This window comes from Medicago sativa, chromosome 1 (assembly GCF_051527215.1).
Source record: "Medicago sativa cultivar Bolivia chromosome 1, Bolivia_mono, whole genome shotgun sequence".
Lineage (NCBI taxonomy): Eukaryota > Viridiplantae > Streptophyta > Magnoliopsida > Fabales > Fabaceae > Medicago > Medicago sativa.
The window spans coordinates 24,072,043-24,144,131 of NC_140749.1; the positions used below are offsets into that span (position 1 = coordinate 24,072,043).

Consider the following 72,089-nt stretch of genomic DNA (forward strand, 5'->3'; position numbering starts at 1 on the left):
AGATGTAAAGCAAGTCAAAGCTATCATAACAAAAGTAAGAAAATTAACATAAGAAAAATAAGCAAAAACAAATGTGAAATAGGCCTAAAAAATCATCACCAATGCAAGGCTTGAATATGACCTATAATCCTCATACTTCAAAGAGTCTCCAAAGAATTTCAATTCAATTTTCACAAAGAGGATTAAAGGAATATACACTACCAAGCATTTAAGACAAAGATTAGGCAAATTTTACATTATTTATTTACAAACAAAACTCGGAACACAAGGCATTAATGACATATTCACAAACAGCACCAATTTCATGGATTCACAATCACAATTTTCATAAAATTCATATAACAAGGTTCCATATCAAATGCTCAAGATTAAGGGCCAAGATCATGCAAAATTTTCACAAGAAATTATCAAAAAGTACCATAAAATCACAAGAAAACTCCGCATATATTTTTATCAATTTCAACATGCAACAATTATCACCAAAATACCACAAAACTATCAAGAAACATGCATGAAAATTTTTAGAATTTTTAGAGAATTTTTAAACACAAAAACACATAAAATTTCACAATTTTTTACAAAAAAATGGTAAACTTTTAACAAGAAAATACTACACATTTTTTAACCAAGATTCAACATATGACAATATCACAAAAATATCAAGAAAATGATTAAGAATGCATAGGAATTTTTTTAGGAATTTTTAAAGGTTTTTTGAAAGTTCAGGGGTGCAATTAGCAAAAAAAATAGTAAAACATGCAGGAAAGGGGGGGTGTACGTAGCATACTGGGAAAAAATAAGCAAAAGCGTTGGGCCTAAAGATCTGGAGCGGGTTAGGGCATGGGTTATGGACAGATCCATGGGCAAGGCATATAGGATCAAGAAAATGAATTAAAAGGAAACGTTTACACAGAGGCATGGGAACGCCTTCTCCTTCATTCTCTTGCTCTTATGCCATCGTATTCTTCTTCCAACCAAGTGCAGATTCTGTCTCCCCTATGAATACCGGTGTGGCGGTGGTCGGCCTAACAGGCGGCGCCACCGCACCGGAGAAATCAAGGTGTTTTCGGTTTCGAAAGAAAATCATGGATTTGAATATCTTTTTTGTTGTTGGAGATGAATCTGTGCTTGTTCTTTGAAGAAATTGCCTCAAGATTGCTGAATCAAAACTCAGGTTCGAAGAAGGAACAAAAGGTCGCGGGATAACGAAAGAAGGAAGAAAACGAGAATGGTTCGCAATTACCTCTGTTATGCAGTCCTCCGAATTCAATTGCGCCTCTCCTTCTTCATTCTTCTTGCTGCTGCAATCCTGATCCCATTCAATTCCTTTTCATCCTTCTTCTGTGATTCGGTCTGGACTTATCTTCTACCAGTAGCGTTTGCGATTTCGAGAATGCACCGTTCCTAATTTGCGATTCCAGCCATTCTTGATTTGCTACGTCTCAATTTGATAATGGCGATTTGAGTACGATTCTGTGATGATGAACAATTTCAGAAACGTGTTTGTGAGGATTTGTGAGTGGTTATTTGTGATTTGAGTTTGAGGCTTGGATCGGTGAACTTGTTGTTGAATTTGGTGGTGATGGAAGTTGTTTGTTGTGATTTTGTGGTGGATTGTGGTGGTTATGGAGGAGAGAGGTTGAAGATGGAGGTTGTTAGGGTAGTTAGGGAGGTTGAAGGGAGTTAGTTATGGTGGAGGAGTGGTGGAGGAAATGTTGGTTATGGTGGTGGAGTTAGTTAGAGGTGAGAAAAGTGGTGGTGGGAGGTTGGTTATGGTGGAGGAAGTTAGTTAGAGGTGAAGATGGAGGTTGTTGAAGATGAGAGAAAAATGGGAGAGAAAAAATAATTAACAAAATGATTTTTGGAATTTTTGGTGTAAAAAAATGATTAATTGTTGAACCTTGACCATGACTTTGACTTATTTATAGGTGATGTGGGAATGCTTGGACCATTGAAACAATGCCATGTGGCACTTGACTTGTAACAAACCTTGACTTTGACTCTAACAAACTTTTAAAAAAGGATTAAAATGCGAATAACAAAAGTACGAGGACCAAAATGAAAATTAAAACTAAAATTGAATTGAAAAAGTAAATTGAAAATTAACGTAAAGCGAGACGATTAAAAACAACGAAGCAGATAAGAGATTTTATGTGAAATGACCAAAATGCCCCTGGAGGCCTAAAACGACTAAAAATGACTCAGATGAAATTTTAAAATGGATTTTTAACAGGAAATTAAAGCAAGAACTTATACAAACAAAATTAAAAGACTCAGAGGCAATTTCAAGAATTTAAACAGGGTTTTAACACATGAAAAGACTAAAATGCCCCTAGGGGCAAAATTGACTCAAAATGACTTCGAATGTAATTTTTGAAATGGATTTTGACATAGAATTGAAATGAAGACTTATTCAAACTATTTGAAAGGACTCAAACAAACTTTTAAAGATTGAAAGAGATTTTATCATGGGAAATGACTAAAATGCCCCTAGGGGCTAAACTGACTAAAAATGACTCAACTGATATTTTTTTGAAATGAATTTTGACATGAGATTGAAACAAGGACTTATACAAACCAATTTAAAAGACTCAAACACTTTTCAAGGATTAAAACGAGTTGAATGCAGGAAATGACTAAAATACCCTTTCATGTGAATTTTGCAAGTAATATTGAAATAAAATGCAGAGAAAGGTGCAATTGATCAGAGACATATCAAATGACTTATAATGCAAGAAAAGAAGAATTGATTAGTATTTTTAGGTCCAAAATTAGGGTATAACACATCCTCCATTCGCTTACATCCTCCATTCGCTTTTAAGTGTCGCTCTTTTTTTTTGGTGGTGGTCGGGGTTTGAACCCCGAACCTTGCATATTTTATGCGTTGTACATACCAACTGAGCTATGCTCACGAGGACTTTTAAGTGTCGTTCTAGAATAGTAATACCAAATTAAGAAAGTGGATTTTTTGTGCTTTTTATTTTCCTGATATACTATGATTTTAATATACTAATAAATTCATATTTTCTCGCACACATTTTCTCTTTCCAATAAATTTAATTTGCTATCTTTCTCTCATAACAATTGTTTTTTACTTTTTATCTTGCGAATTTGGTTCTCCTTCTTGGTGATTTCCATAGCAAGAAAGTTTTCATTTTATCATCTCCCTTGGCTCTTTGTTGAATCTTTCGATGTAACTACGGAGTGATTCCACCTTCCCATGTCGAATAACTCTGAGGATGTCTACGGACTTGAGTTGCTTCCTGGAAGCAGTGAAATGAGCTGTGAACTTCCTACAAAGTTTGGTCCACAAGTCAATAGATCTAGGCCTCAAGATTTAGAACCAAGCCATGGCCTGTTTTTGAAGTGACAACACAAACATCTTACATTTCACCAAATGCGCAGACCTCTAAAAGATATAAAGGTGTCCATGTAACGCCCTCCTTTTTATTTAATTATTTTAATTAGTTTTAGAATATATTTATATATTTATATGATGTATATGAGGGATATATGATTTGTTGAGATTAGATGTCTTTTTATAATTTAGTTAATATATTTTGTTGAGTGATATTTTGTTATGTTATATGTTGGTATTTACTAGCATAATATATTTGTTAATTGTTATAGATATATATTTGTTATTTGGTGTAGAAATATATTTGTTATTTGTTATAGATATATTTGTTATTTGGTGTAGAAATATATTTGTTATTTGTTAGAGATATATTTGTTATTGGTGTATTATTATTATTAAGTGGGGGAGAGATATATTTAATTTAGAAATAAATAAGATTATGAGAAAAAGAGTAGTTTTGAGGTGTAAGAGAAATAAGGTGTTATAAATAGAGAAGTTAGGTTTTTGGAAAGAGTTTACCTTAAACCGCTTTTTGGAAAAGAGGAGAACAAGAAAGAAGAGAAGAGAAGAGAAAAGTCAAGAGAAGAGGAGAATACCTTAGGAAAGAAGAACGCTGCTGATGATTCAGGAATTAATCTAAGGTGAGGGTGAGACTATCTTGCATTAATATTAAGTTGTTAAATCATTAGATTGCATCTAACAAGTTGGGGAAAGTTTGTGAGAATTTGAAAATTAGGGTTTTGAGAGAGATTTGATGATTAGATGATGAAAACTTGTTGAATTGATGTAGAAATTGTATACAGTCCTTAGATAACCCATATGATGATTGTTGAATGTAGTTTTGAGGTTAGAACTATGGAATTGGATGAGATGTTGGTGAGTTTAAGAATTAGGGTTTAATAATTGTAATAGGTTGTTAATAGATTTGAGAACCCTTTGAATTTGCATACAGTAAGTTGATGAATAATTAGTGTTCTAATGATAGGGTAATCATAGGGTAATGATTAGGGTCAAGATTGGAGAGTATTGGATCGAATACGAAGTGGAAAAGATTTCCCCAAAGCGAAATCGCAACTGAACTACGATTTTGCTGTCAATGTGCAAAACGCGTTTTTATTGTCTCAGTTTGACAAGTTTAATTTCCGAACTGAGTTTAGGTGTAAACACGAAAGTTGTAGGTATGCATTTTAGCTTTCTAATGCCGTTGGTCTCACGTCAATAGGATTTATAGAACTTGAGTTATGGTCAAATTACTACACGTAGGTCACAGTGAATTTTTATGGACTTTCAGCACAACTTTTCCGAATTTAAAATAAAAACTGGTATTGATCGGTACAGAATTGGTCTTAGGAGTAAACATGAAAGTTTTAGATAATTTTGTTAGCTTTCTAGTGGCTTTGGTTTGACGTGAAAATGATGTTTGGTCTGTGAGTTATGATGAAAATACTACAGGGAGGTCTTAGCAAAATTGTACGGTGACAGCATTCTCTGTTTCATGTTTTTTTGCGTTTTGTTCATATGTTTCTGTTTTGAATTGATCTTTGTTGTAAACATGAAAGTTGTTGATATTTGTGATATCTTTCCAATAGTTTTGGTTTGACATGAAAATATGTTGTGGATAATTTATTATGTTTTTACAAAGATACATAGTGAATTATTGTTGATGTTTAAATACGATGTTATATGAAGTTGTTTATGATTGATGAATATGATGTTTTAAGATGTTGTTTATTATCATTTGATATTGTTATATTATGATATGACATGAATTATTTATGTGATCCATATGTTGTCAAGATGTTAAGATGTTAAGACGTTAAGATGATAAGAGTTGTTAAGTCGTCAAGTCGTTATGAAGTCATCAAATTATTAAGATGTTATGTTGTCAAGATATCAAGATGTTAGGATGTCATAGATGTTCATGAAGTTGTCTAAGTTGTAGGAAGTTGAGTCCATTGCATACTCATTAAAGTTGGGGGCTTTAGGCCCGGCAGCCTTGTGCTCATTAAAGTTGGGGGCTTTAGGCCCGGCAGCCTTGTGCTCATTAAAGTTGGGGGCTTTAGGCCCGGCAGCCTTGTGCTCATTAAAGTTGGGGGCTTTAGGCCCGGCAGCCTTTGTGCTCAAACTACGTTGGGGGCTTTAAGCCCGGAAGCTTTATGCTCACATGTTGAAGAGCCTAATTACGCTCATTTATGTTGTTGAATGGTACCACATGCATTTGCATATCAAGAAGTTTTAAGATGATTTAAGATGTGAAGTTGTCGAGTTGTCAAGTTGTTAAGTTGTCAAGATGCTAAGATGATTTGAGATGTTAAGAGTTACATAGTCGAGTTGAGTCGCATTGTCGAGTTAAGTGAGGTTTGATTATGAAGTTTGATTGTGATTTGATGATTATTATTTAATGATGATGTTTGTTTATGAAGTTGATTATGAACTTGATTATGAAGTTGCTTTCGATAAATGCTATGTTTTGATAATGATACTTATGTGAATTATATGATGATGCTTACGATTATATTTGGTGTTAGATATTGATGCTTATGATCATGATTTAAGATAAGATATTTTATGAATAATAATTGAGATTACTTGATGAAGTATATGACTAATGTAGGAAGGATAATGACACTAGTTGAGGAAGTTTAAGTTATTAGATATGATTAATGAATTATAAGATGTTTAAGTTGTTGAATGTACTTTATATGATTTATATGCTTAATATTATTGTTTGAGAAATCTCACCCCTCTGCTTGGAAATGTTGCTCTTCGTATGGGTAACTTGCAGGTAACCAGGATTAGTTGCGGTCGTGAGTGGACTCCTCACAAGTGTGTCTTAGGTGCTCTGATACGTAACGGGATGGGATTATGTCTTCTATTTCTATTCCTTACGTATTACTTATGGATTTTTATGAATAAATGTTGAACAAGACTTATGAGATTTTTATGTTGAGGCCTGCGTGCCAAAGATTATTTTTATTATTGAACTAATTTCCGCTGCGAAGTTTTGAATTACTTATGTTAAATGATTTTGAAGAATAAATTGTTATTTATTCAGTTTATGAATTTTTAAGAAGTGTAGCATTCCGTTTAAAGTTGAAAAACTCTGATTTATTTATGAAATTTTTACGTTGGGAAAACGGGGTGTTACAATTGGTATCAGAGCAGGTCAGTCCGTCCGGCCAAGTAGATGAGTCGTTGTGTCGTGTCGTCATGTTTTCTAGTTAGTAGTTGTGTTTTTTTTCTTCATGTGATCATGTTTAACTGACTAACTTGATGTGGTTTTTGTGTTTTGTTTGAAGAAATAATGACTAAATTTATTTTCTATTGTGCTTGAATTTCGAGGACGAAATTCTTTTAAGTTGGGGAGAGTTGTAACGCCCTCCTTTTTATTTAATTATTTTAATTAGTTTTAGAATATATTTATATATTTATATGATGTATATGAGGGATATATGATTTGTTGAGATTAGATGTCTTTTTATAATTTAGTTAATATATTTTGTTGAGTGATATTTTGTTATGTTATATGTTGGTATTTACTAGCATAATATATTTGTTAATTGTTATAGATATATATTTGTTATTTGGTGTAGAAATATATTTGTTATTTGTTATAGATATATTTGTTATTTGGTGTAGAAATATATTTGTTATTTGTTAGAGATATATTTGTTATTGGTGTATTATTATTATTAAGTGGGGGAGAGATATATTTAATTTAGAAATAAATAAGATTATGAGAAAAAGAGTAGTTTTGAGGTGTAAGAGAAATAAGGTGTTATAAATAGAGAAGTTAGGTTTTTGGAAAGAGTTTACCTTAAACCGCTTTTTGGAAAAGAGGAGAACAAGAAAGAAGAGAAGAGAAGAGAAAAGTCAAGAGAAGAGGAGAATACCTTAGGAAAGAAGAACGCTGCTGATGATTCAGGAATTAATCTAAGGTGAGGGTGAGACTATCTTGCATTAATATTAAGTTGTTAAATCATTAGATTGCATCTAACAAGTTGGGGAAAGTTTGTGAGAATTTGAAAATTAGGGTTTTGAGAGAGATTTGATGATTAGATGATGAAAACTTGTTGAATTGATGTAGAAATTGTATACAGTCCTTAGATAACCCATATGATGATTGTTGAATGTAGTTTTGAGGTTAGAACTATGGAATTGGATGAGATGTTGGTGAGTTTAAGAATTAGGGTTTAATAATTGTAATAGGTTGTTAATAGATTTGAGAACCCTTTGAATTTGCATACAGTAAGTTGATGAATAATTAGTGTTCTAATGATAGGGTAATCATAGGGTAATGATTAGGGTCAAGATTGGAGAGTATTGGATCGAATACGAAGTGGAAAAGATTTCCCCAAAGCGAAATCGCAACTGAACTGCGATTTTGCTGTCAATGTGCAAAACGCGTTTTTATTGTCTCAGTTTGACAAGTTTAATTTCCGAACTGAGTTTAGGTGTAAACACGAAAGTTGTAGGTATGCATTTTAGCTTTCTAATGCCGTTGGTCTCACGTCAATAGGATTTATAGAACTTGAGTTATGGTCAAATTACTACACGTAGGTCACAGTGAATTTTTATGGACTTTCAGCACAACTTTTCCGAATTTAAAATAAAAACTGGTATTGATCGGTACAGAATTGGTCTTAGGAGTAAACATGAAAGTTTTAGATAATTTTGTTAGCTTTCTAGTGGCTTTGGTTTGACGTGAAAATGATGTTTGGTCTGTGAGTTATGATGAAAATACTACAGGGAGGTCTTAGCAAAATTGTACGGTGACAGCATTCTCTGTTTCATGTTTTTTTGCGTTTTGTTCATATGTTTCTGTTTTGAATTGATCTTTGTTGTAAACATGAAAGTTGTTGATATTTGTGATATCTTTCCAATAGTTTTGGTTTGACATGAAAATATGTTGTGGATAATTTATTATGTTTTTACAAAGATACATAGTGAATTATTGTTGATGTTTAAATACGATGTTATATGAAGTTGTTTATGATTGATGAATATGATGTTTTAAGATGTTGTTTATTATCATTTGATATTGTTATATTATGATATGACATGAATTATTTATGTGATCCATATGTTGTCAAGATGTTAAGATGTTAAGACGTTAAGATGATAAGAGTTGTTAAGTCGTCAAGTCGTTATGAAGTCATCAAATTATTAAGATGTTATGTTGTCAAGATATCAAGATGTTAGGATGTCATAGATGTTCATGAAGTTGTCTAAGTTGTAGGAAGTTGAGTCCATTGCATACTCATTAAAGTTGGGGGCTTTAGGCCCGGCAGCCTTGTGCTCATTAAAGTTGGGGGCTTTAGGCCCGGCAGCCTTGTGCTCATTAAAGTTGGGGGCTTTAGGCCCGGCAGCCTTGTGCTCATTAAAGTTGGGGGCTTTAGGCCCGGCAGCCTTTGTGCTCAAACTACGTTGGGGGCTTTAAGCCCGGAAGCTTTATGCTCACATGTTGAAGAGCCTAATTACGCTCATTTATGTTGTTGAATGGTACCACATGCATTTGCATATCAAGAAGTTTTAAGATGATTTAAGATGTGAAGTTGTCGAGTTGTCAAGTTGTTAAGTTGTCAAGATGCTAAGATGATTTGAGATGTTAAGAGTTACATAGTCGAGTTGAGTCGCATTGTCGAGTTAAGTGAGGTTTGATTATGAAGTTTGATTGTGATTTGATGATTATTATTTAATGATGATGTTTGTTTATGAAGTTGATTATGAACTTGATTATGAAGTTGCTTTCGATAAATGCTATGTTTTGATAATGATACTTATGTGAATTATATGATGATGCTTACGATTATATTTGGTGTTAGATATTGATGCTTATGATCATGATTTAAGATAAGATATTTTATGAATAATAATTGAGATTACTTGATGAAGTATATGACTAATGTAGGAAGGATAATGACACTAGTTGAGGAAGTTTAAGTTATTAGATATGATTAATGAATTATAAGATGTTTAAGTTGTTGAATGTACTTTATATGATTTATATGCTTAATATTATTGTTTGAGAAATCTCACCCCTCTGCTTGGAAATGTTGCTCTTCGTATGGGTAACTTGCAGGTAACCAGGATTAGTTGCGGTCGTGAGTGGACTCCTCACAAGTGTGTCTTAGGTGCTCTGATACGTAACGGGATGGGATTATGTCTTCTATTTCTATTCCTTACGTATTACTTATGGATTTTTATGAATAAATGTTGAACAAGACTTATGAGATTTTTATGTTGAGGCCTGCGTGCCAAAGATTATTTTTATTATTGAACTAATTTCCGCTGCGAAGTTTTGAATTACTTATGTTAAATGATTTTGAAGAATAAATTGTTATTTATTCAGTTTATGAATTTTTAAGAAGTGTAGCATTCCGTTTAAAGTTGAAAAACTCTGATTTATTTATGAAATTTTTACGTTGGGAAAACGGGGTGTTACAGTCCACAATTTCTAGATAGTCGTCGGGGTCGAAAGTCCAGATGTAGGGTTATAAAGCCAACATTTTCTGAAGGTCCTTCGACGTGGGATAATCATTGATTCTTCTCATAAAAACATTCCTCGAGACGGGTTCTTCATCATAGTCACTTTGTCACATGGATGAGGAAAGATGTCGACGATGATGGGGGAGTCGCTCTTAATGTGTCTACCTAGACGTCACAAGGGTGATGTGCATCTGTGATCGTCTCCCGATCCGTGTTCCCCTCATCCTTCACTCCCATCGCATCTCTGTCGCCCGATTTCCTCTCATTCCGGTATATTTGGTTGGTGATCTCCTGAGTCGCCGATCTCCATCGTCCTGGTGAATCAAGACGTGGACCGTCGACCTAATTGGGGTGTAGATAGTTGAGCCACTCACCATAGGGGCGAGGTTAGGGATGATTCCACCGTCATTAAAGTTCCTCGTTAGATGGATCTAGACTTGGCATATTTCCACGCCAGCAAGGCGTTTGCCTTGGGACGCGACGAGTTCTAATTGAATTTGAATGTCGTGAACAAGTTGCGGAGGAGGTCGTTGGTAACACGTCCTCCATTCTAGACTGGAACGACGAGATTCGACTGAAGTAGCGGTGGGATGACATGATTCACTACAAGATTCGCCAAGTGCTTTGTTGTAGAAGCTGGATAGAGTGGTGGTAGAAGCGGGATCATCAGATAAATGTCTGGCAAAGGTATCAAGGGTGTTCTGGCTAGAGTCGAAAATGAGAGACGTGGTTGGAGTAATGTCATATTATCAGGGTTTTGTTGATTCGAGGGGAGAGGAAGAGGCGGTTGTTCCATCACTCAGATCGTTGTGTGGGAAAGGGTTGATGTGAACTAATGTTGAACGAAGACGTGTGTTAACCATGGGATCTCTTTTGGAAAAGGAACGAAGATGCTTGTTATGAGCAAAAGTCCCTAGTGAAGTCGACATTGATCCTATTGGACCTGAGATCCTTTATTGACTAGTTTAAATGGACTTTAAGTATGGTTCTTCCGCCAACAACCGCCTTATTCTTCAAGTGAATGAGGATAGTTTAGCTGCACGCATTTCGATGGTAAAATCAGTAAGCATCATGTAATAATAGGTATTTTAGGCTAAAGTGAGCATACATGACCTAATATTCATGAGTTATTACTTATTATGTAGATTTAGGGTTTGGACCTTAAACCTTTACCCAGACAACTGTCCACGAGGAACAACTATAGTCCTCAAGGGACAACTGCGAGTAGATTGGAGGAAGATGGTCTCGGATCTATACTAGAGAGTCGATATTGCTTCTAAGGATTATTATTCATATGCGGTCCATATTATTTTTTTTTTGAGGGAAAATAGCTTATAGTTTTTCATTATTAATCAAAGACAAAATACAAAGAGGTACATCATTAAAGACATGGGGACCAGCTAAGAACAAGGCCTCTCTAGCTAGAGTATGAACGACCTCATTCGCTTGTCTCCGACTAAACTTCACCTTAGAGTTTTCGAAATTATCATTACAACATCTCCTACATTCGTCGACTATAACTCCAAACTCGGAAACATCGTTGCTGCCCTTGTTAAAATAATCAACAACTTTCTATGAGTCATTTCAAAGCGCCGCTTGAAATATATATATTGGGTTGGACCTTGGCCGATTCGTCGACTATAACTCCAAACTCGGAAACATCGTTGCTGCCCTTGTTAAAATAATCAACAACTTTCTATGAGTCATTTCAAAGTGCCGCTTGAAATATATATATTGGGTTGGACCTTGGCCGAAATCGAAACAAATTTGTTAATTTCAAAAACACATTCACAATTAACCTATGTGATAAAATATGTTTAGATCTGCATTTCAATTTTTTGATATCGACAATACACAACAATTATATTCTAAAATTATTTATATATTTTTCACGAAATTACAAGTATTTAGATCAAAATAGGGTATTCTTTTTGACACAAAAGCAACATAGTAATTTTGATGGGAAGGAAGGAAGTCCTACCAAATTATGTAAGGAAATTGAGTCTAAACAACTAGTACTATATATAGTTGATATAGTCTAACTGTCTAAGCAACATAGTAGGTATAAAATTATTGATTAAAGTGGTATAATGATAGATTTCATGAACAATACTAATTTATTAGCCTGCTTGGCTTGCTTAATTTGTAATGTTTGTTGTCGTTTAATGTAGGACGGTGCTGGTGCATTAAGTTTTTAACTCCTAAAATCTAAATTATTTATTAGTTGAACGACACAACATCAAACTCGTATCTTTTGTCAAAGGAAAAACATCAAACTCGTATCTATAACGTATGTATGTCTCAACTGTAAAACGGTGCTACACTTTGATTTTTCATTTCAAAATTCAAAAATCAGTTGGTAAAAAATAGAAAGTTTTCCTTCAAAAAAAAAAAAAAATAGAAAGTTCCATACTTATTTTTTTTTTAATTTTCAATAATACAGTTTTATATTTAAAAAATTATATGAATAGTGAAATAATAAAATCTCCAATTGTTTGTAAACAATATTTTAAAAAATAGAATATAAAAGTAATATTGTGTAACGACTTCTTTTTTTTTTTGTTTAAAAAAATGAGTATATCAACATCATAATTTATTACTCCTATTATTTGTTTGAACATATCAACATCATAAGATACTTTATTTAAAGGACAACGACCAATGCATGATCCGATAAATCTTAAAATTTAAGCTACTAAAATTTTTACCTCTTAAATAAAAAAGTTAGTCAAATTTTTACCCACACATGCTTTATTAGTCCAAGGAAATTCTTTACTTTTAGCAAAACAAGTTTAAAGTTGTTGTTATTTTCAGGGGCGTCCCTGAGGGGGTGCAAACAGCTCAAACGAGCTGGGCCTCCCTCAAGGATGGGCCTCAATTTTTTTAATACCCAGTAGTAATAGTATCTCCAATAAAAAATAGTATTGCTTTTTAGGCCCCATTAATATCTCCATTCCAGCAACTTCCATTCCAATCATAGATGGCTGGAAAAGGACTTCTAGGCAACGGAACCTCTCAGCCCCAATTATGATAACTTGTCCATTAGGAAGTTCATAGTTTTTCTACTCTAGAAGCATTAGTTTTGCCACATTATCTACTCTAGATAATTATCACCAAATTGATCTCTTAATAATCTTACATGTCTAACCTCACCAAATATACAATACGAAGAGTTGATTGATGAATTTGCTTCAGTAAATACACGTAGGAAGTCTCGTTTTGGTGCGAATGAAGACTCTTTTTGAAGGTATTCGCCTAAACTCGTTTTATATTATCTATTGCTCTTTTAAAAAAATACGTTTTGATTTTATCACTGGCCTCTTTTCATTCCCTGAGCCGAGCCTCCGAATTCTCAGGGACGGCCCTGGTTATTTTCCCTATCTATTTTCAAATAGTATAATTTTTTTTCTTTATAAATATCTATCTTATTATCATTATTCCCTTAATAATGAAAAAAGTATGTATTTTATGATTATGAATTTATATGAATTGATGTATGTGTTAAATAGTAATTAATAATTAAATTAAAAAAGGAAAGAGAAGAGAAGAGAAGAAAAAGGTGGTTGTTCTTGTCTTGAAACAGAACATAGCAGGCGTGGATACTATACTAGTTGGCAAATATTTTTTCATATTTTTTCAACTTTCTCGGAAACCAAAAACCAAACATCTCTTTTGTGTTTGTCAGACACTTTTCTTTTTTTTCCCTTACCATTGTCTCTGTTTTTCATTCATTCTTCTGCTACATCACCATCATCATTTTCTTCTTTCTGCTTCATCACTGTTTCACCATCTGCACTCACCGATCATGTACTGGATTCACTAAACTTACTCATCCACTTCAACTTCTATCCGAGGAGAATCTAGCTAGGTGCTTTTTTTAACCTTCAGTTTCTTCCTTTTTGCTTTCTTTATTTTCTTGATCAGTTGAAAATTATATTAAATGAGAATTTTGATCATGTTTATAAGTGAACTGAACTTGATTTCATGTTTTTTTGTTTTGTTTTGTGGATGATTGAATTAAAGTAACACATTTTGAGTTTTTTTAATGTTTTTACTTTATTTTTTCAGTAATAGATGTTATTGGAAATTGGAGGATCTGTTTGTGGATTTTGGTTTGATGTGTTTTCATGATTTCAACTTTGATTCATGTTTATGTTTCATTTCATTTCATGTTAGATCTTAGGTTTGGCTAACTTGAAGAAATTATTCTTTTTGTTTGGTCTCTAAGATTATGCAAGATTCCGGGTTTGATCCCGGGTTTCCACACTTCCACCTCCCCATGTGTGCGTGTTTATTTGAGTATGTATTAGCCACTGGGTTGTTACAACAACGTCAACTAAACTTTATCACACTAAGTTGAGTCAGCTACATGGATCAAATTACGCCATAATGTTATATCATATTCCATACTAGGAATTACGATGGCTCAGTGGGAGTGGGCGAGGCTTTGTCTTATTGAGTTTTTACATGTTAGGAATAAAGATGAGGTTGGAGTTGCACTTGTCAATTTTTTAAGGAAGAAACCACACTACTAGATAGTAGAGTCTGTATCTTAGAGCTATGGTCCCCTCCATTATGTTTAACTGATTAAGTCATTCTATGGGACCTTGTTAAAAAGTTTGATAGGAACTTTTGGTTGAAAATGGATTCTCTTTGTTTTTTTTTAAATATCTATGTTTTGTTCGTAACCATTTTTGTTTCGTGTTGTTGTGGCAGAGTTATTTAAGGAAAAATGTCTATGGGATCAAAGATTCTTCCTTCTCTCCAGCCTATCAAATCGTTGCCTCCTGGTTTTAAGGTTAACGGTAATCTGACCCGTGATGTAATGGAAACCCATGGAGACGGTAAATTGAGAAGCAGTGGTTTGGCTGGATCAAGTAGTCCTGAAAATGATGATCTTTCTGAAGAAGCTCAAGATCGTGCCGGTGGCATGGGTCTTTTCAATGAGGACATAGCGTATAGTGGAAAATCTGTATTATTAGAAGACAGGGAATCTATTGTTGATGAAGGCTTGGAATCTGTTCCTCTCCCCTTCCAATCAGTTTCAGTGTCTTCTAGGGAATCTAGGTGGAGTGATACAACACCTTATGTTTCGAAGAAGGTACTTTTAGCTTCAGATTATAATTTAATCTTATTCTCGGTTTTGAAATTGTTTAATGCAGTTGGATAAATATGTTGATTTTCCTTGAAGTATGCTTTAGAATTGGATGCTTTTTTCCATTTTTTTTAATTGGAAGTTAAAAGCTCAAATTTTTAATTTTATGTGTTTATTGTAGCTTAATTATATTGGCATTAATTTTTATATGATCTCTCGCAAATAAATCCCCAGAGCTTTACAATCTCATGACATATCTGTCTTATAGTATAGATATACCATTACCGTTTCCAAAGTCATGAGTGTTGGCTAGCAGCAGCAGAGAAACTTTGTATCTTATTGAAATTGGATGTTAGTTTGTTTAATAGGAGATTGTTAATACAGAGTATAGACTGAAATACTTCATGTGTACAACTATATAAGATTAAGAAACAATTTTAGGATTATAACAAGGCATCAGAATCATATTGTTTGTAATGTGAAAGTTCATATTCTGTAGTTGTCAATTTTGGTTGAGTGTCAGGTTTGGAACATGTTAGGAGTCGGTTGAAAATTGAAACTACATCTTAGATAAAGGTAGGCTAAAAGAAATGAATGTTGGCGTGAGGTATTGATCTAGACTTCTATTAGACAACTTATAATCCAGTGGTAAACACTTCTGGAGTTTAATTCGAAACAAGGAAAATATCAGGGTTTTACTGCATAAAATTCCGCTTTTATGGAGAAGTAGTCTTGGCAGATTGTTTTTTTCTCTTCATGGTAACAAATTCATGTCATTTCATTAAAAACAAAGTGTGCAATACAAGATAGTAAAATATCATAGGAATGGTGACTAGATAAAGACGTGACACCCAAAAAGAGAGTGTGAGCAACCACATAACTTGTCGCTGTGTAAACTTAACCTTGAAGTTTGAACTAATACCAATGACGGATCTAAAATTGTCAATAGTTACCCCAATTCCGATATGTCATATTTGTTGTGATGAATAGCCTGGACTACCATTTGATAGTCCAGCCCAAAAATGACATTTGTGTTTCCCCTAAGTCACAGTCACACTGGATGTCTAGCCAACCCCCTGATGGTGTAGGCTTTGATAAAACCCCCTGATGCATCATGAAGATAGAAACCGATGCTTGTGACTCCCAAATTCTGATGGAAACATGTATCCAAGTTATATTTCAACTTCCATGGGAGAAGCTGTCCATGGAAATGAAACATTTATTTCCATTTCTTTGATATACATTAAGTTTGGAAGCGATTAAGATTGGGGCTGGCCATTGTCTTGCTTGTCTTCTGCTATCACTTCAATCCAGTACTGTTTTTGACTTATCCTTGTGTGGTGTTTTGAAAATTGAAGTTGACTGATTATTAATTTTCTTTGATATTTTTTATTTTTATCGACTCAGTTTCGTATATCCTTTCTACTGAGTGCTGAGAATGTATTGTCTTGATAAAGAGTAATTTATGTCAATTTAGAGGTTTGCTACCGTTTGTTGTCTGTCACTATTCTATTGCCAAACAAAAGCTTCTTTACCTTTGTTATTTCTATCATTTTAATTAATGATTTTGTCGTGTGTGTGAAATTGTTTTAGTGGGGAATGGCATGCAGTTGTAACTTGTAAGCAATTCTACCGTTATTTTGAATCAAATTTTGTAAAAGATTCAAAATGGGGAATACCATGTTAGCAATTCAAGAAAATAGTTTGATGAGCTTGTTTGAGTTATCAATCATTTGTGGATTGCCTTAAATTTGAAAATTGTTACGTTACGACTTTCCCTTACTTCTGATGTTAACTATTTCAGAAACTTCAGTCTTGGTTTCAACTTCCAAATGGGAATTGGGAGCTGGCAAATATAATAAAAACTTCTGGAACAGAATCTGTTATTTCATTGCCAGATGGGAAGGTAAGATAAATTCATATAATAATATGTCTCAAGAGTGGTGTTCTTCATTTTTAGCTTTATTAACTGCCCAGTTTCACCTTCTCTGGGACTTGTAGGTTTTAAAAGTGAAACAAGACTGTTTGGTATCGGCAAATCCTGATATTCTTGATGGAGTGGATGACCTCATGCAACTTAGTTATTTAAACGAACCGTCAGTTTTATACGATCTACAGTATAGATACAATCAAAATATGATTTATGTAAGCTTTTATGTCTCTTCAAATTTTTCACAACATTTTATCTGATCATAAATCTTAACGTTTTCCTTCAAAAAAAAAACTCTTAATGTTTATCTGTGTAACTATGTGCAATTTAGACAAAAGCGGGGCCTGTTTTGGTTGCTGTAAATCCTTTCAAGAAAGTTCCTTTGTATGGTAACAATTATATTGAAGCCTACAAACGTAAAGCAACTGAAAGCCCTCATGTATATGCAATTACAGACACAGCCATCCGAGAAATGATACGAGGTAACTTTTTATTTCCTCGTATGAACATATATGGATGGAGTTTTAGAAATAAGAGTTTAGATTTCTTCCATTGATTTTAAGCAAGAACTTACACTAACTCTTGTTTTGTTTTTCAGATGAAGTTAATCAGTCTATAATTATAAGGTCAGTTATTTTTGTTGAATTCTCCTTTAATGAGTAGCTAGTCATGAGAGATTGTACTAAATTGAATGTCTATAAGCTGCTCTCAAATTATTTGCTGTACTGTATGCAGATTTTGTCATTATTGTGAAACTTGTTCTTGGTTGTTCTTATCCTTATTTTCCCCTTAGATGTGTATTGTGTTTGAATTGAGGCATATAATAATAGTTATGATCTACATATTCAGTGGTGAGAGTGGAGCTGGAAAGACAGAGACAGCAAAGATAGCAATGCAGTACTTGGCTGCTCTTGGAGGTGGAAGTGGAATAGAGTATGAGATATTAAAGACTAATCCAATACTCGAAGCCTTTGGTAATGCAAAAACTTTGAGAAATGACAACTCAAGTCGTTTTGTAAGATTCCTGACTGATCGATCATATCATATTAATTATTGAAATGGCTATTATTATGCGTTTCATGCGAAACCTGTTATTGTATATTCTTCAATTCTGGAAGTTCTCATAATTTGGTTGAATGCGTGACAGGGAAAGCTCATTGAGATACACTTCAGTGAAACTGGAAAAATTTCTGGCGCTAATATTCAAACATGTAGGTTTTTTGCTATTTAGTGGTTGAAACATGAAACCAATGTGCCTTTGCTCCCTCTAAAAGTTTATAACTAATTATAATGTTACATGTTGTATCTATGTGCTGAATTCATGTGATGCTCCTTGCCTGCCATCAACAGTTTTGCTTGAAAAGGTAATTATTCATTCTTTTGAGCTAAATTTTCTAAGTTTTGCCCGCATTATATCAGTAGACATTAATGTTCTTTGGTATCTGGACAGTCTAGAGTAGTTCAATGCAATGAAGGGGAAAGGTCATATCATATATTTTATCAGCTATGTGCCGGTGCACCACCATCTCTTCGAGGTAATTACTGGCTTGTACCTGACTATCATTTCTGCAATACTTTGTTGCATATTTTGAAAGTCTTTATCTTGTCGATGGTTGTTGGAAACTATTTCCTACTCACAAAAAAATAATCTATTTAGTGTTATATATATTGTTTTTTTTTGTTTAGCTGTCATATAATTAGTTTGAGGGGTAAACTTAGCGCAACTGGTAGTTGTTGTCATGTGAATGGAAGGTCACGGGTTCAAGTCCTGGAAACAGCCTCTTGTGTAAAAAACAGGGTAAGGCTGCGTACAATACACCAAATGGTGGGACTCCTTCCCGGATCCTGCGTATGCGGGAGCTTTTAGTGCACCGGGTTGCCCTTTAGCTGTCATATAATTAGTTTCCTTAGTTGTATTGTTTCCAATAATACAAATTGTAAACCTTGTATATATAATGGATTGTTCTCAGACATTCCGGAAAACTTTGAAAATTATTTGTCCATCTCGAGATGGTACAGTAATTTTCTAGAAAAGGTTCTCTCTAAGGGAGTCTATCAACTGTAGTGACCAACTTGTAGATATTCTAATGAAGTCTCTTCGAGGTTCTCAAACCCGGTTCATTTATAACAAACAGGCTTGGTGTATATGATTTGTATGCCCTAGCTAGAGGGGGAGCGTTGAAACGTATCTCCAATTTAGGGAGAATATAATCTATTTATTGTTGTATATATTTTGTTTTTATTTGTATTGATAGAAGAAGGAGAAAAATAAGAAGAAATACAATTATGGTGAAATATGATTGTTAATAATTTGATAGTAACTTGATGCAATAGACTAAGCACCAACCTCTATTGATAGGGATATACAAGACTCCTAATCTTAAATAAATAAATAGATCTGGAATCAAATTTTGATAATAATTAGGTAATATGGACACTAACCCTACGAGATAATCTAAGATACTCTAAGATTAAAAACTGATTCTAGGAGATAAACTAAGATAATCCAACATAATATCAAAGATATTAGAGACATTTCATATATTCTTTTTTTGAATAAAAGAGACATTTCATATATTCTAGTATAACAGTTTACTGGATTTGTAAAACAATAATTCATTCATATATTGTGCACAAAGTGAAATAGTTGGATTGATTATGTTGCTGCAAACTTTATGAATAACAAAAATAAAAATGCTTGATTTTGATGATAGAACTTGGTAGCATACATTTAGTTAAAGGATTTAATTCATATACCTTTGACTTTAATCATAACTACTAAGTCGCACATATGGCTGGTTGTGATTGTGATGGTGTAAAACTTTTCAGACTGGCGATGTATATAAATTAAACTCTTAACGAGATAGAAAATCTAATAAGGCCTTATTTCCACTTGTGGCAGTGTGAGGATCTTCTCTGGGTGGTGATTCTGAGAGACATTTAATTGCGATGTTAACTTAAATGGAATAGTATGAGTGGCAGTGGCAGTGATTGCTAGTTTAGGGTCCCACTAATTCTGATTTAAACAATACGGTTGATTCTTGGTGAGATGCAGTGTGGTTTTCAGAGAAAGTTGCTACTATCAGCAACAAAAAAGAATCAATTTCAACTAGAAGCCAGTGTGTGTGTGCGTGTGTGTTTAATTAAAAAAATATCCATGCAGTTCACTTCAATAGTAATTTGCTTTGCAATACAGTTAATACCCAAACCCAAAATTTTGAATGTTTTTGCAATTATTCTGTTTAATGCAATTGTTTTGTAATGAATTCATTTACAATCTAACCTCACATAATATTCGAAGTTCTTATTATTTTCTCTCCTTTTATCTAATATCCCACAACTTCAACGTGAATATAACCTCACATAAGCTTTCTATATTTGTATCTGTCTTGTCTGTAACATTCAATGTTCTTTGCTCATGTTTGTTTTATTTACTGTTTCATTGAATGTTTGATTTCTTGTTTCAGAGAAGCTCAACCTACAAAATGCAGAAGATTATAAATATTTGAAGCAGAGCAATTGTTATTCAATTACTGGTGTTAATGATGCAGAAGAATTTCGCATAGTCATGGTACATTTTTTTATCATTTAAAGATGATTTGCCTCCATAGAGGCTTTAATCACCGTTCTTATCAAATGTTTGATTGATTGACTGTATTTGAAATGATAGTTTGACATAGATATGAACCTTATATTTCCAGGAAGCTCTTGATGTTGTCCACATCAGTAAAGAAGATCAAGAGACTGTATTTGCTATGCTTGCTGCAGTATTATGGTTCGGGAACATATCATTTACTGTTATTGATAATGAAAACCATGTTCAAGCTGTTGAAAATGAGGGTAAGAAATTTACAGAACCACTACTGAATGAATGCATGCTTCTTTTAAGTTTTCTTGAGCTTTCACCTAAGCCTTCAAAAAATTTGCTGTAACTGCGATTTGTTTTCACTTTCATGTGATAACCGTAATTTATATATTGCATTGGTACTTGGTAGTGGGAAAAAGGCTTTATGCTGGTGTTGAACTTTAAATTAGATATGGCTTATTAGATACCTAATACTTGGTATAAATGCTTTGAACATATAGTTGCCTTCAAACGTTTCAAGTTATTCAATACCTCCCTTACATTGAATCTTTTTCTTACTTCTAAAGGGTTGTTCCACGTTGCCGAATTGATTGGCTGTGACGTTGAAGATCTCAAGTTGACTCTATCAACTCGCAAAATGAAAGTTGGGAATGATAATATTGTCCAAAAGTTGACACTATCACAGGTAAAATGGCTATTGTGTTGAATACTGAATACTGGACTGCTTAGCATATTTTTATGGATTGGGGTTGTGGTGGTTTGTATATTCCATATTCCTAGTCAAAATATCATACAGGTCATTAGACCGGTCAATTTGTAAAATGCCAAATGTAATGAACGGATAATGATGGATATAATCTTTCTCAATATCTTACATATTATACTTTGTCTTGTAGGCAATTGATGCAAGAGATGCTTTGGCCAAGTCTATATATTCATGCCTGTTTGATTGGTTGGTTGAACAAATAAATAAATCACTTGCTGTTGGCAAAAGGCGTACCGGCAGATCAATCAGTATTCTAGATATATATGGCTTTGAATCATTCAATGTAAGTATATATTCTTTACATTTATCCGACTATCCTTTTCCTCTTTAAATTTTAAATTATTTTGGCTCTTTAATGCTACATATATTTGCAGAGGAACAGTTTTGAGCAGTTCTGCATAAATTATGCAAATGAAAGATTGCAGCAACACTTCAATCGTCATTTATTCAAGTTAGAGCAGGAGGTATGCACCCCACTGAAACTGAAGGCTCTAAACAAATATTTGATGCCTTCATATCTTGAAGGAATATAATAGATACCGACCTAGGAATAGCCAAACATTTACCTTATATCTGTTGATTGTTTTTAGGAATATATTCAAGATGGCATTGACTGGGCTAAGGTTGAATTTGAAGACAATCAAGACTGCCTTAATCTTTTTGAGAAGGTACAGAACTTTTGTTCCCTGACCCCTTTTCAGAACAATATCTAGGGGGCTTGTAATTGAATAGTTGCAATGGGAAAGTGGTAATATATTCATTTTGATTTTCATCACATTATATCTTGTATCTGCATGTGCATTTGAAAAAAAACACCTTTGAATTTTCGAAGGGTAAGCTTTGTTAATGCAATTTTTCCTGATTAAAATTCTTTAAACATTTCCCGTGTTTATTTGATTATGAATGTAAACTGTATTGGCGCTGGTTTAATTCGGGATGCATAAACAACAACGGTTTCTCTTGTTTCCCCGACATGAAGTACTGTGGTTGATTGGTGAACTATAAATGGAGGAGTTTGTTGTGGCAACCATACTTCCTTGATGTGAAAATTTTGATATAATGATTAGAAATTAGAAATCCTTGTGTGTTGACATTGACATCTGAATTATGATATATATATTTGCAGAGACCACTGGGATTGTTATCTCTGCTAGATGAAGAGTCCACTTTCCCAAATGGCACAGATTTGACATTTGCCAACAAGCTTAAACAGCATTTAAATTCCAAATCATGTTTCAAAGGAGAAAGAGACCAAGCCTTTACTGTGTGTCATTATGCTGGAGAGGTAATAATTTGATCATTTTAATTTTGATAAAAACGTAATGAACCAGAGTTTTAATTGGAATATCGTGTTGAATATTATTTTTTTAACTCCCAAACTCTATCATTATCCTTAAAGAAGAGGGTGACTAGTGGATTCAAATTTGCTCATCCTACCTGACTGTTGTTTGATAGTTCTTTTTGATCCTTTCCTTAGGTCACATATGATACAACTGGGTTTCTGGAGAAGAATAGGGACCTGTTGCACTTGGATTCCATACAACTTCTATCCTCGTGCACATGTCATCTTCCTCAAATATTTGCAGCTCATATGCTTACACAGTCTGAAAAGCCAGTAGTTGGTCCTTTACACAAGTCAGGTGGGGCAGATTCCCAAAAGCTAAGTGTTGCAACAAAATTCAAGGTATATCAGCTTTCATTATGAGGTGATCCAAAACATCAAGTATCATGTAATAGTCTAAAACTTTGGCATACTAAAATTATGATTCTTGCAGCTTATTATTCAGTATATATCCTAAATACCTTGACCAAACTATGCAAAAATATTTCGCTTACTGCCGGAAAATAGGCTGTCTCATCAAAATATTAATTGGAATACTGATAATATGGTATAAACCAAGATGTTTAAAATTAGTTAGTAGTAAAAAGTCACAGTTTAAACCAAATAAATGTTGTGCATAACTTGGTTTAGGTTATCATAAGTAGGAAAGGATACTGATGCAAAAAATTTAATTGTAGAGTATTGCATGATAGAGTATAGAGTAAAAATTCCTATGTATCAAACCATACATTATATGAAAGCTAGATAAGTTATCAAATTTTTCCTCCATTGGCATGCAGGGTCAGTTGTTCCAACTGATGCAACGCTTAGAGAGCACAACTCCACATTTTATTCGCTGCATTAAGCCCAATAATCTCCAATCGCCTGAAACATATGAACAAGGACTTGTACTACAACAGCTGAGGTGCTGTGGGGTGCTGGAAGTGGTTCGAATATCAAGATCCGGCTTTCCAACAAGAATGTCTCACCAAAAGTTCGCCAGAAGGTATATAACAGAAAGTAACTAATGATTCATATCCTTTCGATTACTTCCACCACCTACACCACATCCCCCTCTTCCACGGTGGTTTTCTTTTGTCTAACCTTTTTTTTATTGGCTTCGGTGTGCCAAATCAGATACGGCTTTCTCCTTGATAATGCTGCATCACAGGATCCACTTAGTGTTTCAGTTTCAATTCTTCATCAATTTAATATTTTGCCTGAGATGTTTCAAGTTGGCTACACAAAGTTATTTTTCCGAACAGGGCAGGTAATTTTGTATATTGTAAAAATAATGATATGAATTTTTTGTTAGGCGAACTTCATTTCAAAGTCATCTTACGTGTGCTTTGACTACATTTCAGATTGGTGTGCTTGAAGATACTAGAAATCGAACCCTTCATGGCATCTTACGTGTCCAAAGTTGCTTTAGGGGTTACCAAGCTCGTCGTTCCCTCAAGAAGCTTCGAGGAGGAATCTCTACTTTGCAGTCATGTATTTCGTTTTTCACTGCCTCTTTCTTTCAGCCTTAAATATCGTCTAAATTTAAGTATTATATAATGGAAACATATTATCTATTCATGCAGTTATTCGGGGACAGAAAACGAGAAAGGCATATGCTGCTTTACTTCAGAGACATAGAGCTGCTATTATTATACAGAAGCGGATAAAAGCAGTGCTCGTAAGAAACAGAACAGGGACTATTAGAGATGCTACAATTGTCATACAATCAGGTTAGAGTTTATATTTTTGTAGATGCCAAGATGCGTGCTATGCTACCATTTCTGCATTTCGGATGTTTTCAACTTTGATGCATAGACACAATATATCAATACGAGTGTCGGATACGATGTGTATCCGATACCACAATACCCCATTCCTTAAAAAATACAGGATGCAATACACTTATGATACTTATACAAGTAAATCTAATAATTTACAGAACTTAATGAATATTATTGCAGTTTAGTGATGATGACCGAAAATAGCGATGGAAATTGGAATATGGGTGAAGAAATCTGATATAAGTTGCATCTGTTGTAATAAACATATTACATATATAAATGGGAATATTGGGATTAATAGCTGAACGAGTGAAGAGGTGATATAGTTGCATTCGATACAATTAATGAGCGAGAGTTTCAAACATTCAACGTAAAGTATGTATGTGAGTTGTGTGAAGAGTAATTAAGAATGAGTCAGAAATGTCGATGGTGTGTCGACAGCATATCGAGAGTGTATTCAAACTTTATTTAAAAAGAAATTGGTCCCTGATATGACACATTTGACAGTGTATCAGAGTATATCAGAGAGTATTGATTACGATATGGGCGGAAAAATTAAGTATCAGTGCATGACAGGCTTAGAAAGAGTGGTCCCTTTTTTTTATCTTATTTATGACTTCTTTAAACTGAGAAAATTGAATTCCTACCTAAATGTGCAAATGATAGATGGATACAAGTTAACATTAGGTGTTTCACCAAGTGTTTTGCATCCCAAATTCCAATTTTTCTTGTTTGAATGCATTATGCAGTAAAAGAGAATGATACATAAAATTTATTTATTTTTGTTGTAATGTTGTGGACACCTGTCTTTCAACGATACTGTTGGTAAATTTTCATAACTTTATTTGAGCTATTCTTTGCAGTCATTCGGGGATGGTTGGTCAGAAGATGCTCAGGAGATATTGGATTTTTGAAACACGGGGACATGAAGGTATTCTTTTCCCCAAGTTCAGAAACTGTATATAATATCCCATCCTTCTTTTGTACAATATGAAATTTCTTATATTCTGCTTTTAGAAGCTTCATCTTTGTGATGCTAACAATCATGAACTCCGAAACAGACAACAGAGTCGGATGAGATTCTGGTCAAGGCATCTTTCCTGGCTGAATTGCAGCGCCGGGTACTTAAGGCCGAAGCTGCTCTGAGAGAGAAAGATGAGGAAAATGACATCCTTAACCAACGTATCCAACAATACGAGAACAGATGGTCTGAATACGAGTTGAAGATGAAATCCATGGAAGACGTGTGGCAGAAACAAATGAGATCACTTCAATCTAGCCTCTCCATTGCTAAGAAGAGCCTTGCTATTGACGACTCTGACAGAAATTCAGATGCGTCTGTTAATAATACAAGCGATGAGCGTGATTACAGCTGGGATGTGGGAAGTAATCACAGGCGCCAAGAAAGCAACGGAACAAGATCAACAAGTGCTAGTTTGAGCGTTATAAGTCGGCTTGCTGAAGAATTTGAGCAAAGGAGTCAAGTATTTGGTGATGATGCCAAGTTCTTAGTTGAGGTGAAATCTGGTCAAGCAGAAGCAAGTTTGAATCCAGATCAAGAACTTAGAAGGCTAAAACAGATGTTTGAAGCTTGGAAAAGGGATTACGGGGCAAGATTGCGTGAAACGAAGTTGATTATAAATAAACTTGGAACTGAAGACAGTGCACTTGAAAAAATGAAGAAAAAGTGGTGGGGAAGAAGGAATAGTACAAGGATAAATTGATTTCAACATTTTTCATTTTATTTTTATTTCGAGTTCGGCTTTGGTCTATGCACTGTTTCAAGTGCATTGCCAACAAAATATGGGAAAATGAGGAAAATTTAATAGGAAAGGTAAAAGAATACGACTTATAGGAAAAGTCCACGGACGGAGTTCTTCTACGACCGTTGTGTTAGTTATTGCTAGCCACTGCATAACTTATCAGCCTCTTTCAAATACTTGGTAAATGCAAGGTGTGACTATCTACAATAGATCTCTAATGAAAGAGAGAGCTTTGTAACACTATATTGTCTTATTCTTTATTTTATTTTGCTTGAGCTGTGAAGAGCTATTATGCAAAACTTTGTGATTCATGTATTCTTTTCTGGTATGTGAATTGTATATCAAATATGTTTTGGAGGCCTAAAAATGTAATCTAGTAAGAAACTTATTGGCCATGTAGAAGTTATTGTAAGATACTGATATTTATAGAAATTTAAAAATTTATATTCTTGTAAAATATTATGTGGATTGATTGTTAGCTGAATTGGTTGAATACTTATTTGCTTCAGCTTCAGCTTTGATGCATTGTAAAAGTAACTAAAGACTACAATTCTTAGGAAGACTGGATTAATATTCTTGTCCTATAGTCTTAAAAAAATAATATTCTTGTCCTATAATTAATGTGAGCTTCATTAGGGATTTGGTTGGATTGTTGTCCCAGCAAAGCAAATAAAATATCTAAATATCACTCATCAATTGAACAGTCATACTGAGGTGGGTGCTCTAAGATACTTTTTCATTTTTATGAAGCACTTGAGAAAAAACAATAAGTGTTAGTTATGACATCCTAAGTCTCAACTATGTTGGAAACCAAAACTGTCACCTATCAATTGTCACCACTCTAAAAATTTGTTGATTAAAAGAAGGGAAATGTTAACCAGTGCCCTCGGGCACTGTTAAGGACCTTAAATGAAAACTTTAACATTTTTAAAGAATAATTACTTAATTTAACATGCTTAAAAAGTGTCAGAGGGGCACTCGTTAACAAGACCCTAAAAAAAAAGATAAATACAAACTTGGGGGAGTAGACCAATACACGAGGCAACACACAAGGTGTATAACAACATATGCCTCATTAAAAACCTTATCAAGAAAAACCCATAGGTAAAAACCTTGTTGAAGAAAACAAGAGTGTTGAGTTAACAAAGATTTCAACATCAAATCAACAAAATCTATACATAGTTAATCCTAACCTATTTTTATGGAAATCCTGCCTAATATAATTTTAGAATGAGAAATGGTATTTGAACAACCATTTTATGATAACTTTTGTGACAACTTTCTATCTCATACTTATATTGTGTTTTTACTCTCTCTCTCTCTCTCTCTCTCTCTCTCTCTCTCTCTCTCTCTCTATTGTGTTTTTACTCTCTCTCTCTCTATTGTGTTTTTACTCTCTCTCTCTCTCTCTCTCTCTCTCTCTCTCTCTCTCGATTTGATTTTTGTGTTAATGCCTATATTTCTTTGTATATTTTGGTTGTCCCAAAAAAAAACTGTTCAAATAGCATTCCACTTTTAGAATATGGGTCATGCTAATTTGTACCCTTAGAGCACATGTTAAGCATTAATGTCATTCCATTAATGGTAAGAATTTATTGAAGAAGAATTAATATTAAACATTTTGAGCAATAAATTAACACAATTTTCAATACATAATTTCTATTAGTGGAATTCTTAACATGTGACCTAAGGGCAAGTTAGCATTTCCCATTAAATAGTACTAGCATTTTTGTAAATCAGTCATTAATGCATGTGAAAATTTGTAAAAGGTTTTTTATATTTAGGGACAAAAAGTCTTAATTATTACTATCTCTGTTCATTTTTAATTGTCACTTTTTATACAATAATCTATACTCTTACTATAATAGCCTTACCCATTGAATATCTTATTTCCTATATTTCTCTCTCCACAATAAATAACTAAATGTTATATTGGTAAAACAATATTTAATGCTGCATTGAACTTTAAAAGTGACGGTTAAATAGAAACAATTTTTTTTTAAAAAAGAGACACTTAAAAAAGAACGAAGGGACTTGTTTTAACTAATGTGTGTAATACAACCATCAAATGACTTCATAACAAAGCGATTAAGCGGTTCTAACTCATTTGACACGTATTTGATCCATATCAATATATTAGAGACTCAGTTAAGTGTTTTAGATAGTTCGTTACTTCTATAAGAATAATGGTTTAAAATTTGTCTTACTTTCTTTACTTTTAGATGAGGAACAATTCAGAAGGTGAATTGAATGGGTAAGTGTTGATAAAATTACCTCCTCTCTCGTTGCTTAATACATGAAACCAGGATAAAGAGTTCATCTGAGTAAGAACTTAGTCTCACTTGACTTGGATTTCTTGTTGGGCAAAAATGGGTTAAATTTATTCCAAAACAAATTTGAAAAAGTTATTTTTGTTTAAAACCTCATCCAATATAAATTAGTCAAAGGTGAATCAAATACTCCTGAAGAAAGACTTTGTACCCAAGGAGGAAATAGAAGTTGATTAGTTGAACATGATAGAGAAAATTAATATAATTTATATATGAAAATACAGATCTCAGCTATACATTTGATATTGAGAATCAATCTTGGTGAAAACAAACTCAACAGAGACGAAATCGATGTCAAAACCATAACTCTGTCCTCCATACTGCACATATAGATATTCTTTGGGAGATGAGGGAGGAGGAATGATTTTAGAGATCTCAGGTAAATCTGGTCTAGGCGGAGGAGGCAGAGCATCTTTCTTCTTTACAGAGTAGTAGATATCAGCTAAGAGAAGCCACACAAGATCTGGATCAATAGACGCAAGTCCGTTGAGGGCATTAAGAGAAGCTTCGCGAAGTCCACCAACATTGCTACAAGCTATCCCTACAACAAGGCCGCATAACTTTTTCAAAACAAGTTCTAATGCTGTGGAACTCTTCTTATTACTGCATAAATCTGCAACCATGTTAAGAACTGCAATCTGAACTTTCAGATAAGAAGTCTCGGCCAATGAATCTTCAGAATTTACAGAACTGCTTCTGTAAGGGAGTTGTAAAGGGGTCTTCTCATCTTTGAAATTGGACAGTTTCCGAAATGGGGATGTTGTCAGAAGTTTCCAGAAGTGTGTTCCATCAGTATGGAAGCGGCGTGTGAAGAAATCTCCACCGCATATTTGCACTACATTGCTGATCACATTCAAACATCTCCGAACAGCCTGTTAATTACATTCGATAAGCATTTTTTAAAGCAATGTTTTTTAATCTCCAGACAGATTTGAAAATTGGATCTTAAAAGCAAGAAATGAACATCAAAGAGGGATTGCTCACCACTGGGTTTCTGTTCTGAATACATGTAACCAGGAATGGCCATATTTTATTTGCTGCTGGAAGTAGTCTGTTTTCATCAGCCCCTTCTTCAGCAGCATCCAAAGTATCCTTCAGGTGATACAATGAAAGTGATTCTAGAGCTTCTTCTATGGCTTCTTTGATTTCTCTTTCACCTTTAAAAGCTGCTTCTACTTTTGATATTGCCAATACGCCACTCTAAACAAGGAATTATCCCAATAGCAATTAAGAAATAATAAAATAATTATTCAATTGAACTTAGATGAATAGTCAGACTTTTACAGAAAGTAAATATATTTCACATATTGGATATCAATTAATATTCATAAAAGAAAACAGTAATGACAAGCACTTTCCAAACACCAGTTGGAGGTGTAAAAACGGCACTTTCCAAATACCAGTTGGAGGTGTAAAAACGACATGCTCCAATGTTGGAAATGTAAAAAAGTTTTAACCAAAGTATACCTCAATTATATCCAGGGAAGCCAAGCATATCTCTTGCTTGGAGGATGCTAAAAGAGGGATTGCAGCAGTAATACATGAACCAGCAATAGAACCAACTGTTCGTCTATATCTTCTAGAATCATTTAACTTGAACAAAATGACCTCCCACTGATCTACAAGCAAAACAATTCATTCAGTGTGAATCAAGGAATCACCACAACTACAAGATATAAAGGATCACAAAATCTGGTAGGTTCATAAACGTCATGTAAGTCCTATTGTAGTGTTGTATGATAAGCATGGTCAAAAAGATAATATGCCACATAAATGAAGGGTAGTTGATTGTAAAGATCACTTAGTAAGCTTCCTCTATGTTAGGACTCTTATATTCTGTTACAAGTATAAAGCTTGCTTAGTAATCTTTGGTTTGTCTATAAATATGTCTATATTCATCTAAACTTTAGAATAGAATTTCAGATTCAGATGCAAATTATTCTCTCTCTCAAATCTAAATAAAACTATTATCAAACTTTTCAGTGACATTTTGAAATAGGAAGCATGGTGTTTTTGCATCAAGAGCTGCATGGTGTACCCATTCAAATGAAAGGCACCATTTGTTTAGCAAGCAACCATGAAGGAAGTAAGCTGATCATGTGTAATTGAAGGGTCACAAAGGTGAACTATGCTAGAGACTACTACAAATTGAAGGGGATGAATTTTGTATTCCACGGCAAACTTCATTATCAAATTTCTAATACAAATACAAAAATTAATGATATAAAAGACGGATATGATACTGAACCTTCTGTTGTTTCTTTTGCATTGGAGATTGTAGACCTGACATCTGTGGAAAATGACTCTGCCTGAGGAGGCAATAGACAAGCTTCACGTTTCGATGCCTTCACAATTTCTTCTACTGCCTAAAATCAACCAATTTACAGACAACTGACTGATTATGAATCGATATATTTTTCCAATATTAAAGTCATTCAAAGAAGCAATCTAAGAAAGGAAAAAATAGCAAAAACAATAACCACAGCTGTTTCTGAAGCAAGAAACTGGTAGATCAGTAAGTATTACAGCTGTGTTAAATTTGGGTTCAATGATAGTATTAGAGAATTTGCTAATTATGATATCACCAACAAGAATATAGAGAGACAGAGCAGGTTGTTGTGAGAATATTAGGGTTATTTATCATACTATAAGTGGGCTTGGCTAATTACATGCCTGGCTTAATGTTAGTGAAATACTAGTAAAATTCACTAAACAAGGAATTGAGAGCACATCTTTAGATGAAAATACATGCATAAACGTACAGAAAGAGAAGGAAGGGGAAAGAGGGTAGCTGGCAACAAACCTTTAAGAATGGTATAGTTAAATCAGGATGCTGATGTCTACCCAATATTTCGAGTTCAATTGACACACGGCGCATCTGTTCAATACCACATCATTAGATCACAATAAAGCTTAAACATGCTGGAAGGTAATTCTATTCATTGCATATATACACGGGACTTTTTAATTGAAGGTGATAGAGTTTAGCGAATGACCAAACAAATACAAAAGTAAATGCTAAATAGACAATTCCAAATAGCAATTGAGCATTATTAGAATCAACCTTTCTTTGGTATTCGAAAGAGAGAAATCGTCAGAAACTTGAGACATACATCACAAACTACTAAAAAGGTCATTAAAAGATCAGGATGCTATGCTATTTGCCTTAAAGCAGTGTAAAGTGTAAAAATTTAAAAAGACATGGTCATACCGGTTCCTCCAGCAGGGGCAATATCTTATGAGCCACTCCAATGTACGAAAGAGTAGATGCTAGCACATTTGGCACATGATAATTGACATCCAAATGGCGTAATTGTCGACATATTGAATCAACCACATAGTCTGCATTTTCCAAAACTAACTGTCCAACCTAGATAAATGCATACGCTGTATAAGTCAATAGTTGTGCAAGAAAAGTTAGGAAATGAATCATTATGACTAACAAACTAACCGTTTCATAGGCTGATGTGGTGGAAAGTATCTGCAAGACAGAATCTGCGGCATTTCTAACTTGGTAATTTGAAGAACTGAGATTCTCCAATAAAAAATAAAGAGAAGAATGAAGAAATCCACTTGAAATAAAATCTGTTCCAAGGCACAGATTAAAGATTCCTACTCCATCAATGATAACCTGTTTCATTAGAAAGAAGCCATTGTCAATGTTATATGAACTTGATTTAGAGATAAATATGAAAAGATCAAATTGTAGAAGAGAATAAACAGCAATGTCAGCTTATGCAAACAGTATCTTTCCTCATGTAGCATTGCAGCGTCTTGGAAAAAGTATAAACTAATATCTTCAACTGAAACATTAAGCTGCAAGTCAGCAACTTTGCGATCAACAGGAACACTCCACACCTCAGCAGATAAATACTCGTGTAAGATCCCACCGATGCAATCAACTAAATAACTCTTTACATCAGTATCCTTTGGAATCGTCCATAAAGATTCATGAACAGCACAATCAAGTTTGTTAGACTGAACCAGAACTCCTTTGCTTATAGAAGACCTATGAAATATTCTAGCAAAATCATTAATTGCTTGATCTGATAGACCAAATATTATCTCATTTATCATACATGCAGCTGTGCTTGCTTGCCGCAATAACTGTCCAGAACCAGTCCTGCTGTACCATGACTGCCAGCTTTCTTTGTTGTATTCTTTTAAACGGAGCTCAGTAATCAATTTGCGGAAGTAACCAAGAAGGGTCTCCGCCAAATGTGACAGAAGCCCTTCACCTCTTTGATCTAGCAACGACAAAGTTAACAAAAGTTATTTCAGGTTAAAGATAAACACTACGAGAACCATGAGCAGAATAACATTTAATTTGAAATCACCTGCCAATATACATAAACCAACAAGTCGGAGAATCCTCGCAAGAGGCTGGTATAACTTATGACTGCCAACATAACTGAACCAAGGGGGCATGCGAGGAAGCTCATATTTCTTTTGTGCAGCTTTGACAGGTTCTTGAACATATTTTTTGTCAATTAGGCCGCTCTTAGGGTTTTCACAGACACCGGAGTTTAAAAGAGGAAGGCCACGACTGAAGAAATTAGATCCAGATTTCAACTCAGCGATGGAGGGAAGGTATCCAACGGTTGATGATTGACTTGCCAAAGTGATTTTGCCAAGAGAACCAGAGAACACTGAATTGTGGCTTAGGCATGCGGCAAACACATCCAGGAACTTAGCCACTCCTAACTAGTTGTTTTCAAGCATAAGAATTGATGTCAATGAACAAAAAAATAGGACAAGGTTTCGCGAAAACATAAACATAGAGAGACATATTATATATACCCTCTGTTTAGAATGTGATGAGCAAGGTTCAGAAAAATGGACCAGTCGTTGAACTGATGAAAGTACCGGTTTAAGGCTTAATGGTTTAATGGTGGTCAAATTGTAGTTGAGGAGGGTATAGCTTAAATAATGATATTAATTAATATAAATTTAACCCACGTGGTTTGGCCTATGGTTGTAGACTTTGGACCTTGGAGCGTGCTCCTCTCAAGTTCGAATCCTCCCGATGCCAACTTTTGTGGGCTAATCCATACAGAGCTTTGCTCTGGCTTTGAATGGGCCCCACTAGTGGACAGTGGGATTGGTCCCCCGGAATAGTCGATCCTTGGGCCGGATACCAAGTTTTCAAAAAAACTATTAATATAAATTTTTCGGTAACAGATTTTTAATATAATATATTGATATTCAGCATGAAAATAATAAAATATTTATATTTTTACAATATTAAAATTAAATATTACTTTTGATTGTTACAAATCATGACAAATAAGATTCGAAGTCACACAAAAATCATATAGAATGTAAGCATTATAAGAGTCTGTTAGGACCAAACAATAGGACAGCATTTAGTTGAATTGTCCGGTTCGATTTTCAGAACCTTGGTGATGAGTATGAAGTATCTCATGCATGTACATTTAGATACTGTAGAAGCTTTACTGAATGAACACACACACACACACACACACACACACACACACACACAGAGAAGAGAAGAGTGGATTCAACCCCTCTTTATACCATGTGTCTAAACCATCTTTAATCCCTCTTTATACAAATATCAAAATTCTAACCCTAATCAAATAAGGGAACAAATCTTGAAATATAATGATATTAGGAAACCTCTCGTAAAAGTGATATATGAGACATTCTCTTGATATGTCAACAATAACATTATGTTTGTCCAATCTCCACATAATAAAGATGTGTTATCATTGACATGTATTGAATTCTAGAGTATTCTACTGAATCTTTGATTAATGCAAAGTTTGTTACAAGAGGTGATAACATGCAATTACGCATAATAACCTCTTTCAATTTCAACTTACTATATATACCAATTTGCACCACATAATCCGTAGAAAGATATACATATTTAAGGATACACACACACACACACACACACACTCATAGTAAAAACATAAGATATTATTATAGAAGCACATACAGGTGACTGAAGATGATCCACCAATAGACGAGGACCAGAATAAAATATTATCGTTAGTAATTGTTGAGCATGTAACACAGCAAGTGGCTCGTCATTGCTAAGCACCACTTTGGGAAGCTTTTCCAGGTGCCTGAATTTGAAAGTGGTAACAATTATGATCAAGTACATAGATAGTGGGCAACCATCTGCAGTGTGTAATTTGTCACAAAAATATGAACCTGATAAATATCTCAGCAGCATCGTGTTCTATACGAGACTTCCAACTCTGAGAAAACAAACACTCAAGACAATCTTGTGCAGTTGAAGACACGTCATCAGATTCATCGACAGCCAAAGCACTTGAGCATTCCTGAATCATTACCAAAAAGAATTAAAATAAAAAGCAAATTACGAGTGAAGATTGCATGACAGAGGATAGATATACTCTACAAACTAATATTAGATAAAATAAAACGGAACACCAGTAAAAAGACAATGAAGTGTCTTAGCGTAGAAAGGGAAGAAAAAAAAAATATAGTACTTCATGAGATAAGAGAGAAAATCATTGCAATAGAATTGAACCTGATTCATGTATTGGTAGTAAGTAATGAGTTGTTACAGACACAATGAGACATCAGCTATATATAGGTAACCCTGTACCTTCACTAACTGAGCCTTATATCAAACCTAGAATTAAGTGATTGCAAAGGACACTAGTTTAAACTAAGCTATGGCACATATAAGCAATATTTCTTTATAATATGTCAACCAGACAGCCAAAGTAAAACATGCCATAGCACAAACCTAGCAAACATTATTTCTGGTTAACCAGTTCAGAGCTCACCAGAAGCATCAGTCTACTGTCCCCCAGTGTGTAGAAGCACTCCAATAAGAGTCCTTTAATGGCATCAACAAGTCCCTTTCTTACTCTTTGTGAAGAGTGAATACAGATCTGAAATTCAATGGTTTCACTGATCACATAAATCATTACGTTGAAGTATTAAAATAAACACTTAGTAATGAGGGTATAAAGCACTCTGAAGGCTGAAAAATATCCAAGGAAAATAATGTAATTAACCATCAATAAGAACGTACATGTGGAAAAGTTGCACTCAGCAGCTTATTTACATGTGCCAATGTCTTCTGGATCCAATCTTTTGTTCGGGTCACATGCAAAGACAAGGTTTCTTCGGAAGGAACAGTGCTTCCCATTTCTTGGAGTTGAGTTTCGGAACAGGATATCTTATCTGACTCAATACTTCTATCTTCAACAACTTTTGTTTTAACAGAATCTTTAACTTGCAAGTGACGAAGCTCCTCCAGAAGAGAAAGACTAGATTTACACTCGTTTGGATCAGAGCTGGTAGATACTTCCATATCCAGGACAGATGCATTAGCATCATCCCGGAGGACTATCATAAGGAACTCTGCCAAACCTCTAATTGCTAGGTCAATAGCTTCCATGCTTCCGGCAGCCCCACTTGTCATTGTTTTTGCACCATGCAAGACTTTAGATAAGTTACTAACAATGCCGGGTAAAAAAAAGGCCAATGCATCTGCAGAACCAACCTGCAAAAGTAAGCCAGCACAATCAAATCAATCAATCTCTTTTATGAATGAATTCATAAATGAAAGAGAATATTGTTGGGGCAAAATTTTTAACACAAAAAAAGCCAAAAGATTATGAGTATCTACAAATAATATTTCCAAATATTTCATAAAGGAAAAAGTTTCTTACACAACAAGAATGATGTGAGTGGTTATTCCTAATAACTGTAGACAACAAAACAACTATTTTCTAATACAACAATCAATGGTTTTTTCTTTCCCTTTTATTCCTTTAGTTTGCAGAATAGTTTTCAACAGGATTCAAACAGATGACACATACTAGTGGTTCAAAGATCACATGAAACACTCTACACAGGAATGTTTTTATGTGGTGCTTTAAACATGAAAGAGAATTACTTCGAAGGATTTCACAGAGAGAAAAGAGGTATTGGTTTTTGAGGGAATCTTGTTTGTTCAGGTATTTATATATTTCCCGTGTAGGATGCTCAAATTTTCAAGAGTGCTTCATCATCTTTATTGTTGTAATGGGATGGTAAATTTTTTATAACTTCTCTTTGGTCCCCTTACCATGGTTTCTCTATTGGTATCCCTATCAAATTTGCAAGGAGAGCAGAAAGCTTTATAGCAGAGAGAAACATATTGCATTTTTTAACATTTTTACTGTCTTTTCTAGGGATATCTTCCCTCATTTCTATTTGCATATAAACAATTCAGCTCTAGAATCCTTCTCTTAAAAAAGAAATAAACAACTGCTACTAATTTATTACATTACCTTAGCAACCAGCACTCTCAGAGTTTTGAAGGCTTCAATTCTAATTCTTGCAGAACCTCTTTGTCCCCTTGCAGCCTCTGTATCTGCAGCCTTTTTGTAAGAAATGGGTATTACAAACTTATGAAATGACATAACCAAATTTTGATAACAAGAAAGGCAGACATCCATTTAAGTGCTTTCCAATAAAAAGATTTATGTCTTTGTCTTGATTACTTGGAGTTGCCTTCTTCTATAATAGAATGTCATTTATTCTTCAAATGAATCTTGGTTATTTTATTATAAAATGTGATCAGAAACAGTTACTAAAAGAACTTAATTATGTACCCCCACTCCACCAAACAAAATGATGAATTTCTCCGTTAAAACTCAACAACGATATAATTCACATACTTTGAGAAGAAGTGATATCCAGTGTCCTACAGCAGCTGACGCAGTTTGGGACCGGAGAAATGCAAGTAAACATTCTTCTGGTTTTGAATCATTCTTCAAATTCTTATGAAGTCTATGATTATAAACATTATCCGAAAGTGCAGGTAAACCAGGAATTTGTTTACATGAGCATGACGCATCAGAACAAGAATTTAAATTCAAAAGTAGTGCCCTGAAACACAACAGAATTCCTCCACGAAACTCCTCTGAAGCCTCGGACGGTGACAGCAAAGCCCCATATGTTAACTTCTTCAGTATCACAACCATCTGTTAAAGAACAACAAAATTGATTTTAAACATTTGTTCATGACTTATGAGGGGTACTCCATAGCAGTTGTGCTGACAAAACCAAGGTATATACTATATGTTTTAGAACCTTCCTCTACGTATGATTTCATTGTGATGCCAATTATTGAGGGGTATGCAAGCTTACATCACTGTATGCAAATAAGCATACAGTCCGATGTATTAAAGAGCATATATGATGGATGAGTTAAAACAATAACATACCGTGAAATGAAATTAAAAGGAATCAAAATGAACATGAGCTGACTATGTATAATTGCCTCAAATAATATTGCACAAGGTATCTTTACACTAGAACATATTGAGAGTAGTCATGTATTTTCTATTTTGACACCTATGGATGAGTTATAAGGCAATGGTTCTTTGGCTTAAATTGTTAAAATAAAACACTTCAGCAAAACAATTTTTTTTGTACTTTCAAGCCAGTATTCCAAATTCCAAAGGTCCCTAGATTTATTTTTCATTCATTTCTTTTGGTCCACTTTTTTCTAATGTTGAATGCATTATAGTTCATATTATTATTACACATTCTGCGCACTTAACCATGCCAGTTTTATTTTATTGAACAACAACAAGCAAGTAAATAAATTCCAATGTAACATTCCATAATTTGAATACAACCTAGATCAAATATCAAGGAAAAACCAATCATCCTACCTGATTCACAGAATTCAAACAACACTTCTTCAGAAGTTCCTCCAAACAATGAACTATACCTTCAGCAACACTATCACTCACTTTAAATGGTGTTTTTGGAATATCAGACACGTTATAATTTTCCTGAGAATCAAACTTCTGAGTAGATCTGCACTGAATTGCTGCATCGAGAAGCAGAACTAATGGAAACAAAGTATAGCTGAAAAAAGAAAAATAGCATCATATTATAAGAAAGAAGTGCACGTCGAAGAAAAAATAAACAACGCTATAAAACTCAGAACTTAAATCATGAAATTCAAACCCACAATGCAGTAGATAGGGGAAAAACTAGTTCCCTACTGTCATGTAACCACACATTCATGTAGTGAATGAATTTACACAAAAGGATTTCACACAAGTGTTTGATTTTCAAGAAAAGTTAAGTATAAGATTAATCTGTCTGTAAATTAATTGATTGAATGAATGTGCAGTTCTTTACAGCAGAAAATCCAAATCTAAGTCCCTGATTGGATAAACAAGTTATTTGCAGCTTATAGCACAAGCGCTTATCATGATAAGCACTTATGTATAAGTTTACAAAAGCTATTTCTAAAGAACGAGATAAAATAAAGTTAAATTATTTTTGTATATGCTATAAGTTGTTTCCAAATGCTATCTTGGAGGACTTTGAAATTAAGCTGAAAAAAGCTTACGAAAAGTGTCATAATTTGTTTTCATAAGTTCACCCAAACAGTCTCACAAAACATATGACAGTAGATAAGCTTGAATATGCCAATCCAAACAGGCCCCATATCCCAAAATTATAGCTTAATAACAGTGCAGTGTAAGTGTGTTTGGAAAACACCAAAAACACGGTGTACCAGAAACTACACGTTGGAACTTTAAAAATCACATTGCCATTTACCCACTGCTCAACCAAACAAACACATGCTAAATGTTACAATTGCCTTTCTTTTCAGTCAAGTTACATCAAAAAGTTAAGATTAAGTCCTTATTTGGATAAAAAGCTAAATGAAGCGCTCATAGCCTATGAAGCATAGACACAGACACTGATAAAATTTGAGAAAATGACATAATTCAATGCAATCACATATGTCGGTGTCGCGTCGGTGCTACAAAGCTCATAAAAAAGCGATCATCATATAAGTACATAGGTATCAGGTATTTCTATAACAAATGATGAAATAAAGTGAAAATTATGATGCACGGACACTCCCAGATTAGGCGTGTCCCGTCGTGTCCGACACCGAGACATATAATTACACTAAATTATGTGATTTTCTCAAATTATCAGCGGTGTGGGCGTGTCAGTGTTCGTGTCGTGTCTGTATCCGTGCTTCGTAGAGTGAAATCATCATATAACTTATAAGTTGTTTCCCTAAACTCTCAAAAAACAGTCTCCAAGTGTGTGTCAGTATATAAGCTCAAATCAGTTAATCCAAACAGACCTAACTATATTTTGATCCTTATCAAACAAAGAAATGGTGAATAGAAAAGAGAGCTTACTCGAAGAAAGGTTGTAAACTCTGAGGTGAAGAACTGTGAAGAAAATGAAGGAATTGAGGGATAACAGTAACAGAAAAATGCTTTTGATTCTGATTATTCTGATTCTGAGGGTTTTGCAAAAGTTGAAGAAGATTCAACGTGTGTGATTTTAAGCGTTGGAAAGTAATGCTTCTGAGTTCATCAGTTTCTATTCCTTCTGCAACTTCCTCCATAACTTCGATTATTGAGGTTTTAGATTTTAGAACGCGCGTTTAGAAGAAGTTATTTCGGTAAAAAGAAGCGCGTTTGGAGGTTTAAGTTGAAGAAATGGATTCTCGTGTTAGAGCTGTAGAATTGCTTGGAATATTCTAATGCTTCACCAGAACCTGGGTGGAGTACTAAACCCTCAATGTGTTGTTGCTTTTCGAACCTCCCCAGTTTTGCTACTACACCGGTGTTGATTTTTTAGATAGGCCGAATGTATAATAAGGCAGTTCGTATTTAGAAAAAATTTAGAAATTTTCTATTTGACACACCTCACCTGCTCTCTATACTCGCCTTTTGTCCATCAAAAAAAAATTTCACAATAAATATCCACGACAAATATATTTTAGAAAATTTTTAAAGATGCTAAAAATAAAAATCGATATATTTAAAATGACCAAAATTATATTTAATGCTTACAAGTAACTAAAACTTTGTCCTGCGAGCATAGCTAGCTCCGCTGGCAGAGACAATGTTTTATTATATGCGGAGATTGGGGTTCGAACCTTGGACAGTCGAACACCCCACTTATTCATTTTAAAAACGTGGGAATAAGTAAAAAAAATAAAAAATAGCGTGTGATCGCGTTTCTGGCCACTAGAATACTTGGGAAAAAAAACTAAAACTTATTGAAGTGTGGCTAAAACTAGTATAATTTACATCGGTTCATGAGGATAGACTGTTATGATGGTACGAATATAGAGAAAAATTGTATAGCCATCACCGGTTACTTTAGATCGTACGTGATTGGGATGTGGTATGCAATTTGCAAGTGCTGGGCTAAAAGCTTTGTTTGGTACATTTCATGTGGAAAGTGTTTCAATTGCATTAAGAGTTCCTAACATTTGATGGTCCATTGCCAATCAAATAGATGGCGCAACAAATGTGTCAGAGATAAACAGGACTAGATGGAATCATCATGGGGTATGTTAGAATGTAATAATCGTAATGCTTTACTTTTTGCTCAATATGTAACCATTGTGAGAGCCAGAATATTAAGATATGCCCTCAAAGTTGACAATTAATTTGGATTATTAATAATGTGTTTGGTTGTGGGGTGGAAAAAATTGATTTTGATAGAATTGATTTTGTTTAAAAGTGATTTGTGTGAATCAATTATAGAATCAAAAACTACAAATCTTCTTTGCTTCAAGTACAATCAATTTTGAAGACAGAACTGTTCAACAGCAATCAAACATGTCATAATCAATTCTACACATTCAAAATCAATTATGGACCCTCTAACGGTGAAACCATACATACATTAAGCTTTGTCTAATATGCAAAATGGTCTTGCATCATACACAAGTGTCTTTCCTACCATTGAATTAAAAAGTCACATCATTTTCCATTTAATTTAATTGTAAGATTTATTGATTCAACGGTAAAAAGTAACTTGTACATGATACAAAACTTGTCTCGCTTGTGCACCATAAAATTGACCCTATTATTGATAATAGTGATTATAAAAGGGTTAAATCATTTTAGTTTGGACTTTTTTATTCTATTAGAAAGAAACTAATAGAGTGACTCATAGTTTTGTTATATCGACAATCCTCAAGTTTCTATTATCTTGTCAACTATACTTAGATGGTTAAATACATAGTGAAACTAATAGAAACTAATTGACCCTATCTTGTCAACTATTTTTAAGCTACGTCAAATATACAAAATAGTCTTGCATCGTACACAAGTGTCTTACCATTGAATCATAAGGTCACATTACATTTCATTTAATTTAATGGTAAGATTTATTGATCTAATGATGAAAACTAATTTGTGCATGATACCATAAAATTGACCCTATTGCTAATATTAGTGATTATAAAAGGGTTAAATCATTTAAGTTTCGACTTTTTAATCTCTCAGAAAGAAACTAATAGACTGCCCCATAGTTTTGTTACAACACTTTTGCACGAGGGACTACTTATATGTTATATCAATAATCCTAAGTTTTTATTATCTTGTCAACCATACTCCAAAAACTTTCTAGAGTATTTCGATAAAGTTCAATCTAATTACCGAACAATTTTAATAGAAATGCAATTACACAGACACACAAAAATAGAAAAATTATTAACTAATTATTATGACTTATTCTATTTTTCTCAATAGTAGTACTATGCATCATTTAATTGATCAACCAGTCGTACAAAATGTTCATATCCATGTTTGAGTCCTACAATTCAACTATTTCATGATTGCCCTCCAGACCATTAGTATCCAATGACACAAAGCTGACAAGACCATGCAACCAACGAGGCCAGCCTCCCTAATTAATCATTGTCCTACAGAGACCACAATAATAATCCATATTCAACTCTTATAAAACCTCACTAATGCAAGGTTGCCGTGTTTAATCATTCAGCCAGCTCTAATCACCACATCACCAACACATAATTTTTGAAACAAAGAAAAAATGGTACTTGAATGTAACCAAGTGTCAGTGTCGTGTTGGCATCGAACGCTAATATATATTGAACACTAGACACAACTTCAATCAGAAATACCGTGTTATAAATACACATACATCAAAACAATGAGTACGAACTTAACTTCCTACAATTATGGATCAAAATAATCTTCTTAGTTGTTACTACAGCTGAAAATCATATCATATCATATCATATCATATATATATACAGCTGAGACACAGAAAAACAAACAAAACCCACAACACACACATATAGTCAAACACTATAATCTTCACTGTCTCCTTAACTGTCCCTACCTGTATCAACACTTCCCAAAGCTAATTTCCTGTCCTCAAATGTCAGCTATCCCACTCAGTCTCACTGTCCATGTATATATCTCAGCTTATTACAAGCAACATACTATTCACAAGGTTTGCTCTGGTTTTAACAATGTTTACAGGAAAATCTTAGTCTATTCCTGCACAAGTAGAGTCATTATCAGATTATAAACATGACCCTTTTGACTAAAGAACTATATATATTTAACAAATGAAAATTGGAAATACAACCTACCATTTTTGGTTTTTTGAACTTAAACTTGGGGAGGGGACTCGGGTTCGGAACTGCAACTATACGACATTGTATCTTCCTTAGGTATAGCCACAAAGTTGAGAGGTGCAGTGGACAATCTTCTCATTTCGCTGAAGTATCCGTTATGACGACCAGAGTAGGAGCGTGGTGTGTGTAGTTCAGATGTTGTACCGCTCATTGAGTTCCGTCGAGGTGTAGGAGGCATAGATCCATTGCCGTTGCCATAGCCGACGCTGTTGCCATTTGCACGATAACCGTTTGTCTTTCTAAAGCTGTTAGTTTTTTTTGGACTAGGTTTAGACCCATATATGGCTTCCTTTTGATTTAGGAGTAGATCTTGCATCTTCTTTTGGTCCTTTGAGATCAAAAACAGAAAACCAGAAGTGGGTTATTTACAGTAGTTAGTACTCCCTCCGTCCCGGAATAACTGACCTATTTTCTAAAAAAAAGTGTCCCAAAATAACTGACTCATTTCAATTTTCAATACAACTTTCATCATTCCCAATACAATATAACACTAAATAATACTACTTTTATCATTCCCAATACAATATATTCCACTTTCCCCTTTATTTATACACTTTTCTTAATCTGTGTGAAAAACCAAAGTAGGTCAATTAAACCGGGACGGAGGGAGTAGTATTTAATTTAGATCAATACATAATTTTTATTTTTATTTTTTTGAAAGAATATACTACATAATTATTTTTATATCTTTTATCTTCTCTCTTTTGACCAAGGTTAAGTAATTAGTTTTATTCCTTCAAAAAAAAAAAAAGTAATTGATTTTATGATTTTGAAAGAATTGTTATTTCAAATATAGCCATCACATTAAATGTTCTACACCAACTTACACAGGTAATAAATTAAGGGTACAAAAAGAATTTAATTTTAGTAATTAATGGTGCTTTAAATTTGTGATTTTTTCTTACAAACAGGACCAAAATATTTCTTCTATGTCAGACCAAAGGGAGTAAAATAGTACATAAGATCAATTTGAGGACAAACAACGGATGATCATAGGAAAATATGGGCAAAAAGGTAAATTTACCCTCTGTCGTCTCTTCTCTTCTTCTCTCTGTTGCCTGGTCAGTTTGTAATCATCCAATAATTCCACCAAACGTACCTACATATGACATTGACAATCAAATTAAACTTTCTGCTAAAAATAACTCTGCGAAGACGGTGAAAACCAGAAATAACTATGGACCACTTTGAAGCTTACCCCATCGTATAGAAAACAAGTCTTCTTTTCATCTTCCCATGCTAGTGTTTTGCTTATAAGATTGTCAACCATTGCTGGAAAGAGAACACACTGTCATTATAGGTCCACGTGGAACTTTCAACAACAAATAGGCCTTTATGACAGCAATACCTGGAATTTTGGTTATAGTTACTCTTGCTCGTTCTGCACGTTTCAGATTAATGTGAGCACCTCGCCCAGCACTGTACCGAGTGTTATCCTGAAATTCGCCGTATCAGGTCAGAGAACAAGCTAAATAATCGACGTGCACTATGAAAGTATACAAGAGAGAATTACAGACTTACTTGGCTATATTCGTCGAGCCAATTTTCCTCTTCACAAGCAAATAGCCACTTATCAATCCTATCTGTTACTTCTCTTCTACTCAAAGCTTCATCTTTTGCCTTTACTATTTGTGCTTCAATGTTAGCTAATAGTTCACAAGGATCAACCAAGCCTGCATCAAAAACAGAGGATTCGATAGTATCAGGTTTTTCTATGTTAATGTGAAGAAGAAGAAAACAAATTCATGTTAATGCAACAGGGAACATACCAGAATCTATTAATGCACTAGCTTTCTCAGGGGCAGTACTTGTATCAGGTTCAATATGAGTCAATCTACATATTTCCTCTAACTCCGACCTCTTCTTAAATACGAGTTCTTTCATTCTACTCGCTTTTAGTTTAGCAAGTCTTTCCACTTCTGCCGAAGCCTGCAAAAGCACATTTCAGCAAACATGGAAAATATATGAAAGGAAAAAATGATGATGGAATTGAAAGAAGAATTTAAACCTTCTCTATTATCTCTGGTGAAAGAGCGCCTCTTTCGGTGATTTCTGATTCTGAAGTTGTGACAATAGAAGTATTCCTCAGAAAAGAGTTCCTCTCTTCTTTTGAAGTGTCCATCAAATTCCAAAGTTCGAATAGGTTAGCGACAACATCCTTCAACTGCATTTTTAAAAAGTACAATTAAAATATTAGGCTAAAGAGAGGAAAATTATAACAAATAATAAGACTAGAACTTAAGGGTTGTGATTATAAAACACCTTCTGTACTCTAGATTTCCTTTCTGCTTTTAACTTCAGAATGGTCTTCTCAAGACCTTCCAATGTGCTATTGCTAATATTAGTCGATTGTTCCACCTGAGTCCCATGCAAACTTGGATGTACATCATCTACCGTTTGGCCGAAATCCAATCCAAGAACACCACAGAGAGAATGCACCTCGTTCACACATTGCAAGACTTTCTGAAGTCGGTCCGACTGGAAGAAAAAAACAAGCACAGAAAATGCACAAATGAGTTATAAAAGAAAGAAACTTAATATGAATCGACCACAAACACCATCGAAGAGCGTTTATTTACTCGTAAGCATAATACAAACCTTTTCCTTTTGAAGACTACGAAGATGCGTTTGATATTCATTAAGTCTTCTAAGTGACAAGTCTTGTTCGTCTACACCATCTGTGCTGCTGACACTCACATCATCATTGACAGGATGGATTCCACAAATCTCACCGCTTATCTTTTCTATTTGAGTTTTAATATCTGCCAACTGTTTCAACCTTTCTTCTTTTTTCTTCTTCAATTCTTCGACCAATGGTGTGACAGATGCAAGCTTCTCTTTCAGCGATGCAGATCTCTTTTCCATCTTAATCTATATAAATTCCACATACAAATCGATCAGAAAGCCTCAAGTATATTAATACATCAAAAAGCTTTCATGGTGTTCCCTTCTCAAAATAGGTCGATTGAATAAACAATAACAATGTTATCAATTGCAAAATGAGCAAAATTATAGAGGAAGCAATTACTGATACGCCACCATGCATAAAATTGATCTTTTAATACTGAACACAAGCAAGTTATTTATGTATTTACCGGAGAGCTCATATCATGTTCCCCGAGTGCAGCTATTAGTGTTGCAATCTCAGCTTCCTTGGCTGCAAGGGATTGATGAAAGCGTGCTTTGATGTTGGCAGCCTCGTCAACCTTTCTCCTATAAACATCTAAACATTCTCTCTCCAGCTCCATCAACATACGGTCTTTGTCCTTCTCGCTCTCTCCAATATCGTTCCATATTTGCTGCACACAAAATAAGATTTGTCAACTATAGGTAAAAAAAATTGAAGTAAAAACTAAAAGACAATTCTTTTTCTACCATCACTTTATCATGATTTTCTCTTCTGATCAAAACACAAAAAAGCAAATCAATAATATGGTAAAGAACTTTAACAATGGTAGTAAAACTTTCTTCAACCAATCAAGAGACTCATTCTATATGCAGAGTCAATCCTATTTGGCAAAAACAATAGGAATTAAGAAAAAGAAAAACAGCAATATAAAGTTATTATCAAAGACCAAATCATACTAAAATCCCATATTAACTGAATTGGTAACTTCCAAAATTTGTTAACAAAACCAATATAGTGAAATTAATTTCAATTTTGAACTAGCTCATTTTCTAAAAATCAACAACATGAAAATTTACAATAAAAACAAGAAAAAATTAAAGAAAAGCAAAAAGCTTAAAAAAAATGACTTTTTCAACTCAGGTAATCTCATGAACAAAGAAAGACAAATCCCCTTTCTCCCTTACAATAAAATAACCTACAGAGACCCTATAACCATAAGTGCTTTCTCTTTTAAACAGTAAAACAGACAAAAAGTTGACCTGAGAAGAAACAAAACATCATTGGTTAGAGAATAACACAAAATAAGAAGAAGAAATAGTTAGTATCATAAACAAATCATTAACAAAAACCACACTATTCATCATCATCAACAACAACAACAACAACAATTCATTAACAAATTATCATATAAACAAAAAACAAAACCTCATCATTTTGAAAAAAACACAAAAGTTATCTAAACAAAGTAGAATTCTGCAAAAAGAAAGAGAAAAACCTCAAGTTCTTTGAGCAAAGAAGTGCAAGTAGTGCTTATATGGATACTAGTGATAGGACTTCCAATGGCCAACATTATTCACAGAATCTGTGACCCTTTTTCACACTCTACACTCACTACTAGTGATAAAACCTCAAAAATTAACAATTCAAGAAAACAAGAACAAACCCTTTTAAGAGTTAAACAAGAAAGCAAGAAACTTTCATGTGAAAAACAAAGAAACATGAATTGTTTCCATTGTTTTGAAACAAAACAAACATTAACAGATCTAAAGGTGAAAGCTTTGGTTAAAGGGTCACTCTCTTTTTTTCTTGAAGAAATTGTTTCAGAAAAAGAAAGTAACAGGATCTGTTAAGAGAAGAAGAGTTAAGAAGGAACAGGATTTGTTTGTTTTTAGGAGAGAGAAAAATGAAAAGGTTTTTTTTTTTTTCTGTTAGAGAGAGAAAATGATTGCCATGATTATTATTTGTTGGAGCTTTGGTGTATAATGTATAGTTGGAAAATGAAAAAAAAAATGAAAAAAGAAAAAGGAAGGGTTTGTGTAAAAGCAAAGATGCAAAGAAAAAGATAATGGTATTTTTAGGGTTTGGTTGGTGGTTGTTAAGATGATGCTAAAATGTGCAAAAATGAATGTGTAAAGAGCAATGTAGGAGCAGGTAAAGAGGCAAAGTATTGTATTGAAATGGATCTGTAATTGTATTATCTATTATGTATAGTGTATGAGTGTGAGTGTGTATAGCTGTGTGTGTACGTACACATTTGCCAATGATTTGTAGTGGGTATAGTAAACAATAACGTGGCTTCTCTTATTTTATTACCTCTTTCTTAATATAAAATCATATTTTCTTCTTAATATAATTAAACTTTTGTTTTTCCTAAATATCGACCAACATGGAATTAACTCATCCGCATGGTTGTAGGTTTAACTTTTGTTGCTAACACCAAGAAGAAGAAAATTGACAAAAATATAAAAACTTCTCTAGTAGCTTGTCTATAAATATATGTGTAATAAACATTTTTTAAGCTTGAGGTATATTTTAATTGTAATGAGTCTCTAGAGTCCAATTCACCTAAACTTTATTCTATTTATAAAAAAAAATAACTCTTTTGGTCTCTCAAAAGAAAAAAAAAATAAGTTCCTTTCATTTAACCTACATTAAAAAAATATTGAATAAATAAAAGGATCCTTAAATATAAGTTTATTTTAAATATATTATTTTGGAAAATGCTAGCAAATGTTCTAAGGGCACTTGTTAATGAGTCTAAAATATAAATTTTAACTTAAAAATTGTGTATTCAACACATTGGATCTTTGAAAAGCAATTTTTTGTGCATTAAAGTTGTAAATTATTTCCTTTTTTATATCATTAACAAGTGCCCTTGGGGCATGTTAGCAAGACCTTGTTCTTTTATATCTTTTGATTAGTGTATTAAGATGGATGATTGAAATAGAGAAGAGTATCATGTGTTTTATGTGATACAAAAGTATCGATCAAGTAGCAGAAAAAATTATCAAAGAACAGTGAGATCAACGATGTTGTATGAAACGAAATATTGGACGCAGAAGAATTAATACGATAATAAGATAAGCGGCTGAAGATGGAGATGTTGTGTTGGATGTGAGGTAAGACTGGACATAACAACATTAGAAAAATAATATATTAAGGGTTTTAAAGATAAAGTTATGGTTAAATATATTATACAGATATATATTTTACAAATATTGTTAGGTCGGACGTCATGACGGGAGCTCCACCCCCGACACCTTCAGTTGCGTGTGTAAGTTTATAATAGTTTTGCCGTTTTGTCTATCTATAAAAAATGATATATTTATCAATGATATATGTTGTTACATTTATCGGATAATGATATCTTACCACAACATTTAATATGTTTGAAAACATATAAATTATTATATTTATTGATTAATGTGGCAATGCTTTATTTAATTTGATTTTTTTTACAAAACTTTATTTGATTTGATGTATGTGTAAGCATTTTTTTTTATAAAAACCAAAATGAAATATATTACTACCAAAAGAACATTCTATCAGCACAAGATGTATCTGAAAAGAACCCAAAATGATTAAGAGTCTATTGCATCACTTTTTAAAACAAAAACAAAAAGAAAGATAATTACATGGCATGACTTAAACAAACAAAAGGATTAAGTCATCAATTGAGATAGTCAAAAACAAAAGTAATATTTTTATTCTTCAACCACCAAAAGAAAATGAACTCAAGTTTATCCAATAGTCGCTGCAAAGGTTCCTTCCCATTGTGAAAAAATATAGTTGTTCCTTTCTTTCCAAACACACGAGAACCAACTAAGATATAACGCAGAGCGAAGAGACTTTGAAGAGCCATCCAATTGACCAAATTCGTAAAAATGATCCAATAATAGCAACAGTTCAACTCATGAGATGTCAATCCACTGAATAATCAAATACTAGAGCTTGTCAAAATGAGGACAACTCAAAAACAAATGTTGTGTTGTTTCATGAAAATCACATCCACTTGCACAAAACTGGCCATCTTGATGAATAATGTCTCGCCTAAATAAATTAACTCTTGTAGAAATCTGATTTCGACAAAGATGCCAAATAAAACAAAGTCTTTTAAGGTATGCGCTTATACCAAATAATCTCCAAAATAGCTGAAGCATCAGAATGTTCCACAATTGTTAATAATTGATAAACTCCATTAATAGTGTATAATTTTGACAGTTCTATAGACGACTGCCATTTATCCATCTCATTAACCTACAAAACAACATTATGGAGCAAATCACAACACTCCCCAAATCAGTTGCCCTCCCCTATATCACGCCCTGCGAATCTTCCACATATCCTTCCAATGAAAGGTGCATCCTGGGTTCAACTCCCAACACATCAATTTTTAACATTTTTTTGTTAAAAATTCATAAAAAGTGGGTTGGACGATTCATAAAAAGTGGGTTAGACGGGACTTGAACCTAAGCCATATTAAGGTGAGGCAGACCGTCCTAAGCCATTTTGTTATAGTGTTTTTTTTTTTTATGTATTTGTTATAGTGTTTTATACATTGTAGTTTCACATATATAGGTATGAAGCCTGATTGACGTTGCGGACTGACAATCTCATAAACAAGGGCAATGAAGTGCTATAATACCTTAAGTTATGTATGTGTGAAAAAATATTACAATGATAGTAGTATGTACAATTTAAATTTTATATTAAAGGATCATGCAAACTAGTGTCAATGTCATTGATTAAGTAAGCCTAAGGAGGAAGTTTTAAGTTGAAAATGATATTTTTTAGACTTTTGATGCATTGATCGCGTAAGGTTTATTATAATATTATTGTATTTAATTCCTTAACTAGTTTCTCTTGAGCACTGGTTATCATTTATCTATACTAAATACTTCATACGACCACATTTATAAACAACTTTTGTTTTTTAGATTTATTAAATAACTGATGTATTTGGACTATATTATAACTCAAAGAAATCAATTACTCCCTCCATTTTTTTATCTTTTGATGTTTTAGCTCCTGTCACAAGTCTTAAGGGGTAATTAAAGTACATAAATATTTGTATGTTTTGGACTAAAATGTCTTTATTATAATTAAATTCACATGCGATAAGGCAAATGTCACAACTCTTTAATAATTTTATGATGTATTTTTCAACAAGGGTAAATTTGAGAAAAAATATTAAATATACTAAAACATCAAATATTTTGGAATATAGTTGAAGACCTAAAACATAAAAAAAAATGGAGGGAGTATTTAATGAATCTAAAAAACATAAAATTTACTTATAAATGTGACCAGAGTAAGTATATAGAAATCAAATAAATGCTTATAATATAAGGGTCATGCTAACCTATGTCATAAGGACATGTTAAACAACCTAAAAATATAAATATTCTCTTAAGATTTGTACATTTAATTAATTAAAAGTTAAAAAAATTAAATTTAATACATGAATTCGAACAAAAAATTTCTACATTTGATTCACTAAGTTAGGTGTTTCAATATCATAATAAAGGACATTTTTTTTTAGAGAAATATAATAAAGGACATACGTTGTGGAATTTATTTTTCTCCACTTTCTCTCACTTTCTTTTCATTTGTGGGAAGATGGGGAAAAATTCGGACAAGATAGAATCTTGATGTTTGTTGTTCCATACTCATTATGTAACGCGTGGTCCTCACTCTTGAATAATACAAGGAAGTTTTTTTTTTTTTTTTAGAAATGTTAACTTGTGCCCTCAAGGCACAAGTTAATGAAACAAATATAGTAATAGCTCATTGAAATGTGTGCAATATATTTAATCTTTAACTTTTTAATGAGTTGAATGCACAAAATTTTATAAAATATTTCTTCTTTTAGGTTTCTTAACATGTTCCCTAAGAACACAAGTTAACACTACCCTTTTTTAACTTCGTATATAAGCGCGTGTGATTTGTTTGGCTTTGAATTTGTTGTGAGTTGTGACTTGTGACCCAAGCAGCAGCTGTTTTGATGTGAACAGTTGAAGTGTTTGTACAAAAAAAGACAAAGAAAGGAAAGTAGAGAAAAGAAAAATGTTGTTTTTATGGGTAAGAAATGTAAAAACTAAAAGTGTTACATGACGAGAGAATAAGGTAGCACTTGTGTGACATAGAGTTAGGTGACATTGGTGACATTGACCAATCACAATGTCGCAATGTTTGTGTTTCTCTCTCTTTCACAAACATTGTGATTTATCAATGTCACCAATGTCACCCAACTCTATGTCACCCCGGTGTTATTCGACGAGAATAATGGGATTATTAAGTTTACAAAGTTAACCTAAAAAAAATATGCAAAGTTACCTTTTGGTGAATCTCATTTTGAAAATTACTCTCTTTTTACTTTTCTAAAAACTTTTTTAAAATTGATATCAAAGAGATGGAAGATTCATAGTGAATAATTTGATAGAAAGAATTCATTAAAAAAGAAAATTTTGATATATGGAAAACATTCAAGATAAAACATACTCTTAAAAATAACGAAGATAATGTTTTCCATTTTCTAACATTTTGAAATCCGTTTTCCAAAATTTGTAAGGGTGGAATTACTTGTTAGCCGATTCTACATGTATGCAATTGGGTTGTAATGAGATTGTTATCGAGTAGACAACCATTTTGGTCCTTTAAGACATTGTCAATATAATGTCTCGGCGTGTGATTTACAAAAAAAAATCCTTAAATTTGTATTTTGTGTGTTCAAGTGTACCTTTTTGTTGGTGGTGGCTGATGTTTGAACCCTGAACCTTAGATATATTATGCACTGTCCTTACCAATTGAGTCAAGTTCACGAGAACGTTCAAGTGTACCTTTCGTTTATTAGTTTGATTTTTAAATTGTGTCTTAATTTATAAACTTGCTAATATCTTACATATTTGATTTTTTGTTAGATTTGGTACAAACAAAAATTATCTATACTATATATAAAGAAAATAACTCTTTCAACTCTTTTGGATCGACTTTTTTTCTTTCAAAAAATGTCATCAAATTTCAATATAAATAACACATGTAACAAATAGATAATAATAAATTTAAATATTAAAAAAATGTAATATATATATATGTCTATTTTTTCCCTTTATATTTAAAAAGTATAACAAAATAGATGAGTATATTTATACTTACTTTTTCATTAACCCAATTATACTTTTAAACAACTTTTTCTATAATAAAGATTGTCGTTGATGTCATTAAAAAGAAGAATTTAGATTATATTTTTTGTTATATTGTTGATGTCGTTGAAATAGATAATCATGGTTAGTTTGATTTGTTATAACTTGAAATCAACAAACATTTATATTTTTAGTTTTAATCAAAATCAAAATTTCATTAAAAAAAAGACCGTGCATAATTTTCATACGTCAATAAAAAAACGGAATGTCGGACACATAAATGTCCGTCTTTTCACTAATGTTATTGTAGGGTTAAAAGGATTATTTAGTGTGATTTGTCATTAGTTCACATAATTCCTTTGTAACTTTATCGCTCGTGTGCAACGAGTAAAAGCATTTAAAAAAGATGCATACTCTTTCCTTTCCATTTGCTTTCGAAGGTGAGTCAACAATTAAAGTAGGAAAGGATAAGTTAAATTCATGAAAATGTTGGAATTAAATGAGTTTGAATTTGTACTTACTTCACTTCCTAGAAAATAAATAAACTAAGGACAAATTGGATAGAGTGCGTGCGGGTATGTCTTGAAAACCAATTCATCAAATTTAAAATGAGACAAATACAACTTGGGTTTGAAGAGCAACAGCATAAGTCCTCAAATAATCAATTATTCCTTTTTTCTTTTTTAATCTAATAACTAGTTTTTACATTTGTGTCAAATTGTTTGATTTCTTCTCTTTATATGGTGCTTCTTTGATTTTCAGTATGCGTCGTATTTATTTGATTCAAATCGACAAATCAACTTTGATTAATAACTGATTCAATCAATAACTTAATCTTCAACGCTGCAATTTAAAAACTTGAGTATTTCTTTCACTTTGATGTTATCACATTTTCGGTGTTTGCCATCTCTATGAAGACTAAAGACCACTGTGATATCACTTCTTACTCTAAAAATTTCAAACAAAATACATACGACAATGGCTTAAATATGAAAATAGTCCCTGCAAATATCTGACATTTTGGTTTTAATCTCTGTAAAAATACTTTTTTTGGTTTTAGTCCCTGCAAATATAAAAAATTTGGTTTTGGTCCTTGGTATTTTGTTTTAGTCCTTGTAAAATTGATTTTATATTGGATTTGGTTTTGTAATATGTAGAATATTTGATTTTAGTCCCTCAAAATGAGTCCCTCAAAATGAGGACTAAAATGAATATTATATGGACCAATTTCAATAAGAAATGATTTTACAAGGATTAAAACAAAATATCAAGGGCCAAAACCAAATATTCTATATTTGCAGGGACTAAAATCAAAAAAATATTTTTATAGGGACTAAAGCCAAAACACCATATATTTGCAGGAACCATTTCCATATTTAAGCCTGAAAAGAAGAGTTTATAGAAGGGTGAAATAATATCAGTTTGGTGAAGTGTCTATTCTCTCTAAAAACGCTACCAAGCTTACAATTTATTTTAAATATGGGAAATGCTAACAAGTGCCCTTAGGGCACTTGATAAGAAACTTAAAGTAGTAACTTTATCTTAGAAATTGTGCATTCAACTTATTGAAATAGTAAAAAACAATTTTTTTTACATGAAATTTCACAATTATTTCCTTTTTTGATTCCTTAACCATTGCCCTAAGGGCATTGGTTAGCAAAACCCTATATAAGGACACATGAGTAGACTACCCCCTCCTCTAAAAAAACATATATATTTCCAAATTTGTGTTAAAAAAACCATAATTCCAAACTTGAAAGTACTAGCAACTTTATTTCTTCGTGTACTTATGGCTGCTTTCAAAAGAAACGTCTTCCATATCTTGACATTGTTTGCATGAGATTAATTCCTTGAAGAGGATCTTGGTTAAGTTAGAAGACACTTGTGTTATCCTATCTAAGCACTCTTAGAGATGTTATATATATTTTCCAAGCAAAAGAAAGCACAACTTATCAGCTTTTGGAAAAAATCAAACTCCTTTCCTTTTGGTGGTTTAAAGCTCATTCTATTGCTTTTCATTATCGCTTTCATGATTGGTGCCATAACCCTTTTCTTTATCTGGGGATTGGTTAACCACTATTTTAACCGTTAACACTCTTTTGTAATTATTGGCTATCCTTTTTTGCACACCTTGTGCTGAAGGGATAGTCTGTTGGTTTATAATATTCCATTTTGATTTCTTCAATATATATATAGAGGACATATCTTATGAGAATGACATCTTTATATGAGAATGATGAGAATGAATCTCAGCCATCAGATCAAAATAAATGGTTTAGATTAAAATACTTATTTTAAATAACAAGTATGTCTTTCCACATGCTATTCAACTTCTCATCTTCTCCAACCTTCGAAATCCTTGGTGTCTGGTATTTCTTTCTTCTTTTCATGAGATTCTACTTCTCTGTACTACTTTTTTGCCGTCCAAACAATCAAAACATGCTTTGTCTCACTTAAAAAAAAAAAAAAAAGCTTCGTTTCACTGTCACATGAAAGGATCAAAATACAAGATCTATACTCATTTAATTTCAAAATTGAGATCTGGAATTATAAAATTGGAAACGATCACCGTATACATTCAGCAATAAAAAATGATTATCTTATGAGTACAAATAAAAAAACTCAATTGCTCTCTCTACATGCAATTTACGATCAGCAATTGAAATAGGTTTAAATGTGTAATTGGTCCCTGCACTTTTAACAGATTTTGGCATTGGTCCCTGCACTTTTTTTTGTTTGGCATTGGTCCCTGCACTTTGTAAAAATATTGGCATTGGTCCCTGCACTTTTTTTTGTTTGACATTGGTCCCTGCACTTTGTAAAAATATTGGTATTGGTCCCTGCACTTTGAAAAAATATTGGTATTGGTGCCACGTGGCATGAAATGATTGGGACCAATACCAATATTTTTCCAAAGTGCAGGGACCAATACCAATATTTTTACAAAGTGCAGGGACCAATGCCAAACAAAAAAAAGTACAGGGACCAATGCCAATATTTTTACAAAGTGCAGGGACCAATGCCAAACAAAAAAAAGTGCAGGGACCAATGCCAAAATCTGTTGAAAGTGCAGGGACCAATTACACATTTAAACCATTGAAATAACAATAAAAAAAATTCAGTACTCATGTTTTTCGATTGTTCATATGAAAAAAGAACCTGATTTATAAGCTTTGTAGATTTGTTAAAATAAAAGACAAGAATTCTTACGATATTGGAAAATCAATTTTTCCGAACAAGGTGAGGGAAGAAGAGAAGATGAAAGGGAAGAAGAGAAGATGAAAGGTTCACAATTGATTGAGTGTGGTAAGATACATGTGTTAATTAAATTGTAACTTTTAATCTGGACCATATATTTTTGATCTAATGGTCGGTGATCATTCTCATCATTCTCATATAAGATAGGCATTCTCATAATATACATCCTCTATATATATATATATATATATATATATATATATATATATATATATATATATATATATATATATATATATATATATATGAGAAGAGATTTATTGACTCCAAGAGTAAGTATAAATAGTTACTCCAAATCATAACCATTGATATTAATATGAATGAGTTAATGGTTGTGATCAACTGGTATTAATTCTTATTGTGGACATTTTGTACTCCCTTCTCCTCAACAATACACCAATGGAAATCTCAAATAAATAGGTTATTATACCGTAATTTCCTCTGTTTGTATCATTATCTCATCAAAAATAATTTCTATCGAATTCAATATAAGACTGTTTTGTTCTTCTGCTCTCTAAAAAACCATGATGTCAATTGAATGATATTTTCTTTTATTCCTAAGAAAACCAAAGAATCCAAGAAGACATTGGATAAAAATCATAAAGGTATTTTACCAACAAAAAAAAAATATAAAGGCTCACCGAAACCAAATCACATCCCAAAGTTTTTCTAAATTCAATTCTTTGGGGTCGATGATTCTTTTAGGTTAGTATAGGTATGCACACCATTTAGTGTCTTAATTTATTGTTGAGACAATGAATCAAAAATCCTTTATTATACACAGATTATGTTTAAGAAGGAGTATATAAACCTAATAATGAGGATTAATAACAATAGATCACAACCATTAATTATGATTAAAATCTATGGTTAGGATTTGGAGTAACTCTTGATACTTACTCTTGGAGTCAATGAATCCCTTATATATATATGGTTTTCTTCGAAGCCACCCATGAAGGTGTCTTTTAGCAATTCACACCTCAAGGTGTGATTTCCACTTTTTAGTTATAACTTTGCTAAAAGACACCTTCATAAAAATTAGTTGGTGCCTTTTAACAAATGCTCACAGAATAACTTGCTAAAAAACACCTTCATAGAATGTGTCTTCTAGCAAAACTCATATATATATATATATATATATATATATATATATATATATATATATATATATATATATATATATATATATAAAATAAACTGAAGTTGAAATGATTCAAAATTTATTCAGGAATACACTTGTTAGCAAACAGTTTGAAACTGATATTTAGATGGAACGAAATGAGAGGATGATACTTTAAGACAAAGAATGTCTTATAGATCAAAGAGTATTTACAAAAATATATATTTGTATATTTATCTTCCTCCAATAACATCAGCGGATAAGGATGAGAATAGGCCAGATCAGCCTACATGAGCCAACGACCTAGCCTACGACAGACAATGTTAGACCATACTTTTTTCTTAAATATAAAATGTCTAGGCTTTTTTAGAAACCTATTTAGCTTAATAGGACATGTCACACTCTATTAAAAAAGCCTTTTATGTCTATTAGACTGACCTACTTAGGTAAACATGAATACTATTATTTATTATTATATTATATAATATATTTTACTTTGAATTGAATTATAAATTTGTTAACCTTTACAGTAATTCAAGCTTATTAGTATACATTAATTTTTCGCATATTTAAATGTATTATTATAAATAAGAATTGAAATATGATATAATATATAGTAAAGTTCTCTAAAACTTTATGTTAAATATCAAAAGAGAGTTTAATATCATTGATCTATCAGTTTGTTAGTCTATTTAACCTTAGATCGCATTACTTATTTAAAGATGTTTATATGAAATAGGCTTTTAAATAGGTTAGAAGACCATATTAGGCTTTCAGAAGGCCAAATTCATGCCTGAAAAGTAAGCCTATGACATGTTGTAAGTCAGATTAGGCCTTAAATTTTTTGACAGGCCATACTTAATTAGGCCTTACAAAACTTAACTCGGCCTAGCCTATTCTCACCCCTATCAACGGGACTCAACATATGTTTTTACGACTAGGCCAAATATCATCTTTCTCACTCTTATAAAAAAATTGTTGCTATAATTAAAAAATTAAGTAATTAGATTCAAGTGAGTAATAAACTCTGATTAAGGATGGATCATTTTAAAACATATATATTTTTACGACTAGATCAAACTCTTGGATTTAATATGTCATCTTACTATTATAATTTTATTTTGTTACTAGTGTAATTAATTTTATTTCATGTTGAATCATAGATAAAATTATAGTTTAGAATGTTTGTCTTCAAACCAATTTTTTAAAAAATAATTGATTTAATTTAAGTGATTAATTAGCTGCGATTAAGGACGGTTCATTTGGTTCCTTCAAAAAAAAAGGACGGTTCATTTAGAAGAATTGTGACACTCCAAACTCCATTTTGAAACATAATTCAAAGTACAAGAATTTTAGAGTATAAATACACATCGGATTCTAGAATGAATTAAAACTTGATTAACTTCATTTTTAAAAGTGATGCTAAACTATGTAACATTTTTCCTTCAAAAAAAAAACTATGTAACATTTTACACTTTTACATATATATATATATATATATATATATATATATATATATATATATATATATATATATATATATATATGGGATTTGCTAGAACACACCAACTAGTTTTTATGTGGGAGTGTTTTAGCAAGCTACACCTTAAGGTGTATTTAACTACTTTTTAGTTATAACTTGCTAAAACACACCTTCTAAAAAATAAGTGGGTGTATCCTAGCAAATGCCTATAGGAGTTGCTAACATACACCCACTTATTTTTTAGAAGGTGTGTTTTAGCAACATTCACCTTAAGGTGTATTTAACAACTTTTTAGTTATATCTTTGCTAAAACACACCTTAATAAAAACTAGTGGGTGTATCCTAGCAAACCCCTATATATATATATATATATAGGGGATGTATCAAGTGAGAGGACATTTTATAATGAGAGGGTGAGAGGATGAAATAATGATCCTTAGATTAAATTAGATGGTTGTGATTAAATGTTACTTCTATGACTCGTATGATACTCTCTTTTCCCTATCCCCAGCTGAAACTGAAACGTTGGCTTCCTTCTCCCTGTATTCATCGTCTCTTTTCAATAGGTTTCTGAAACGTTGGCTTCCTTCTCCCTGTATCCATGGCTTCTCTCTTGCGCTCAGATTCTTTCTTAATTGTCACTCTCCTCTTGATCTTCGTTTGGAAAAAAATGCATAGATTAGATTTTAGCAACATGGACTGGTAGTATAGAGGAAAGAAGCACAGAGAAGAAAGGATCCCGCCGTAACAGCGACGTGTCCTCCGACAACCGTTTTTTTGCCGTCGCCAAAGCATTCACCAAACGTTTCCCTTTCGCCGGTAACCACGACGGAATAATCAGGGATTGCACCTTAAAATACTTACTGAAAGCTTTACATTTATGGCTTGTAAAAGGAAGATTCACGTTAATGGTGGAATGTTCTCAAACAAGATTATCCAATTTTCTTAAAAATTAAAATTAATGGTAAATTGCTGAATTTTAGTGTTGATTAATTATTTTTTCACGTGTTAATTAAGGGTATTATTTTTGGTTGAGATTGAAAGGCCTGAGAATAACATTAAGAAAATCACATGAGATGAGAGCAACAGGAGAGAGAAGACGAAGTGGAGAAGAGGAAAGATAGGTTTCAGTATGTGACCCTTTTGAAAGAACAATTAAATCTGAGGCATTGATTTTAATCTAACGGTCCAAATTAATTCCTCTCACCCTCTCATTATAAAATGTCCTCTCATTTGATACATCCCCTATATATATATATATATATATATATATATATATATATATATATAATGAAAATCACATAAACTACAAAAGAGACATATAGTCGATGCTTACTGATTTTCTTACAAATTAAATAAAATATATTTTTAAAACTACTTAGTAGCAATAGAATTAATGGCTAGTCTATTTCTCCTCCTTAAGTATTACCTAATATGGATAAGTGTTTAATCATGAAAGACAAAACATAAATAAGAAAACACGGGTATGAACGTAATTCATATGGTCGTCGACGAACATGTTGTAACGCACGAGCATGTGAAATATTTATCACATGAATTCATTTAGAAAATGTGAATAGATAATGTCATATCCATATTAATCCCAAGATGGCATGTACAAATGCATAGATATATACTTGGCACTTAGATAGTTAGCACTTAGCATGTTAAGAAATTAGAAACATGTGAAGCATTAAATGTAACGCCCTCCTTTTATTTAATTATTTTTATTAAGTTAGAGTCTATTTATGTGATTTATTTATTTATATGAGGTGTTAGTATTTTATTATGTGGCATTATTCTATTATTTATTAGAATATGAGAATTATTAGAGTAAGTAGATTTTGAGGTAGTTTTGAAATTAGATGTCTTTTTATGATTTAGTCGATTTATTTTGATGAGCGATATTTTGTTATGTTATATGTTGGTATTTACTAGAATAATATATTTGTTATTTGTGAGAGATATATTTAATTTAGAAATAAATAAGATTATGAGGATTATTAGTGTGAGTGGAATTGGGGGTTAGAATAGAAAGAAGAAATAAGTTGTTGGGTCTAAATAGATTTGGGAAGAATATTTTAGTATTATAAATAAGGAAGCTTAGGTTAGAAAGAGTTTTGACCTTAAACCGCTTTTTGGAAAAAGAGGAGAAAGAGGAGAACTCAGAGAAAGAGAACCTTAGGAACGAAGAACGCTGCTTTTGATTTCAGAAAAACAATCTAAGGTAAGGGTGAGACTATCTTTCACTAATAATAAGTCTGTGAATCATTAGATTACAATTAACATGATTTAGGATGAGTTTGTAAGGGGGAGTCTCTATTCACCATAAGGGTTGTATGATCACATGAGTAGTGAAGGGTGTTGTCTTCTATTGTTCTGTATGATCTTTTAATAAATTCACATGCTTTACTTTATTGTTGTGAACTTTAATCTTATTATTCTTCCTGATTATCACTTCTTATTGCTGTTGTCGTATTGTATACGAATTCCTAGCTGTTTAATTGAGTTTTTATTGCTAAGAAATTAAAACTTTACCATGCGGATCCAAATCAATTACTTGTCGTTGCCTCTCTGTTTCAATTTTAGTTAAAGAGTTGTTCGATGCTTATTGCCAGCCGTGACCCATATTTGTTGCTTGTTTCTTTCATGCTGGTGTACCATTGCTAGTTCCTTGTTGCCATGCTATTTTATTTAAATTCCATGTAAACCGTATGATATTTTAATTGTTTACTTGATTTTCGTTTTCATATTTCTTTCAATCAATTACGTAACTCCATCTTGGAATTAATTAAAGCATGAATTGATCTATATTACTTTCACTATCATACTTTTGTGAATTAGTTAGATATTAATTGATGAGAAAAGATGATTTATTTGACGATGTGTGATATAAAAGTGTGCTATTTAACGATGTGTGTTATAAAATTATGCTATTTGAAGATGTGTTATATAAAGATGTGCTATTTGAAGATGTGTGATTTAAAGATGTGTTATATAAAGATGTGATATTTGATGATGATGCTATTTAAAGATGTGTAAATGTCGGTTCAAGTCAAAGAGTTTGTTAAGTCGTCGAGTCGTTATGAAGTCATCAAGTTGTTAAGATGTTATGTTGTCAAGATGTTAAGATGTCATAGATGTTCATGAAGTTTCTAAGACGTAAGATGTTGAGTCCATGCATACTCATTTAAAGATGAGGGCTCATGCCCTGAAGCTTTTGCTCAAACACGCGATGGAGCTTTTGCTCAACCACGACGATGGAGCTTTTGCTCAACCACGACGATGGAGCTTTTGCTCAACCACGACGATGAGGGCTTATACCCTAGGAGTATATTTATGCTCAACCACGACGATGAGGGCTTATGCCCTAAAATGGTACCACATGCATTTGCATTTCATGATGATTCAAGATGGTTTAAGACGTTAAGAGTTGCATAGTCGAGTTTAGATGCATTGTCAAGTCAAGTTGTTAAGTTGTGATGTTTTAACGAATTACTTTGTGATGTCTTTTAGTATGATGATATGTGACAATGACTGTGACTGCTATATGATGATATTTTGCTAAGATAAATGATGATGTTTATGTGTTTAATTATAGTTGTTAAATTATAAGATGTTTATGTTGTTAAATGTAATTTATGATTTATGAGCTTAATATTATTGTTTGAGAAATCTCACCCCTTCTGCGTATATGTTGCCTCGACCGTGGGTAATGTGCAGGTAATAAAGACTAGCTGTGTTCATGAGTAGACTCCTCACATCGTGTCTAGGATGCTCTGATACGTAACGGGATGGGGATTTTAATACTATTTTCTGTTCCTTTACGTATTGCTTTTGAAGTTTAAGAATTATTTTTGAACTAAGATTTATGAGACTTTTATGATGAGGCCTGCGTGCCAAGACTTTTAGTATGCTGAACTATTTTCCGCTGCATGATTTTAGATTTTTGATGTTGAATTTGAGAGATAATTATTATTATCTATTTTATGATTTTCAAGAAGTATGTGACATTCCGTTATGATTTTAAAATACTCTGATTTATGATGAAATTTTTACGTTGGGAAAACGGGGTGTTACAATTGGTATCAGAGCAGGTCGGTCCGTCCGGCCAAGTAGATGAGTCGTGTGTCGTATCGTCATGTTTTCTAGTTAGTAGTTATGTTTTATTATGTGATCATGTTAACTTACTAACTTTGATGTGGTTTTTGTGTTTTGTTTGAAGAAGAAATAATTAAATTTATTTTCTCTTGTGCCTTGAATTTCGAGGACGAAATTCTTTTAAGTTGGGGAGAGTTGTAACGCCCTCCTTTTATTTAATTATTTTTACTAAGTTAGAGTCTATTTATGTGATTTATTTATTTATATGAGGTGTTAGTATTTTATTATGTGGCATTATTCTATTATTTATTAGAATATGAGAATTATTAGAGTAAGTAGATTTTGAGGTAGTTTTGAAATTAGATGTCTTTTTATGATTTAGTCGATTTATTTTGATGAGCGATATTTTGTTATGTTATATGTTGGTATTTACTAGAATAATATATTTGTTATTTGTGAGAGATATATTTAATTTAGAAATAAATAAGATTATGAGGATTATTAGTGTGAGTGGAATTGGGGGTTAGAATAGAAAGAAGAAATAAGTTGTTGGGTCTAAATAGATTTGGGAAGAATATTTTAGTATTATAAATAAGGAAGCTTAGGTTAGAAAGAGTTTTGACCTTAAACCGCTTTTTGGAAAAAGAGGAGAAAGAGGAGAACTCAGAGAGAGAGAACCTTAGGAACGAAGAACGCTGCTTTTGATTTCAGAAAAACAATCTAAGGTAAGGGTGAGACTATCTTTCACTAATAATAAGTCTGTGAATCATTAGATTACAATTAACATGATTTAGGATGAGTTTGTAAGGGGGAGTCTCTATTCACCATAAGGGTTGTATGATCACATGAGTAGTGAAGGGTGTTGTCTTCTATTGTTCTGTATGATCTTTTAATAAATTCACATGCTTTACTTTATTGTTGTGAACTTTAATCTTATTATTCTTCCTGATTATCACTTCTTATTGCTGTTGTCGTATTGTATACGAATTCCTAGCTGTTTAATTGAGTTTTTATTGCTAAGAAATTAAAACTTTACCATGCGGATCCAAATCAATTACTTGTCGTTGCCTCTCTGTTTCAATTTTAGTTAAAGAGTTGTTCGATGCTTATTGCCAGCCGTGACCCATATTTGTTGCTTGTTTCTTTCATGCTGGTGTACCATTGCTAGTTCCTTGTTGCCATGCTATTTTATTTAAATTCCATGTAAACCGTATGATATTTTAATTGTTTACTTGATTTTCGTTTTCATATTTCTTTCAATCAATTACGTAACTCCATCTTGGAATTAATTAAAGCATGAATTGATCTATATTACTTTCACTATCATACTTTTGTGAATTAGTTAGATATTAATTGATGAGAAAAGATGATTTATTTGACGATGTGTGATATAAAAGTGTGCTATTTAACGATGTGTGTTATAAAATTATGCTATTTGAAGATGTGTTATATAAAGATGTGCTATTTGAAGATGTGTGATTTAAAGATGTGTTATATAAAGATGTGATATTTGATGATGATGCTATTTAAAGATGTGTAAATGTCGGTTCAAGTCAAAGAGTTTGTTAAGTCGTCGAGTCGTTATGAAGTCATCAAGTTGTTAAGATGTTATGTTGTCAAGATGTTAAGATGTCATAGATGTTCATGAAGTTTCTAAGACGTAAGATGTTGAGTCCATGCATACTCATTTAAAGATGAGGGCTCATGCCCTGGAGCTTTTGCTCAAACACGACGATGGAGCTTTTGCTCAACCACGACGATGGAGCTTTTGCTCAACCACGACGATGGAGCTTTTGCTCAACCACGACGATGAGGGCTTATACCCTAGGAGTATATTTATGCTCAACCACGACGATGAGGGCTTATGCCCTAAAATGGTACCACATGCATTTGCATTTCATGATGATTCAAGATGGTTTAAGACGTTAAGAGTTGCATAGTCGAGTTTAGATGCATTGTCAAGTCAAGTTGTTAAGTTGTGATGTTTTAACGAATTACTTTGTGATGTCTTTTAGTATGATGATATGTGACAATGACTGTGACTGCTATATGATGATATTTTGCTAAGATAAATGATGATGTTTATGTGTTTAATTATAGTTGTTAAATTATAAGATGTTTATGTTGTTAAATGTAATTTATGATTTATGAGCTTAATATTATTGTTTGAGAAATCTCACCCCTTCTGCGTATATGTTGCCTCGACCGTGGGTAATGTGCAGGTAATAAAGACTAGCTGTGTTCATGAGTAGACTCCTCACATCGTGTCTAGGATGCTCTGATACGTAACGGGATGGGGATTTTAATACTATTTTCTGTTCCTTTACGTATTGCTTTTGAAGTTTAAGAATTATTTTTGAACTAAGATTTATGAGACTTTTATGATGAGGCCTGCGTGCCAAGACTTTTAGTATGCTGAACTATTTTCCGCTGCATGATTTTAGATTTTTGATGTTGAATTTGAGAGATAATTATTATTATCTATTTTATGATTTTCAAGAAGTATGTGACATTCCGTTATGATTTTAAAATACTCTGATTTATGATGAAATTTTTACGTTGGGAAAACGGGGTGTTACATTAAATATACATGTTATTGTACGATATAAACTCGTTGAAGACATGAAGAAAATTGTCTCTTCATGCAAGTGATATAAAAAAAAAAAAATACATCTTTAAATCTACAATTGTCTCTTCATGCAAGTGATATAAAAAAACTTGAACAATTACTTGCAAAATTTTATTCTGAAAAAGTTTATTCACCATATTTAAAATTTTAAAGGACCAAAATGATATTTTTATTTTTTGATACCAAATTTGCCTCTGTAGCTTTTTGTCGAGAATTGTTCTTAAAGAAATGCAACATTATTATTATACATGATTGAATTCAAGAAAAGAGAGAATGATATATGCATGCTAGTTATGCACCGGTGATTTCAAATCACAGGATAGTAGTAATTCATAATCTCTAAAGAGCAATGTTATTTGAACAACTCTTTCTTGTGACAACTAGTTTGACAACCAAATTATACAAAGAAATTTAGGTAGTGACACAAAAATCAAAGCAATAGAGAGAGAAAGTAGAAGGACAATGTGAGTATGAGTGAGAAAGTTGTCACAAAAGTTGTTAAAAAATGGTTGTTCAAATATCATTTCTCATTCATAATTAACCACCTACCACTATCATCCACTATCACAATCTCCTATTTCTAATATATTTATTAATTGAAATGGGAAAAATGCTAGGAAGTTTATGTCGCAATAGTTAAGTACAAAAAGGAAAAAAATCAATTTTATATTGAAAGGAATATTAAACTTTAAATAAAAATAATAATAATTTACAATAACAGTAGGCAAATTTGCTCAAGAGACTTTGTTTTTTTAGAATTGCTCAATAAACTTTTTTTTGGAGAAGAGACTTAACAAACTTACATTGAAGATTTGAAGTCAAGATTTTCAGGGTTTGAACCTAATCTTCTCAAGTAGAGTTCATTCAATGTCAATTACTCACAACTCAAATTATGTTTCAGACATTTTTAAATGAGAAATGTTTCTCACAAAAACCGACACTGTGAAGCAATCATAAATGTATAATGAATAATATGAGTAATGATACATGTACAATCATTTTATGATAATTTTTTTGATAACTTTCTTTTTCTCTATTTTTATTGGTCAAAAACAATAAAGAGAAAAGAAAAAAAAAGAGGATAAGAACCACATGTGAGTACGAGAGATAAATTTGTTCAATAATTATCACAAAATAGTTTTACAAATACTCCCTCCGTTTCAAAATACATGTCCAATTTTTGCAATGTGCACTATTCACTTTACTTGCTTTGACCATACTTTTTAACTAATGTATAAATACAAATATTAGCATGTAAGATGTTGTTTGATTTGTCTCGACAAATATTTTCAAGATATTAAATTTTTATAATTTTTTACTTTAGATAATTAAAGATATTAACGGTCAAAATTGTGCATTGGCATATGTGAAATGGTTGACTTGGACATGTATTTTGAAACGGAAGGAGTATAATTTCTCTATAAATATATTCAAAGTCAAACATATTAAAACAAAGTCTACCTTATGGTTAGTCGGTCATTGTACATCATAGATTCTTTTTTTGAGACAACTTTGAAATTTTGTTTTCACTACATATAACACTTCTCTTCTCAAAAAGAAATGATATTTTGACAACTACTTTTTGACAATTTTTGGACAACTTTCTCTCTTATACTCACATGATATTGTTATCCTCTCACTTCTCTTTTTTCTCTCCATTGTTTTTGACCAATAAGAAGTGAGAAAAACAAAGTTGTCAACAAAGTTGTCATCAAATGGATGTTAAAATATCATTACTCCTTCTTAAATACACCCTCCGATCACTAATATAAGCAAAAATTCATTTTTTACATACATTCAATTAATGATGTATGTAGTCTTTATTGTATGTCACATACATCATTAATTGAATGTACATACATCATTAATTGAATGTATCTAAAAAGTGGATTTTTGCTTATATTAGTGACCGGAGGGTGTATATTCATAAGATTGTGAAAAGCAAAAAAAGGGGAAAAAAAGACATTCATAAGATATTGGTTTAGGTTTACTATACTGGATTTATTGCACACAATAACTAAGAACGAGGAAGGGAAAAAGAAAGAGAATGAATAACAAGAAAAAGATTGGATTAAGTGTTGACATCAAAATACTTGAATTAATAATTATTGATCAAATGCCTAACGGTGGGCCGGTCAACCTATATGGTACATAGCATATCTCACACGAAAATGGTCAACATTTATGGAAATTATTGGTTTGTTAGATCAGGTTTAACATCACTTGATTGTTCCACAATAATGACAATAATAAATCATGTTTGTAATATAAATAGTTTAATCATCATTAATAACTCTATTTTTGTTTATTGTTAAATAATCAAAGCAATCATGCATGGCATGGAATGAAAGAAACCAATTGAATTTGAGAGTAGTTGGGTGATTTCATGTTGGTGTTCACTGCCAAAGGTTTAAAGGCAAAGGATAAGAACACAAGACAAGACAAAGGAACCATAGCTGGATACACTAAGTATGGACCCCAAGTGCATAATTTATACACTAATTGCCAATAACACAAATTGATTAAAAAAAAAAAAGGCACTTTCAAATTGGAATTAATAAATTCGTAGATACCCCGAATGTATAGGTATACTTGTACTTTCCACCCTTATTTAAGCATCCCATCTTCTCTTTTTTTAAGCATCACATTCTCTTCTTTAACACTGTTTTATAACTTGCTTTTCTATTATAATTATGGTTAATAAATAACAAAAACATATTAATATTTGTTGCAGGCAGGGTCCAAGCATAATCAACATCCTCACAACCATAAGAACAGAGTATTAAAATAAAGGGAAATGTTAACGAGTGCCCCCGGGGCATTCTTTAAGCACCAAAATTGATAAGGTTTTATAAAAGTTTGTGCATTTATTGCATTGGGAATTGAAATTTTAATTTTTTTTTAAAGAATAATTTCTTTATTAGGAATTCTTAAAGAGTGCCTCGGGGACACTCGTTAACAAGACCAAAAATAAAAAATCTTTAAAAGTATTAGTGTTTGTTATCTAATGACAATGATTAATGACAACTATCTTTGTACGAACCAACTAAGTATATCATACATCTCTCTGTATACGTCTTTAAATATGATATTCATAGATGGCCATTTAATGTTGTTTTCTTGTCGTCACCAGAATTGAGAAGATTTAGGTACTCCGTTGATGACTTAAAGAAACGAAGTTCAAATCTCACATGAGAAAATGATAAACTCACATGAGAAAATGATAAACAACACTTTAATTAATAATAATTTTTCTCTTTTTCAATTTTTATTTGTTAAAAAAAGCTCAAATATATAACAAAGATGAAAGAGCAAATGCTTTTAGGATATGAATATCATATTTTTTTTTATTAAATGGGATAATAGTGTCTATTACCATTGGAAAGCAATTGTCAAGAAATATATCATTTGCTTAAAATACACAAACCTTGAAAAAGAAATTAAAAGTGTATTTGGATGAATTATAACAAAATTTATAGTTTTAAGCAATTTAAATGTTTCGATTGAATTCTCTTTATATATATATATATATATATATATATATATATATATATATATATATATATTTCATTTGAATAAAGTAATTGCTTATTTAAAGTTGGGTAATTTTAATTTTTTTTAAAAAAATTTGTGTGTAAAATAAGCGGAGGATTCTATATGCAAAACTACCAATAAAAAATGATCTTTTTAAAAAACGAATAAGTATCGATCCATTGTGTGTACTTTGTGGACAACATAATGAGACAATTTCACACCTCATTATGGAGTGTCATTGTTCAAAGCAGATTTGGTTTGCTTCCTCTTTCGGTGTGGTATTTATCTCCCATGATTATAGGTACACACCTTTTCAAGAATGGTTGGAGATAAATATTATTGATGCTGATGAGGATATTATAGTCCATGTTTTGGCCCTGTGTTATGAAGTATGACATGCTAGACATAAGAAATGTTTTGAGGGTACCAATGTTGACGTGACTACCATTGTTCAAGAGGCATAAAGATCTATTGTGAATTAAGAGTACTAGTATGATGTTGTTGGAGACGCGAAGTGGAGGTCCAACTTTTCCAATATCAATTGTTCATTGGGCATCTCCTTTTAGTGCTTTCTATAAGTTTAATGTTGATGCAACATGTCCGATTAGGGGGGGGGGGGGGGGATATTGGTGTTGTGGTGAGAGATAATGAAGCTGTTGTCGTTGCTATAAGTTGCTGACAAGTCTTTTTATTACCAGATTCAAAAGTTGCGGAATGGTTTAAAATTTGCAAAATGCACGTCTTTTCTGAATTTCATAGCAGAATCAAATGCTTCTATTGTGGTCTTGTCGTTGAATGTTCATCAACAATCTCGCTCCTATGTCGGCTCTATTATTGAAGATTGTATTAGTTTTAATTTTGTTTTCGTAGTTTAAATTTTTTGCACGTTAGACATGAAACCAACTAAGCAATTCATTATTTGGCTAAATATGCTTTTCATAATTTATATTGTATATGGATCGAAGAGACTTTGGTTTGTATTTCTGCAGTCTTGACATTTTTTTTAGAAGAAAAAATGGTATATATTCACAAAAACAGAGACGCCTCCTTAGCACAAGGATTACTAAAAAGGTCGCTCAAAGTATAGAGTCTGTCAAATAGATACAAACACATGCATTAGCCGATACCCAAACAAAACAACGGGTCCGACCGCCACTGCTGACAACCATACACAAAAGAGACATTATTAGCCTTCAACTACCAATACGAATGGAATTTTACCTTTTCCATAAGCTCTGTAATGGGAGTACAAATATTATTAAAAATTATATTATTACGTTCTTTCGATATGAGTCAAACACAAAGAAGGCACAATAACTGAAGGAATGAACGACGAGTCCTCGAACCTCCTAAATAGTTAATAAAATGTATAAAGTGAACGTTGAGACTGCGATGATCAACATCAACACCTGAAAAACCAAGCCACGACCGAACATGCTGCCAAAGGGAGCCAAAAATATCACAATGAAGAAACAAATGCTCCACATCTTCGATATGTCCGCATCCCGCCACACAAAAAATGTCATCGACCGCTATTATACCACGATTAACTGCAGTCTTGACATTTGATTTATGGTCAGACTTCCGTTAATAAAATTGTCTTTAACGTAAAAAAAATTGCCTTAATAAAAGTCTCTTTTAATAATTATATTTTTCATCCTCTAAATTTAAAAAAAAATAATAATATACGAACCACATTTAATTTTTTGATCAAAAAATTACTTTTGGTGGAGCATATGGATCTTTCTTTATTTCGTGGAGTCACTTCACTTTAATGGTACTCAAGCATAGATACATTCATGATGACAAATCATGCTTCTTTAGGCAATTTCCGGCCAAAGAGAAAGGCAAATATATCTATGGGGACAGGACAAGGACATGCATCAACCAAGCAACAATGTGGAGTCAGTTAAAAACCATATCTCAACAAGAGACACGTACATACGTTACATAGTGAACTATATTTTGCAGAAAGGTAAAAAATTAGCTTTACGTATCAGGCAAATGTCCATTGATCATTTTATTTTTGGGTCCATAGAATAAGAAAGATTATTATTATGTCTTATACTCTATTTTAAAACATTGACTAATTATTACATTAATAAGAAATTGAACCAACTCTAAGACAGTTGTACATTTTCTGTACTGGTGGGGATGTGTGGGGTTATTCTAAATCCAAAGTGATGAAAAATGAAAGACATTGAGCTAGTTGGAATCATAGGCCGACAAGATCAATGGAAATGAGAAAATTATAGAAAGTTTATAGAGAAAATTCTATGGTGAAGTCATGAGAACGACTTATTTGGTGAAGTTAACCATATGACCAATCATTGAGCATTGCGTATCTAATCCATGTTACGTCAAATTATACGATGTGTTTCACATTTGGTTAAACAAAATATTTTTTTTAAAAAAAGTAGTTTCCTGACTACACCGTAGAAGTGCTCTAATTAAAGAGTATTATGCTCAATTAAATTTTTGTGCAGACTAGTTTAGAGTTTAACAACATTCTCTTGGTTTTGAACCTCCAATTTATAGAAATTAAAGATCACTTTAGAAATCTGAAGTTTGTATAAACGAAATAAAGTAGTGCACAACCATCCATCACATGAACCATACCATAGGGATGTTAATGAGGATTATCACTACGAATCTCGGCAGGGAAATTTCCGCTGAGAATTTCTCGCTCGGGATTCCAAAGTTAGGGAATTTCCCCCACATGAATGAGGATGGGGAGGAATGTTCCCCCGTGAGCACTTCAAAGATGGAGATCTAGAAAGTATCTCCGCCCTACCGATTCCTCAACTAAAATACTATAATAACATTTACTTTAAGTATAGTTTTAATTTTATATCTTAGTTTTTGGTCTTTTCATATGATTTTTTTTTTTTACTAAAGATATATAAAGTTAGAACGGTTTTAAAAATAACTAAAATTATATTAGTTTTTAAATTATATGGCTTTTGGTAAATTTATTATGGGAGAGAGACATTTGACGGGGATCCGTGGCAGTTCGTAGGGACGGGGTTGAGAAAAAATAATCTTTTTTTTGTGGTGGTCAGGATTTGAACCCCGAATGCATATATTATATATATTATGCATTGTCCCTACCAACTGAGTTAAGCTCACGAGGACAAAATAATCCCTTTGATGATAGAGAACATATTGAGGCACATGGCGGAGAACGAAAAAGTATCCTCTACTCCCATCCTATATTATTGGAAAATATTTGGGTGATATTGAGATTTAGTGACTTTAGTGTATTTTTTATTAGAGGGAGTGATGGATGAATGATTGAAATAAATTATTTTGA

The 72,089-nt window shown here is 32.7% G+C and overlaps 3 protein-coding genes across 3 annotated transcripts; 1 reads left to right on the plus strand and 2 right to left on the minus strand.

Moving 5' to 3' along the window:
- The first annotated feature begins 13,485 nt into the window (after positions 1 to 13,485).
- On the plus strand, positions 13,486 to 26,549 carry LOC146953781 (myosin-1-like). The gene is made up of 24 exons (XM_085711686.1): positions 13,486 to 13,715; positions 14,564 to 14,948; positions 16,747 to 16,848; positions 16,944 to 17,087; positions 17,204 to 17,354; positions 17,471 to 17,498; positions 17,722 to 17,887; positions 18,020 to 18,083; positions 18,223 to 18,236; positions 18,323 to 18,407; positions 20,340 to 20,443; positions 20,574 to 20,712; positions 21,025 to 21,143; positions 21,355 to 21,507; positions 21,599 to 21,688; positions 21,815 to 21,892; positions 22,351 to 22,509; positions 22,702 to 22,908; positions 23,346 to 23,551; positions 23,683 to 23,815; positions 23,910 to 24,039; positions 24,132 to 24,278; positions 25,193 to 25,260; positions 25,391 to 26,549. Exons 2-24 carry the CDS (start codon positions 14,580 to 14,582, stop codon positions 26,051 to 26,053), a joined length of 3,519 nt encoding a protein of 1,172 aa, XP_085567812.1. The 5' UTR covers positions 13,486 to 13,715; positions 14,564 to 14,579; the 3' UTR covers positions 26,054 to 26,549.
- A 2,000-nt stretch (positions 26,550 to 28,549) lies between these two features.
- LOC146953782 (ARM repeat superfamily protein) lies at positions 28,550 to 39,953 on the minus strand. Its single transcript, XM_085711680.1, has 17 exons — positions 39,606 to 39,953; positions 38,100 to 38,298; positions 37,098 to 37,403; positions 36,708 to 36,797; positions 35,462 to 35,935; positions 35,211 to 35,318; positions 34,606 to 34,736; positions 34,388 to 34,517; positions 32,760 to 33,126; positions 32,175 to 32,669; positions 31,874 to 32,052; positions 31,634 to 31,792; positions 31,226 to 31,300; positions 30,671 to 30,788; positions 29,890 to 30,041; positions 29,407 to 29,622; positions 28,550 to 29,294 (listed from the first exon to the last, which is right to left on the minus strand). The coding sequence occupies exons 1-17, from the start codon at positions 39,815 to 39,817 to the stop codon at positions 28,650 to 28,652; spliced, it is 4,056 nt and encodes a 1,351-aa protein (XP_085567806.1). The 5' UTR covers positions 39,818 to 39,953; the 3' UTR covers positions 28,550 to 28,649.
- A 2,390-nt stretch (positions 39,954 to 42,343) lies between these two features.
- Positions 42,344 to 47,461, minus strand: LOC146953783 (65-kDa microtubule-associated protein 6-like). Its single transcript, XM_085711692.1, has 12 exons — positions 47,005 to 47,461; positions 45,976 to 46,179; positions 45,479 to 45,751; positions 45,143 to 45,358; positions 44,889 to 45,044; positions 44,650 to 44,809; positions 44,402 to 44,553; positions 44,229 to 44,316; positions 44,079 to 44,152; positions 43,905 to 43,979; positions 42,836 to 43,208; positions 42,344 to 42,740 (listed from the first exon to the last, which is right to left on the minus strand). Exons 1-11 carry the CDS (start codon positions 47,077 to 47,079, stop codon positions 42,855 to 42,857), a joined length of 1,827 nt encoding a protein of 608 aa, XP_085567818.1. The 5' UTR covers positions 47,080 to 47,461; the 3' UTR covers positions 42,344 to 42,740; positions 42,836 to 42,854.
- Positions 47,462 to 72,089: the final 24,628 nt, after the last annotated feature.

Coding starts and splice junctions, on each gene's coding strand:
- LOC146953781 (XM_085711686.1), top strand. CDS start 14,580: ATGTCTATGGGATCAAAGATTCTTCCTTCTCTCCAGCCTATCAAATCG. Junction 16,849..16,943: donor TTTCATTGCCAGATGGGAAG/GTAAGATAAATT, acceptor TGGGACTTGTAG/GTTTTAAAAGTGAAACAAGA. Junction 24,040..24,131: donor AATCTCTACTTTGCAGTCAT/GTATTTCGTTTT, acceptor CTATTCATGCAG/TTATTCGGGGACAGAAAACG.
- LOC146953782 (XM_085711680.1), bottom strand. CDS start 39,817: ATGGAGGAAGTTGCAGAAGGAATAGAAACTGATGAACTCAGAAGCATT. Junction 38,299..39,605: donor AGTTTACAACCTTTCTTCGA/GTAAGCTCTCTT, acceptor TTCTTTTTTCAG/CTATACTTTGTTTCCATTAG. Junction 33,127..34,387: donor TGGATCATCTTCAGTCACCT/GTATGTGCTTCT, acceptor GAAAACAACTAG/TTAGGAGTGGCTAAGTTCCT.
- LOC146953783 (XM_085711692.1), bottom strand. CDS start 47,079: ATGTTGGCCATTGGAAGTCCTATCACTAGTATCCATATAAGCACTACT. Junction 45,359..45,478: donor GTAGTCTTCAAAAGGAAAAG/GTTTGTATTATG, acceptor TTTTTCTTCCAG/TCGGACCGACTTCAGAAAGT. Junction 44,810..44,888: donor CACCAGAGATAATAGAGAAG/GTTTAAATTCTT, acceptor GTGCTTTTGCAG/GCTTCGGCAGAAGTGGAAAG.